Source organism: Pelobates fuscus, chromosome 13 (genome assembly GCF_036172605.1).
Source record: "Pelobates fuscus isolate aPelFus1 chromosome 13, aPelFus1.pri, whole genome shotgun sequence".
Lineage (NCBI taxonomy): Eukaryota > Metazoa > Chordata > Amphibia > Anura > Pelobatidae > Pelobates > Pelobates fuscus.
Window position 1 is genome coordinate 101897454 of NC_086329.1, and position 69963 is coordinate 101967416.

A 69963-nucleotide genomic window follows, 5' to 3' on the forward strand; every position below is an offset into this window, starting at 1 on the left:
CAGCAGCCCCAGGGAGAGGGAGAACCCCCCCCCCCAGCATTCCTAAAGGTAAGGAGGCTGGGGGGTTAAATAAAAAAAAAGTGAGTGTTAATGTGTCTGTTAGTGTGTGTCTGTTAGAGTGTGTGTGTCTGTTAGAGTATGTGTGTCTGTTAGTGTGTGTCTGTTAGAGTGTGTGTGTCTGTTAGAGTGTGTGTGTCTGTTAGAGTGTGTGTGTCTGTTAGTGAGTGTGAGTGTGTTTGCCTGTTAGTGTGTTTGCCTGTTAGTGTGTGTCTGTCTGTTAGTGTGTGTGTGTGTCTGTTAGTGAGTGTGAGTGTGTTTGCCTGTTAGTGTGTGTCTGTTGGTGAATGAGTCTGTTAGTGAGTGTGTGTGTTTGTCTGTTAGTGAGTGAGTGTGTGTCTGTTAGTGAGTGAGTGTGTGTCTGTTAGTGAGTATGTGTTTCTGTCAGTGAATGTGTGCGTGTATTTAGAATGCGGGGCAGGGGGGAAGGGTTGGGTGGGGGTGGCGCACAGGGTGGTGGGAGGGGGGGGGGGGGGTCCCTGCCAAGCCAGCACAAAACCAGGATACACCACTGCCAACACCAGCAGATTACATGGCTCCCCAAATCAACACAGACTGTGGAAACTTCACACTGGACTGCAAGCATCTTGCAGTGTGTGCCTCTCCATTCTTCCTCCAGACTCTGGGTCCTTGGTTTTCAAATGAGATGCAAAAGTTGTTCTCATCAGAAAAGAGGACTTTGGACCAATGAACAACAGACTAGGTCTGTTTTTCTCTAGCCCAGGTTAGACGCTTCTGATGTTGTTTGTTGTTCAGGAGCGGCTTGACAAGAGGAATACGACATCTGAAGCCCATGTCCAGGATCCGTCTGTGTGTGGTGGCTCTTGATGCACTTACTCCAGCCTCAGTCCACTCCTTGTGGAAATCCCCAACACTTTTGAATGTCCTTTTCCTGACAATCCTCTCCAGGCTGGGGTCATCCATGCTGATTGTGAACCTTTTTCTTCCACACTTTTCCCTTCCACATAACTTTAACATTAATGTGCTTTGATACAGCACTTTGGGAACATCCAACTTCCTTCACAATTACTTTTTTTAGGTTTTGCCTCCTTATGGAGGGTGTCAATGATGGTTTTCTGCACAACTGTCAGGTCAGCAGTCTTCCCCATGATTGTGATTCCTACTTGTGACAAACTGCCATTTGCCACTGGGCATTGGAGAGGACTAATTGCTAGCCTCCTGCCCCGCGACTTCGGCCCTGGGATGTATTGCCCTTTAAGAACTGTATTTGGGCTTATGGACATTTATTGTACAGTGCTGGCCCTTTTAAAAACAGTGTATGGACACATGGAAACTTTTTGGACACTTTTTCTTACCCTTTGAATCCCTGGGAAAGTGTGGCTCTTCCCCTTCCCCAGCTCTATTGTTCTCCAGCAGGGCATTGTCCCAGGGACACTGCCAGACCAGTGGGAACTGGTTTGGGCAGGAAAAGCCATGCTTGCAATTGATAATAAAGGGACCTCAACCTAACTTTTTAACCCCTGAACGGATTCATGTGATTTTTACATATGTTGCTCCCCGAGTTATGCTGATCACAGAAATATAAGTTTTATTCGTATGTGATGTAAAATCAGGGAGTTATAAAAATGTAGAAAAAGTAAAAGTTTTAGCTTGGAGATAATTGAGTAGATACAGTAAGAAACTCAATTATCTCCCAAGCAGAGGGGAGGGAATCTGTGGGATGTAACTGTTATCTGGTTGGTTAATGTCTAATTGCCTGTGGGCGTCTCCCTTGCAGGGGAGCACTGCATAAAAGCAGAGTGTGTGCCATTAAACCAGAGTTCTTCTTGACCCTCAATACGTAGCCTTGTCTCGTTATTGGAGGGAACTGCTATATCACACTGGGGATTGCTATGCTCTGCATACTCCCTTGAGCTTTAATCACTTAGCTCTAGTTCCTGATACGCTCTCCTGGAGGTCTTCCCCACACGGTCCTGGAGGACAGAAGCGGATTCCAGGGTGGACAGAAGACGGTGAGGCTCCAGTTAAGCTACAGCAGTTGTGGAGTCTGCGGTGGTTGTGGTGTCCAGTGCGGTGCTTTCTGTCCTCGGCGCAAGCTAGGAAGAGTCAATTAACGGAAGGTGTCCGTTACACTAATGAACCAGACTGAGAGACCAGTTAAACGCTCAGAAACCCTTTGCAGGTGCTATGGCTTACTTAGCTGATTAGAATGGGACACCGTGAGCCTAGAATATTGCACCTTTTCACAATATTCTAATTTACTGAGATTGTGGATTTGGGGTTTTCATGAGCTGTAAGCCATAATCATCGCACTTATGACAAATCACGGCTTGAACTATCTTGCTTTGCATATAATGCGTCTATCTTATATATTAGTTTCCCCTTTTACGTTGCATTACTGAAATAAATGAACTTTTGCACGATATTTAAATTTTTCGAGTATCACCTGTATATGGTCTTTCTGTCAATGGTGGAGTGTATCATACAAATCTGATCTCCAGGACACCTTGTCTCTTTTATTCAGGAATACTTATAACAAACCACTCTTTGTAATAGAAACTATTACTTATATAGCTACCTACATAGTGTCAGAAAAACTTTATGGGCCATTAAACTCTCTGGGTTAGCTCCCAGCCGAAGAAGAGTAATTGCTCCTTTTCAGCATACCCTGCTTAATTGTCTTCTTGATTTAATAAACTCTGGTTTAACAAATGTTTATTGAACGGGTTCTCTGAGAGAAATAAATATTACTTAAGTTTTGTGAGGGCTGTATCTAAAATTCTACAGTTGTAGAAGTAAGATGTCAGTTTTGTGTATGATATTAACTCATGCACAGCATTCTGAACCAGTGACTAAGTCCTATCATTCAGTAAAATTGTATCAGTCTTATACAGCTCTAGATATCTGCCTTATATCACCTTTCAGATGCATCCTGGGTGCTCTTCAGGACCCAGGTATGTCTCAAACCATGCTAAAACAGTTTAGGGGTTTATGCTTGGATGGTATCAGGGTATTCCTAGCACCGTAACTTCTGCAATGGTCTGTAGTGGTTATTGTGCTTAGAGTGTTTGAAGAGTGGGCTTTTCGTGCCAACAAACTATAGTGGTTATGGTGATTGGTGTGCCCTTATAAGGATTTATACAAATCCGTAAATATCTACCAAGTTGGTAATTGTTAGATTTGCATGAAAGAGATCTCTTTAGTTACAATACAGAGGCCTGGGCTTGGGCTGCGGAGGAGATGGTGTACCGCCATATCGACCCTGGTACCTTCAGCGATTTGCATTTGTGGCCTGGAGGAGGTGGAGGAGGTGGAGGGGCCACCCAACATTCTACACCTGATAGCAGGGCTAGGTCACAACTCGACCATAATTGTGGTATTGACCAAAAACTCAGATGTTGACTCCCATTAACGTTATTGTACATGGCTTTCACTCCCTCATTCACACTATAGTTTTGTTTTAGTTTCAATGACAGTAATTCTTTTGTCCTTCAAGTCAAATGCCTTGTCATTTACTATCCTGGGCAAGCATGGCCTTTAAAGTTACTTATACTGCTCTTTTACAACTGTGAGCAACCTCACTATAGTCCTGGTGGTCTTTCTTAGGGCAGAGAATGTTCTTAAAATTCCACAGTTTGCATAAATTGTATTTAGGTTTTTCTAAAGAAAGGCACATTTTGTTTTTAGTTTTTTATTTTTATATATTTTTTTTAATTGGCTCCTGTAATCAGCACACAGGATGAATACACTCAGAAAGCATTTGGGAGCAGATATTTTGTCTTCCACCTTAGAAAACATATATATTCTAGATTTACCGGCTCCGTGGAATTACCTGCTTCTCTGTGTGAATATACAAAAAAACTATATTTTGTCAGCGAGGAAAATGCCATATACGACCAAACTGGTAACCAAGAGGCTATTTCTGGATGTCCAGTCAGTTCTGTCAGCTCTGCTGTTACCTGCAAATAAAATCATAGAACCAAACGTTACTATAGCTGGCAAGCATTATAATTCATATTAATTAAATTATTCTATAGCACCGAGTGAGTCTTGTGTGAGATAAAAAGGTAAGTAGAAAAAAATGTTGTGACAGACCCATCTGTCTTTAAACTACTTTTATTTCTCCTTGGTTCGTCTGTTTGTTCGGCTATTTCCCTGTCTGTACGGTCCCTACGTTTATTCCCCTGTTTTACCGGGGAATAGTTTTAAGAACTGCCGAATGGCTGGCCACCCAGCATGGAAGTGTGCTGCTTGTTAACCTCTTGGCCTCATTAGAACGTTGTGGAATGTCGGCTGGGTGGTCGTCGTTTGTATGAACAAACACGAGGCGGCGGCCATCTTGGACATACGAATGCCCAGCAGTTTTCGTCGATGATTTCATGGAACTGAAAACGGACACTATTTTCCCACGAACACCACTGAAGCAGCCGACCTCCCTTCTTATGTTCTTCAATCATACGAACGCCGTACCGTTTGGTACTCTTCCTTCTGAATGGAGTCACCCCAGATAGCTATCACATGGAGCCCATTCGTATGATGAAAGACTATGTGAAAGACTTTGGCTCCATGGTGATTGAACTGTATGTATGTGATCTGAGCGCTGTTCGGTAATATTCTGCGCTCAGATCTAAGCTATCTGGGGATACGTTGAATGTGCATGTTTCATTCGGTAGTTTCAGTATTATATATTTTGTATTTTCGGTGTAAAATGGAGTTACTTCCCAATTATCTCCAGGATAGAGAGGAGGGTCCTATACAGTTAGAGGGGAGTGTTTATGTATGTAACACTGTGATTGGCTACTGTACTATTCTTGTCACAGTTTTCCACCAGGTCCCCTGGTGGAAGACCTGCATAAAAGGCGGGCATGTAGCCCACAATAAACCAGATTCCTGCTTGACCCTCAATACAGAGCTTCGTCTCGTACTTGGGGGGATTTATTCGTATGGTTTGTCCTGATCAGCTGTTTGAAGTGTGGATTGTTCGTATGCTTGCTTGTTCGGCTGATTGGAGTGTTTGGTAGCTGCCTTTGTGTTCGGGAAGGGAATATCCTAAACGGCTTTAACCCCTTCTATACTCGGGGTGCCGTTACAAATTTCCACTACTTTTTACAGCTCAGCAGCGGGGTCCTAAGTCTAAATTTGCACTGGAATACTAGAGCATTAGGAATACATGTTACAACAGATTAATATTGTGATGCATTGCAAAACTAAGAAAAATAACAATATTTAAAAGGGGGCTGTCACTTAGCAGGAGTTCAATTAATAAATGTATGTATTCCTATGTTTAACAAGTATGTGTTTGTGAAGTGTGAAAAACAACAATAAATGTATAAAAATAACATTAAATCTAAAAATGTACAGCTCTTTATTCAGGAACTGGGCGCCTCCATTTTAGCTCCCTGTCAATCATTGTTATAAGCTCCGGCCTTTGCACCTGGCATTCAGTATAAAGAGAGCAGACAGAGAGTAGAAGAAATTAAACAATGTTTCTATTTCATGCCTTCATTTGCATTGTGTGCCCTGGCTGTGCCTTGTCTGATCAGGATTATGATGTCCTTTGCTAAATCTTTAATATCCATTCGAAAGAAAATGGAGTATCTCATGAAAAAAAGATAAACACAAGTTATAGATGATTGTCAATGTTTTATTTAATGGTATGAATTCCAGAAAAGTGACAGTTCCTCTTTTAATCAATTTATCTTTACAGTACTTACAGGGTTATTCACTATAGTGAGAATTCAAAGTGAATTCAAATAGAATTTTAAATTTAAGGTTAAATTATATGAAAAGGAAGCATAGCTGACTAGAGAATTTTTCCATGTCAGATATTTTGACCTTAGAGTGTGTCCTATATTTTTCCTTTGGAATAGAAATTGACACTTTTATAAATTTTACTGGTTACACCCCTCTGGCTTTTTAAGCAGACAACAGGCCTTGTTACTTCCTGGTTTGGTTAGCCTTATAAAGACTTCTCATTGGGCTGCATTGGGAAGTCTGTGATTGGACAGCGACAGAAAGTCTGGGCGGGGTTAGAAGAGGAGGGCTTGCAAAGGCAGCAGACAAGAGAACTGCAGGTTTTGCAAGCTGTTTTTAGATATAACTCCAATGGAAATATACATGATTAAATGCATGCAAGTTTTCAATTGGGGTATATCTACTAAACCAGGATTTTTTATTAATTTCATTTGGGCAGTGGAGTGTCCCCTTAAGTTTTAAATTCGCTTTGAATTCACTGTGAATTGTCACTTTAGTGATTAACCCTGTTAGTTTCTGTTTAGGTGTAATCTGTAAAACACATATACAGTGTGCACATGACAAAGGGGTTTTCACCTACAAACTCATTGAAAAAAATTAAATGTAAAAATAATAAAACATTTAATTGTAAATCTCTGAATAAAGACATTTAATTGCCTTTCATTTTAGAAATTGACGGCATATAGCTGAACTTACCATTTACTTCAAGTTTGAAAAATAGATACTTTGTTTTAGAATTCGTGAATAACGTGGCTTTGTAAGTTCCAGTATCTTCGGCCTCCAAATTACACAATTCTAGTGAGTACCCAGACCCCGAGTCCTTAGCCTTTAGCCGGCCATGGAAACGCTCATTTTTAACATCAAGTTCTTTACTGGGCATTGCAACAGCTATGGTTTTTTTTGTAGAATTATTTTCCCAGAATATACTGTTCACTTTTCTACCTTCTTCAATAAGAACTGGGAAAGAGACGCAGCCTCCGAGGCCTCCAGTTATGGCATGGGCCGCTTCATTTGGGATGTTACCTGTGGACCAAACATGAAAGGAAATTTCATTTTAAAAACACAAGGACAACACCATGTTTTAAATGATTATATGGAAATATACACGTTTTAGTATTTTATTTATAATAAAAGTATTTGTACACGTTTGTAATGCAAGCTGTGTACTGCAAGAAACAAACGCTAGTACGGAATCATAAGTACAACTAGCACTGCCTGAGTTGGAATGCTGCCAGTATGTTCCCTACCACAAGAGCAGTAACATATCCTAAACCAACCTCAACTTCCTCTGAAATGTCCTGTTAGTTTCAGGCATAGCTAAATATGATTGGAATTGGAGTAAGGAGCAGTATAGGGTCAGGAACACAAAACCACCATCTAGCCCCCCTGGTCTCATCGTGGCTCTCTAAAAATAGCAACATCTTACTTATATTCAAGTCTGGAGCTGCTAGCTCTGGCTCTGTTTCCTTTAGACCTGCCCACTGCCTGCTGACATCATCAGAAGTGGTAGCCTGATCCAATCAAAATGCTTCCCCATAGGATTGGCTGAGACTGACAAAGAGGCAGATCAGGGGCAGAGCCAGCACAATTTAAACACAGCCCTGGCCATTCAGCATCTCCTCATAGAGATGAATTGAATAAATGACTCTCTATGAGGAAAGTTCAGTGTCTGCATGCAGAGGGAGGAGACACTGAATGTTTGGATGCATTTTAGGCAGCCATGACCCAGGAAGGATCTCTAACAGCCATCTGAGGAGTGACCAGTGAAGTTATCACTAGGCTGTAATGTAAACACTGCATTTTCTCTGACAAGACAGTGTTTACCGCAAAAAGCCTGAAGGCAATGATTCTACTCACCAGAACAAATTCAATAAGCTGTAGTTGTTCTGGTGACTATAGTGTCCCTTTAGGTTAGTAAAAGAGATATATAAGGGCTGCGCCAAAACGAGGAAGGTAGTCCAGTAAAATATCGCTAGGATACCAGGACTACCTTCCTCCTTTTGGCACAGCCCTTATATATCTCTTTTTTTTTATCTCTGGGTTTATCCACTGAAGGAAAAACAAGTTACCTGCGCTCTCTCCTTAATCCCTATGTATTTTTAAACAAATGGAGGTTTTTTAGTTACCTCCAATGGCCATGAGAGGATGAGCCCACCTGCCAACGTCAAGGCAGACCCCCCCTAGGTGGGTCCTAACTCTAACCATTCACCTTGCTTCCTTGAGCCTCTGGCAAAAATCTCTAATGAGACAGAAAGGGGTATTTTTTTTATATACACCCCTATACATTATTAACCCTTAATAGGGAACACATGGGATGGGCGGCTGCATTGTAACAAGGCTGAGTGATACAAAAAATGGATACAAACGCAGAAAGATAAGTCCTGCGCTCACTCCCATCACTGGGCGGCTGCAAATGACTACAGTACACATCAGCCCCAATATATAGTAAAAACCAAAGAGCGCATAACTTGCTTTTCTTTGTTTTTTACTATATATTGGGGCTGATGTGTACTGTAGTCATTTGCAGCCGCCCAGTGATGGGAGTGAGCGCAGGACTTATCTTTCTGCTTTTTTATTAACTGAAGGACTTGAGGTCTTTTCCTTCATTTGGGTTGCTGCCTACCTCTACTGATTGTGTGTTAATTAGCGCTGAATTATTTCCCTTTTTGTGTCTATCCCTTTAGGTTAGTCCCTCTGAGATGTCCATGGCTGGGCCGGCCTCCTGACGATTCTGCAGTATATAGGAATTACCAAGGGTTTACACGTTTTAGGTTAAAATACACTTTCCACAATAACTATTTTCTTTAAAATTCCTATCTCACTTCTTTAGAAAATATACCTTGTTTGTGTATTTATTGGGAGAGAGTTGGATATATTATTTTTGAGCATTGATCTACATTTTAAGATTCTGCTTTTGTACAAATTGACTAAATTTCAGTGTACTTTACTTAACTCTTTAGTATTACTCAATAAAACAAAATTAAAAACAGCAACAAAAACAAAACAAATGAATTGCCTGTTCAATGTGTACTTTTTGAAGGACCACCACTGACGCATTTCGTGCCTACCGGAACTTCAACAGAGAATGAGGCATGAAACGCGTCACTTGTGGTCTTTTTGCTGCCCTCTAAATGTTCTAGCCACCAGTGTTAATTTCGTCAATGAACAATTTTTATCAGATTTAATTGACTAATATTTTGGAGATATAGTCAACTAAAACTACACTTAAAGTAAAATAGCTTTTTAGTCAAAAGACTCTGACTAAAATTAAAGAGAAATTTGCTGCCAAAATCAACACTGGCAGGTAAGACACGTGGGAGGGAGGAGAGGAAATGAGACATATGAGGGAAATGAGACACATGAGAGGCTGGGGGCAGGGCCGGCCTTAGGGGTGTGCGGGCTGTGCGGCCGCACAGGGCACCATGGAGCAGGGGGCGCCGTGTGGCCGACACAGCTCACACAAAAATATAAAATAATTTGCGGCGGGGGCAGAGCTTACCGCGTGGCGGGGGCGTGGCTTACCGGCCGGAGGGGGCGGAGCTATAAATGCCGGAGTCCCTGTTTCCCCTCCAAACAGTCTCCAGGAGCTGCACTGCCTGTCTGCCTGTGTGTGTGACTGTCTGTGTGTGACTGCCTTTTTTGTGTGTGTGACTGTCTGTGTGTTTGTCTGTCTGTGTGTGTGACTGTCTGTGTGTGATTGTCTGCCTGTGTGTGTGACTTTCTGTGTTTGACTGCCTTTTTTGTGTGTGTGACTGTCTGTGTGTTTGTCTGTCTGTGTGTGTGACTGTCTGTGTGTGATTGTCTGCCTATGTGTGTGACTTTCTGTGTGTTTGACTGTCTGTGTGTGATTGTCTGCCTGTGTGTGTGACTTTCTGTGTGTTTGATTGTCTGTGTGTGATTGTCTGCCTGTGTGTGTGACTTTCTGTGTGTTTGACTGTCTGTGTGTGATTGTCTGCCTGTGTGTGTGACTTTCTGTGTGGTTGACTGTCTGTGATTATCTGCCTGTGTGTTTGACTGTCTGTGTGTTTAACTGTCTGTGTGTGATTGTCTGCCTGTGTGTGTGACTTTCTGTGTGTTTAACTGTCTGTGTGTGTGTGTGACTGTCTGCCCTTTTTTGCGTGTGTGTGGGTGTGTGACTGTGTGTTTGACTGTCTGCTTGTGTGTATGATTGTCTGCCTGTGTGTGAGACTATCTGCCTGTGTGTGTGTATGTGTGACTGTCTGCCTGTGTGTGCCTGCCTTTGTGTGTGTGTGACTGCTTATGTGTGACTGTCTGGGCAGACTAGATGGGCCGAATGGTTCTTATCTGCCGTCACATTCTATGTTTCTATGTCTACCTGTGTGTGTGTGGCTGTCTGCCTGTGTGTGGCTGTCTGCATGTGTGTTTGTGTGTGGCTGTCTGTGTGTGTTTGTGTGTGGCTGCCTGCCTGTGTGTTTGTGTGTGGCCCTCTGTGTGTGTGTTTGTGTGTGGCTCTCTGCGTGTGTGTTTGTGTGTGCCTGTCTGCCTCTGTGTGTGTGACTGCCTATGTGTGACTGCCTGGGCAGACTAGCCGAATGGTTCTTATCTATGTTTCTATGTCTGTGTGTGCGTGTGGCTGTCTTTGTGTGTGTGTGACAGGGTGTGTGGGAAGAGGGGGGGTGGGGCGCTGTGAAATTTTTTTGCACAGGGCGCCCAAAGGCCTAAGGCCGGCCCTGGCTGGGGGACAGAGACACATTGGGAACTAGGGGTTGAGATACACAGGGCAGCTGGGGAAATGAGACACGAGGGGGAGATGAGATGCATGGAGGGGATGGGACACACAAATAAAGAGACATAGAGATTGTGGGGGGAAAAGCAACAATGTGCTGGGGGAAAGACAAACATAAATGGAGATGTGAAGAGAAAGAGACACACAGTAGGGGCTGGGAGGGGGCAAAGAGCCACAGAGGGGCAGGGAAGGGGCAAAAGAGACAGACAGGGGCTTGGGAAAGAGACACCTAGAAGGGGCTGAGAGGTCACAAAGAGACACAGAGGTGCTGAGGAAGGGGCAAAAGACAGAAGAGACAGAGGCTTTAACTAAACCTACGAGTCAACTAAAATCTACTGGAGATTTAGGCGACTAAAACTAGACTAAAACTAAAACAATTGATATGACTTAAATACAATTACAACAAAAATGGATTTTGAGTCAAAATGTTATGACTAAGACTAAATTGACATTGCTACCCACATGCCTTCATAGTTTATTTTAATTTATTTATTACTGGTATTTATAAAGCGCCAACAGATTCCGCAGCGCTGTACAATTAGGAATAAAGGTAATTTATCTTGATCATTGGATTGAGGCATCTAGCTTCTTTACTTTGGAAAAAAATGATCCGACAATATATATATATAGATATATTGTCCAATGGCCATTGGAGTTACTAATTACCCTCCATTTATTTAAATATGCATAGGTATCAGTGGGGGATCACACTGCACCCCGCACACACACACACTGCCCACTCACACACACTGCACCACCGACACACACACACACTGCCCACTCACACACACTGCACCACCGACACACACACACTGCCCACTCACACTCACTGCACCACCGACACACACACACTGCCCCACCCCCACACACACATTACTATTTTCCCTATCCCCTACTACAGCCCCTATCCTGGCAGACCCCATGTAAATTGCTAAACAGTTTGACTACTTACTCTGGGAGGGTGCCACGGCACTCCTGGCACCATAACCACTACCAAGAGCTGTAGTGGTTATTGTGCCTGGATTGTTTCTTTAAATTATCTATGAGTGCCCCTTCCGAGATTAGCCTCTAGATCTGCCCCTGATAGGGATTTGGGAAGAGCGCAGGTAACTCCTTTTTTTCTTTGGTTTTTATTGTATGTATTGGGGCTGATGTGTACTATGGTCATTGCTGCCACCCAGGAGTAGTGGGAGTTTGTTTTTGTATAGGTACATTCACTTTTGTATCACACAGCTATGTTACAATGCTGCCACCCAGCCCATGTGTTCCATGTTAAGGGTTAATAAATATATAGGGCTTCAGAAAAATACCCCCACTGTCTCATGAGATTTTTATTTGCCTGAAGCTGAAGGAAGCAAGGTGAAGGGTCAGAGTAGGACCCACCTAAGAGGTTTGCCTCGACTTGGCAGGTGGGCTTACATCTAATGGCCCTTGGAGTTACTAAATAACCTCTCTCTCTCTCTCTCTCTCTCTGTATATATATATATATATTTATGAAAACATATAGCCTAGCATTATTTGCAATTAGGAAGACAATGGCTGTAGTTAAAAAAAATATATAAATTCTATAAGGAGATGGCAGTTTTAATCTGGAATGCCTGGAGATTTAGACACCTAAAATATTGCTTAGTAGCAGCCTTTGATTTATTTGGGATCGTTCATGCTTTTTAAACTACAGGCAACTCCAGAAGAAAAGAGAGTATTTTTTTCAAAAGATAACATTTTTTTTTCTTTTCATTTTCCTATCACCTATGAGAGAATTCTCTACAACGTTACATGAAATTGTGTATTGATATTTTAATCCACTGGGTGAATCCTCCCTTATAGTGCATTATATCGCTAACGTTTGCACTAAATCGGAGTCCTTATGATATGTATATAATATAACTTACATAAAAATAAAATGTACTTTTGGTCTCGTTGAAAACTATAAACTTTGTATCCCAATTTTCATCAGCTTCACTTACCCCAAACAGTTGGTAGAAGGAGAAGAACCAAAACCACTGTCATCTTTCTTAGTAATTCCCTTCTATTCCTGCGTGATATTTGAATTAGGATTTTTGGAGAAGCCGATGTCTCCTAATATCTTCTTAAGTAGATGGATACATTCTAAGGAGGTGGTATTAGATTTTTAAATCATACAAAACAGGAAGGTTTCTGACGCCCCGCATGGCACCGGTCCAGGTTTAAATATCTGAAGCCTTAAATGTGTATAATGGCTCTTAGATCCTGTTTCATTCATGGCATTGTCTAAAAAATATTCCCAGACATTTCATTGTATAACAAAGGTCCATCTATTTGGACTCAAGGTCATCAACATTTTTAAAGAGACAGACCGGACTGGGGTAATGCTCTCTGTCTTTCAGAAGGCGATTTAACTGATCAGCCAAAACATTAAAACCACCTTCCTAATATCACGTAGGTTCCCCTTGTGCAGCCACTGACAGGTGAAGTGAATAACATTGATTATATCGTTACATCGGCACCTGTAAACGGGTGGGAAATATTAGCCAGCAAGTGAACTGTCAGCTCTTGAATTCCATGCGTTGGATGCAGGAAAAAATGGGCAAGTGAACAGATCTTTGACAAAGGACCAAATAGTGATGGTTAGACGACTGGGTCAGAGCATCTCCAAAACGTGTCTTGTGTGGTGTTCCTGGCATGCAGTGATTAGTACTTACCAAAAGTGGTGCAAGAAAGGGCAACCGATGAACCGGCATCATGGGCGCCCAAGGCTCATTGATGTTGGGCGTGGGAGGGGGGTGGAGAGCAAAGGCTAGCCAGTCTGGTCTGATCACACAAAAGAGGTACTGTAACTCAAATTGCTGAAAACCTAATGCTTAGGTATAAAGGTAACAAGACACACAGTGAGTTAGGGCATAAATTCTTCCCCAGGGATCGTTCACGGCTGCAGACCATCCTGGGAACTCCTACCAGCACAAACACACCTACGAGCAGCTCGGGAGAAATGACTGATACACAACGCATGGTCTCAAATCATATCTTGAAATTTATTGGCTTCAATCACGGAAGATGTTTACTTAGCACTATGTCATATTACACAGAGTCAGCAATTCAGCACATTTTTTGGATCATTAACAGAAAAATTAGTTCATGGTCACAAGGTAGACAGGTCATGGCCAAAGGTAGACATCACTTGATAATTTGGCAGATAACTACTTTCATTAACCCCTTAACACCGCAGCCAAATGTACAAGTTGTGAACGAAACAAAACGTAAACAAAACCTGGCATTTGCGCTATATGTCTGTCCAACCGTAATTCACCTCTTTCATATTAAATGCACCCCCCCCTTATTATATATCATTTTATTCAGGGGAAACAGGGCTTTCATTTAATATCAAATATTTAGCTATGAAACATAATTTAATATGAAAAAAAGGGACAAAATAAGATTTTTTTTTATTTTTTTCGTTCTACATGACATTTTAACTGTCAATGTCATAATACTGTTTGCTTTTACTGCAATAAAATACACATATTTGTATTCAGCAAAGTCTCACGTGTAAAACAGTACCCCCTATGTACAGGTTTTATGGTGTTTTGGGAAGTTACAGGGTCAAATATAGCGTGTTACATTTGAAATTGAAATTCGCCAGATTGGTTACGTTGCCTTTGAGACTGTATAGTAGCCCAGGAAATAAATTTACACCCATAATGGCATACCATTTGCAATAGTAGACGACCCAAGGTATTGCAAATAAGCGATGTCCAGTCTTTTTTAGTAGCCATTTGGTCACAAACACTGGCCAAAGTTAGCGTTCGTATTTGTTTGTGTGTGAAAAATGCAAAAAACGCCAATTTTGGCCAGTGTTTGTGACTAAGTGGCTACTAAAAAAGACTGGACATACCCCATTTGCAATACCTTTGGTTGTCTACTATTGCAAATGGTATGCCATCATAGGGGTAATTTTCATTCTTGGGCTACCATAGGGTCAAAAAGGCAACGTAAGCAATCTGGCAAATTTTAATGTGAAAAAAATTAAACACAAGCCTTATATTTGACGCTGTAATTTTTGAAAACACCATAAAACCTGTACATGAGGGGTACTGTTGTACTCAGGAGACTTCGCTGAACACAAATATTTGTGTTTCAAAACAGTAAAAAGTATTGCAGCAATAATATCGTCCCTGTAAGTGCTGTTTGTGCGTGAAAAATGCAAAAAACGTCACTTTTACTGGCGATATCATGGTTGTAATACATTTTACTGTTTTGAAACACTAATATTTGTGTTCAGCGAAGTCTCCCGAGTAAAACAGTACCCCCCATGTACAGGTTTTATGGTGTCTTGGAAAGTTATAGGGTTAAATATAGTGCTAGCAAATTAAATTCCCTATACTTTCGGCATGGGTGGTCAGGCAGGTCCCGCTAATTGTAATTAATTAGGATACCTAATTATGTAAAATTATTACATAAATATATGTGTAGAATTAATATATGTATATATATACATATGTGTATATATACGTATATATATATATATTTTTTTTTTATATTTTTATTTATATATAGGTATATATATAGTGATATATACGTATATATTTATGTATATAGATATATATATTATTTCGTTCTACGTGTATTTTGATATAAATATATATATATTAATATCACAATACAGTTAGAACGAAATAAAACACATCTATATATTTTTTAATATTTTATTTTTAATTATTTATTTTATTTTTTTACGTATTTACATATTTATTTGTTTTATATTATTTATAAATATATATATAACAATAATTATATATATATTTAATCAGTATCAGTCTACGTGTAATTTGATATTAATATATATATATATAATTATATATATATTAATATTAAAATACACCTAGACCAGTGATGGCGAACCTTTTTGAGCCCGAGTGCCCAAACTGCAATACATGCCAACTTTTTTTCCCTCAAAGTGCCAACACGACAATTAAACCTGAATACTGAGGTTTACGTTTAGAAAAAACTACTCGTACAGTTAACAACTTTTGTTTTAAAAGAAGAACACAACATAGAGTTAAATTATACAAATTTTAAATAATGATATAAATTAAGCTTATATTAGTATCTCCAACAAATGCAATACATACACACAGACTGCTGAACACATTCACACACCGAGACATAGACAGACTGCTAAATACACACACAGTCCGCTAAATGTACGCAGTCTGCTGAATACACGCACGCAGTCTGCTGAATACACACACACACACACACACACACACTGCTGAATACATAAAGACTGCTGAACACACATATACTGCATTGAGGGGTGCAGTGTATGTGTCTGTGTGTAATGTTGTGTGTGGGGGGGTGGGGTGCTGTGTGTGGGGTGCTGTGTGTGGGGGGTTGGGGTGCTGTGTGTGGGGAGTTGGGTGCTGTGTGTGGGGGGTTGGGGTGCTGTGTGTGCGGGATTGGGGTGCTGTGTGTGTTTGGGGGAAAGGGTGGGGGGAAAGGGTGCTGTGTGGGGGGGGGGAAGGGTGCTGTGTGTGGGGGGGAAGGGTGCTGTGTGGGGGGGAAGGGTGCTGTGTGGGGGGGAAGGGTGCTGTGTGGGGGGGAGAAGGGTGCTGTGTGGGGGGGGAAGGGTGCTGTGTGGGGGGGGAAGGGTGCTGTGTGGGAGGGGAAAGGGTGCTGTGTGGGGGGGAAAGGTGCTGTGTGTGGGGGGGAAAGGTGCTGTGTGTGTGTGGGAGGGGAAAGGTGCTGTGTGGGAGGGGGAAAGGGTGCTGAGTGTGGGGGGGAAAGGGTGCTGTGTGTCGGGGGGAAAGGGTGCTGTGTGTGTGTGTGGGGGGAAAGGGTGCTGTGTGTGGGGGGAAAGGGTGCTGTGTGGGGGTGAGGATGCTGTGTGTGGGGGGGAAAGGGTGCTGTGTGGGGGGGGGAGGATGCTGTGTGTGGGGGGGAAGGGTGCTGTGTGTGTGGGGGGGAAGGGTGCTGTGTGTGGGGGGGGAAGGGTGCTGTGTGTGGGGGGGGGAAAGGGTGCTGTGTGTGGGGGGAGGAAAGGGTGCTGTGTGTGGGGGGAGGAAAGGGTGCTGTGTGTGGGGGGAGGAAAGGGTGCTGTGTGTGGGGGGAGGAAAGGGTGCTGTGTGTGTGGGGAGGAAAGGGTGCTGTGTGTGGGGGGAGGAAAGGGTGCTGTGTGTGGGGGGAGGAAAGGGTGCTGTGTGTGGGGGGAGGAAAGGGTGCTGTGTGTGGGGGGGAAGGGTGCTGTGTGTGGGGGGGAAGGGTGCTGTGTGGGGGGGAAGGGTGCTGTGTGGGGGGGAAGGGTGCTGTGTGGGGGGGAGAAGGGTGCTGTGTGGGGGGGAAGGGTGCTGTGTGGGGGGGAAGGGTGCTGTGTGGGAGGGGAAAGGGTGCTGTGTGGGGGGGAAAGGTGCTGTGTGTGGGGGGGAAAGGTGCTGTGTGTGTGTGGGAGGGGAAAGGTGCTGTGTGGGAGGGGGAAAGGGTGCTGAGTGTGGGGGGGAAAGGGTGCTGTGTGTCGGGGGGAAAGGGTGCTGTGTGTGTGTGTGGGGGGAAAGGGTGCTGTGTGTGGGGGGAAAGGGTGCTGTGTGTGGGGGGGAAAGGGTGCTGTGTGGGGGGGAGGATGCTGTGTGTGGGGGGGAAGGGTGCTGTGTGTGTGGGGGGGAAGGGTGCTGTGTGTGGGGGGGAAGGGTGCTGTGTGTGGGGGGGGAAAGGGTGCTGTGTGTGGGGGGAGGAAAGGGTGCTGTGTGTGGGGGGAGGAAAGGGTGCTGTGTGTGGGGGGAGGAAAGGGTGCTGTGTGTGGGGGGAGGAAAGGGTGCTGTGTGTGGGGGGAGGAAAGGGTGCTGTGTGTGGGGGGAGGAAAGGGTGCTGTGTGTGGGGGGGTGCTGTGTTTGTGGGGCGGTAGGGGTGCTGTGTGTGGGGCTGCTGTGGGTAGGGGTGCTGTGGGTAGGGGTGCTGTGTGTAGGGGGTGGGGGTGCTGTGGATAGGGGTGCTGTGGGTGCGGGGGTAGCGGTGCTGTGGGTAGGGGTGCGGGGGTAGGGGTGCTGGGGTAGGGGTGCTGGGGGTAGGGGTGCTGGGGGTAGGGGTGCTGGGGGTAGTGGTGCTGTGGGTAAGGGGGTAGGGGTGCTGGGGGTAGGGGTGCTGTGGGTAAGGGGGGTAGGGGTGCTGGGGGTAAGGGAGGTAGGGGTGCTGTGGGTAGTGGGAGTAGGGGTGCTGGGGGTAGGGATGCTGTGGGTAAGGGGGGTATGGGTGCTGTGGGTAGTGGGAGTAGGGGTGCTGGGGGTAGGGGTGCTGTGGGTAGTGGGAGTAGGGGTGCTGGGGGTAGGGGTGCTGGGGGTAGTGGGAGTAGGTGTGCTGGGGGTAGGGGTGCTGAGAGTAGGGGTGCTGTGGGCAGTGGCGTACACACAACCCATGGGGCCCCGGTGCGAAAACTGATCTGTGGCCCCACCCCCCCCCCCCCGCGCTTACTCTGCGCGGGCTGGGGCCGCAACACATGGCGGGCGGGCACCTGGTCGCAGGGCTGCGACCCGTGCGACCGCGGTATGTACGCCAGTGCATGCATAAACACATACACTTAAAGGACCACTACAGACACCCAGATCAAATCAGCTCAATGAAGTGGTCTGGGTGCCAGGTCTCTCTAGTTTTAACCCTGCAGCTGAAAACATAGCAGTTTCAGAGAAACTGCTATGTTTCACTGAGGGTTAATCCATCTCTAGTGGCTGTCTCATTGACAGCCGCTAGAGGATTTTCTGCGATTCTCACTGTGAAAATCACAGTGAGAAGACGCTGAACGTCCATAGGAAAGCATTGAGTAATGCTTTCCTATATGGGCGGTTTGAATGCGCGCGTGGCTCTTGCCACGCATGTGCATTCGGAGCTGAGAGGCGGATCGGGACGGAGAGATCCCCAGCGCCAAGGGAGCCCGGCGCTGGAGAAAGGTAAGTGCTTTAGACACACACACACACACACTCTCATGAACAGACGCACACATTTACTGACAGACACACACTCAGTGACAGACGCACACAAACATACTCAGTAACGGACACACACACTAACACTAACACACTCTAAAACTAACACACTCACTAACACAATCACTCTCACTAACACACTCACTAACACACTCACATACTCACTAACACACTCACATTAACACACTCACTAACACACTCACTAACACTAACACACTCACATTAACACACTCACTCACACTCACTAACACTAACACACTCACTAACACTAACACACTCACTAACACTAACACACTCACATTAACACACTCACATTAACACACTCTCACTAACACACTCTCACTAACACACTCTCACTAACACACTCTCACTAACACACTCACATTAACACACTCACATTAACACACTCACTAACACACTCACTAACACACTCACTAACACACTCACTAACACACTCACATTAACACACTCACTAACACACTCACTTTAACACACTCACATTAACACACTCACATTAACACACTAAAACACTCACTCACACTAACACACTCACATTAACACACTAAAACACTCACTCACACTAACACACTCACTAACACTAACACACTCACATTAACACACTCACTAACACTCTCACTAACACTCTCACTAACACACTCACACTAACACACTCACATTAACACACTCACATTAACACACTCACTAACACTCTCACTAACACTCTCACTAACACTCTCACTAACACTCTCACTAACACTCTCACTAACACTCTCACACTCACACACTCACACTAACACACTCACACTAACACACTCACTAACACACTCTCTCACTAACACACACACACTAACACAAACTAACACTAACACACTCACTAACACTAACACACTCACATTAACACACTCACTCACTCACATTAACACACTCACTAACACACTCACTAACACACTCACTAACACTAACACACTCACATTAACACACTCACTCACACTCACTAACACTAACACACTCACTAACATTAACACACTCACTAACACTCTCACTAACACACTCACTCACTACCACTCTCACTAACACTAACACACACACACACTCACTAACACTCACTAACACACTCACTAAACACACTCACTAAACACACACACGTTTTTTCTGTTTTTTTTTTTAAATTTAATCCCCCCAGCCTCCTTACCTGTGTGAGAGCTGGGGGGATTCCCTGGGGTCCAGTGGTGTTGCTGGTCCTGCTGTTACCAGGCTGGCGGGCGCGCGAGGGAGCACTGTCCCCTGGGTGCTCCCTCTTCAGCTCCCTCGCGCGCCGCGTACTGATACCGGAGCCGGAAGATGACGTCATCTTCCGGCTCCGGTTTCAGTGCGGTGCGCGAGGGAGCTGAAGAGGGAGCACCCAGGGGACAGTGCTCCCTCGCGCGCCCGCCAGCCGGGTGACAGCAGGGCCAGCCTCGGGGGGCCCGGAGGTGGCCGGCTCCTGGGCCCCCCAGCAGAAGAGGCTGGCCCTGTGGGTACATACCGGGTCGCAGGGGCGGCCGGGCCCCCTGGTGGGCCGGGCCCGGTCGCAGCCGCGACCCCTGCGACCCTGGTATGTACGCCACTGGCTGTGGGTAGTGGAAGTAGGGGTGCTGGGGGTAGGGATGCTGTGGGTAAGGGGGGTATGGGTGCTGTGGGTAGTGGAAGTAGGGGTGCTGGGGGTAAGGGGGTAGGGGTGCTGTGGGTAAGGGGGTAGGGGTGCTGGGGGTAAGGGAGGTAGGGGTGCTGTGGGTAGTGGAGTAGGGGTGCTGGGCAGGGGCGTATTAGCCGCGAGGCAAACAAGGCATTTGCCTTGGGCGGCATTTTCCAGGGGGCGGCAAAAAAAGCCGCCCCCAAACGCCCAGGGCAAATGTCTTGTTAGCCTTGCGGCTAACAGACATGCTGAATGGGCTGGCTGTTAGGCGCGGGCGGCAGTGGCGAGGGAGCACTTTCCCCTGAGCTCTCTGCTCAGCTCCCTCGCGCGCCGCCCGCAGAGTGAGGCTGGGAGGCGGAGCCAGAATATGACATCATATTCCGGCTCCCAGCCTCACTCTGCGGGCGGCGCGCGAGGGAGCTGAGCAGAGAGCTCAGGGGAAAGTGCTCCCTCGCCACTGCCGCCCGCGCCTAACAGCCAGCCAAGCAGCCCGACCAGCAACACCAGAAAGAGAGAGAACCCCCCCCCCAGCATTCCTAAAGGTAAGGAGGCTGGGGGGGTTGTTAAATAAATAAAAAAAAGTGAGTGTTAATGTGAGTGAGTGTGTTTGTCTGCGTGAGTGTGTTTGTCTGCTAGTGTGTGTCTCTTAGTGTGTGTGTCTGTCTCTTAGTGTGTGTGTCTGTCTGTTAGTCTGTCTCTTAGTGTGTGTCTGTTAGTGTGTGTGTCTGTCTGTTAGTCTGTCTCTTAGTGTGTGTCTGTTAGTGTGTGTCTGTCTGTTAGTCTCTCTTAGTGTGTGTCTGTTAGTGTGTGTCTGTCTGTTCGTCTGTTTCTTAGTGTTAGTGTCTGTCTCTTAGTGTCTGTCTCTTAGTGTGCGTCTCTTAGTGTGCGTCTCTTAGTGTGCGTCTCTTAGTGTGCGTCTCTTAGTGTGCGTCTCTTAGTGTGCGTCTCTTAGTGTGCGTCTCTTAGTGTGCGTCTGTTACTGTCTGTCTCTTAGTGTCTGTCTCTTAGTGCCTGTCTCTTAGTGTTAGTGTGTGTCTGTTAGTGTCTGTCTGTTAGTGTCTGTCTGTTAGTGTGTGTGTGTCTGTCTCTTAGTGTCTGTCTCTTAGTGTGTGTCTGTCTCTTAGTGTGTCTGTAAGTGTGTGTGTCTGTCTGTCAGTGTGTGCCTGTCTGTTAGTGTGTGTCTGTTAGTGAGTGTGAGTGTGTTTGCCTGTTAGTGAATGAGTGTCTGTTAGTGAGTATGTGTTTCTGTCAGTGAATGTGTGTGTGTGTATTTAGAATGTGGGGCAGGGTGGAAGGGTTGGGTGGGGGTGGCGCGTGGAAGGGTTGGGTGGGGGGGGGGGGGGGCGCCTGAGTTTTGTCCTGCCTAGGGCAGCACAAAACCAGAATACACCACTGGTGCTGGGGGTAGGGATGCTCTGGGTAAGGGGGGTATGGGTGCTGTGGGTAGTGGGAGTAGGGGTGCTGGGAGTAGGGGTGCTGTGGGTAATGGGAGTAGGGGTGCTGGGAGTAGGGGTGCTGTGGGTAGTGGGAGTAGGGGTGCTGGGGGTAAGGGGGGTATGGGTGCTGTGGGTAGTAGAAGTAGGGGTGCTGGGGGTAGGGGTGCTGTGGGTAGTGGGAGTAGGGGTGCTTGGGGTAGGGGTGCTATGGTCGGGGTCTGTTGGTAAGGGGAGTAGGGGGTGCTGTATGTAAGGGGGGTAGGTAATTAAATCAGTATCCCCCCCCTTCCCTTCTTGTTACCTTTGGTGAAGGGGAGGGGGGGAACACAGCCATCCCTGGTGGTCCGGTGGTGTTATGCAGGACAGGACAGGATCGCAGCTCTCCTGTCCTCCCGCGCGATGCTGTGTGGAGCGTTGCCATGGTAACGCGCGGCAACGCTCCACACAGCTCGAGGGAGGACAGGAGAGCTGCTTCCTCGATCCCTCCCCCTGCTTCCGATCCTGCCGACACGGAAGCAGAGTAGGCGCCTGCCGTTTCGGGCAGGCAGGCAGGCGCCTACTCTGCAGTGATGGCAAAGCTATGGCCGCGTGCCCACAGAGAGGGCCCGGCGTGCCACCTGTGGCACGCGTGCCATCGGTTCGCCATCACTGACCTAGACGGTGTATGTGTGTGTATGTATATGTGTATATATATACTTAGATCATATATATATAATATATATATATATGATCTAAGTATAAATTTTTTTTTTTACACTTTTAACATTATTTTTATTTTATTTTCAGCCAGCAGGGGGACCAACTGTCATTACAGTTGGTCCCCCTGCTGGCAATGCCTGAGCCAGCTATCCCGGCCATGTGATTGTGAGGTCCTCGCAAGGACCTCACTCTCACATGACCGGGAGGCACCGGAGGAGGAAGATGTGCCGCGGGGGGGCTCCCTGGGAGTCCCCCCAACCGCAATCGCCGGCGTGGGACCGCCGGCGACCGGGTAAGTTACTAAAAACCGGAGGGCGTACTATTACGTCCGGCGGCGTTTAGAGCCGCTTTTAAAAGGACGTAATAGTACGCCCTCCGGACTTAAGGGGTTAAATATAATTGTACATCCTTAATTTAATGTTTCATAACATGTAATATTTAGGCATGTGCATGGGAAAAAATTTCGGTTCGGCATTCCGAAATTCGGGACTTTGGCAATTTGGCACTTCGTCAATTCGGCACTTCGACACTTTGGAACTTCGGCACTTTGGCACTTTGGGACTTCGGAATTTCTGAACTTCTCTTGCAGCCGCTTGGTAGATAACTCCCTAATTCCCACGGTATTAGGGAGTTATCTACCAAAAGGCTGAAAGACCTAAATTGGTCTTTCAGCCAAATTTACTAATACTAAGTAAAAATTACTTAGTATTAGTAAATTGTGCCCCTACTCGCTATACCACGAGTAGGGGCATGTCTATTAAACAGTAGCTGCTCACTGTTAAAAAAAAATGTAAAAAATGGGTTGCTCCTCCCGAGCCCCCACCCGCGACACCCTGAGCGGCGGGTGGGGGCCCTAAAGTAAAATAATGGGGGGTACCTATTGTCCTCCCCCCAGCCCCCACCCCTGAGCGGCGGGCGGGGACCATAAAGTAAAATAATGGGGGGACCTATTGTCCTCCCCCCCAGCCCCCACCCCTGAGCGGCGGGTGGGGGCCCTGAAGTAAAATAATGGGGGGGACCTATTGTCCTTCCCCCCAGCCCCCACCCCTGAGCGGTGGGTGGGGGCCCTAAATACTAATTAGGGGGGGACCTAATGTCCTCCCCCCGGCAACCGCCCCTAAGTGGTGGGTGGGGGCCCTAAATTAAAATGAGGGGGAGGACCTAATGTCCTCCACCCTGGCCCCCACCCCTGAGTGGTGGGTGGCGGCCCTAAATACTAATTGGGGGGACCTAATGTCCACCCCCCTGACCCCCACCCCTGAGCGGTGGGTGGGGGCCTTAAATAAAAAAATAACACCCCCTCCCCCGGGTGACTTGGGGTCCCCAAACCCCTAGTCACCCCCCTCCCCCAAAAAATGAACCCCTACCTACCCCCCTCACCCTAAAAATAATGAGGGGGGACCATTTAACTAACTACCTGTAAAAAATATACAATAAAACTTACCATTCAATGTTTTCTTTCTTCTAAAATCTTCTTTTTTCAGCCCCAAAAAAGGCCAAATAAAAAGCCATAATAACCAACGCACAAAAAAAAAAAAAAAAACGAGCTCCCCCCCCCCCCCAAAAAAAATAAAAAGAAAAGAAAATCCATGTTCACCCGGCGAGGGCTCAGCGCAGACTGAGATGGCTTAAACCCACCAATCAGAGTGTTCTGAGCCTAATTGCAGGGTGGGGTGGGGCAAGGCTCTATAAGCCTTGCCCCACCCTGCAGAGCTCAGTCTGCGCAGAGCCCTCGCCGGGTAAAGATGGATTATTTTTGGGGGGCGCTCGTTTCTTTTTTTTTTTTTTAAGTGCGTCGGTTATTATGGTTTTTTATTTGGCCTTTTTTGGGGCTGAAAAAAGAAGATTTTAGAAGAAAGAAAACATCAAATGGTAAGTTTTGATTTTTTTCAGTTACTTAGTTAAATGGTCCCCCCTCATTATTTTTATGGTGAGGGGGGTAGGTAGGGGTTTGGGGAAGGGGGGTGACTAGGGGTTTGAGGACCCCTAATCACCCGGGGGAGGGGGGGTTATTTTTTTATTTCGGCCCCCACCCACCGCTCAGGGGTGGGGGTCAGGGGGGAGGACATTAGGACCCCCCCCCCCTTATTCTGATTTAGGGCCCCCACCCACCGCTCAGTGGTGGGGGCTGGGGGAGAACAATAGGTCCCGCCCCATTACTTTACTTTAGGGCCTCCACCCGCCGCTCATGGGTGGGGGCCAGGGGGAGGCAATATGTCCCCCCTTCAGGTTAGGAGGGGGAGGGGGGACGTTTTTTGGTTTTTTTTGTTTGTTTTTTACACTGTTTAATAGACATGCCCCTACTCGCGGTATAGCGAGAAGGGCATAATTTACTAATACTAAGTAATGTTTTTTTAGTATTAGTACATTTGGCTGAAAGACGAAGTTAGGTCTTTCAGCCTTTTAGTAGATAACTCCCTAATACCGTGGGAATTAGGGAGTTATCTACTAATTCATTCCTGTCATTACATTGACTGGATAAGTAACTTACATTTTATATGAATGTATGTTACTTGATTGTTGTAAGTGTTGCAAATGGTTACAGCTGAATCCTGGCTATGTTTGTATACTTTTTATTTAAAATTGTATACAGTGTAACATTCTTCTTCTTCCACTGGGTAAGTATATTAGTACTTAGGCAATACTGTGCTTCGGAACTTCGGCATTTCGGAACTTCGGCAACTTCGGAACTTCGGCACTTCAGTACTTCGGAACTTCGGCACTTTGGCACTTCGACACTTCGGAAATTTGGTAATTTCGGAACTTCGGGACCTCGGTAATTCGGCACTTCGGCAATTCGGCACTTCGATTATTCGGACATTCGGAAGTACCAGAATGTCCGAATTGCCAGAAATTCATCCGAATTCATATTCGGCCCGAAACGAATTGCACATGTCTAATAATATTTCATCAGCTTGCAGAATATATATTTCTGTTACTTACTCAAAGTATCTTGCTGGACATATTCTTCCCCTTTTAGAGAACATCTGTTTATAGTTGCAACAGAATTAACAAATAAATCATACTTTATAGTTTATTCTCTTTTTATAAAAGATTATAACAGCTTTTTAGCAATACACTAGAAAAATAGGATATACAAAACGGGAGAGAGAGAAGCTCCCACCAAATGTGTAATGGTTGTAGGGTAATACAGGGCCTAACCCAGATAAAAGAGATAATAGAAAGGCTTGAAACAGGTCTGACAAGAGGCACACCCGATTCCAGTCCTATTACCCTAATGGAAATTACTGAGTAAAGGCAATTGGCATATAGTGCCTAATATACATATGCATAGAAAATAAAAAAACTTTATTGTCGAATACTGGATAAACACATCTAAATATCCCAGACACCAAAAAGTGAAAAAAATGATAATAATGAAAAAAAGATGATGGTAAGTATAAAAATAGGACCAACTGCTGGAGCTGATGTGTACAAAGTGTACTAATTACGAAATAGCCAGATAGTGATACTGATGAAGTGGAAACAGTATCTGAGGGGAGATATATAGTGTATACATAGGTAGATGCAATAAGGTAACCCTAGTCATACTGGTCAAGTGGCAACAGAATGGGTATATCTTATAACTAGTCAAGCTCAAAGTAATGTAAATCTGTCTGTGTGGCTCTAAGTACAGCAGGATCAAGTAGGTATATGGCTTGTCAGAGAGTATCTGGGAAGTCCACAGCAGACCCCAGATGAAATAGAGTCATGATCGGGAAAACTGACAGCGGATAACATAAGGAATTGCTCTCCCCTATTATGATAGACTCTGATAGCACCTAAATGGAGGTGACAAAGCACACAGTTGTATCCTGATAAATTCAGGGCATAAGTATCAAAAAGTAAAAAACAAAAAATGGCTTGAATAAACCTATGAATTACCTTTACTCACTAATTGCCATTAGGGTAATAGGACTGGAATCGGGTGTAGCTCTTGGCAGACCTGCCAGCCCTCTCTATTATCACTAGAAAAATAGAATCAGATTTAAAATGGCTAATAGTTATGAAATGCGACTGACTTTTAAATGGCTGACTTTTTGCTGCATATGTTGCTGCGTAGCCTCAGACCAGTCAGAGTACCCATGATACCCTTGTCCACCACTGCAAGCGTTCTCAATGGGGATATGAGTGTCAGAAATGGACCATGGAATAATGGAAGAAGGTTGTCTAGTCTACAGCATCAAGATTTTTTTTAGATAGGATGAATCACTGTGTGCATCTTTCACCTGGAGAAGAGATGGCAGCAGGATGCACTATGGGAAGAAGGCAGTGTTATGCTCTGGGCAATGTTCTGATGGGAAACTTTGGTTCTTGGCATTCACGTGGATGTTAGTTTGACACGTACCACCTACCTAGAGACCATGTACATCCTTTATGTCAATGTTGTTCCTTGATAGCAGTAGGATAATGCACCCTGCCACACTTCAAACATTGTTCAGGAATGGTTTGAGGAGCCTGACAAAGAGTTCAAGGTGTTGTCTTGGCATCCAAATTACTCAGATCTCAATCTGATTGAGCCTCTGTGGGATGTGCTGGGACAACAAATCTTATTCATGGAGGCTCCACCTTCCAACAGCAGGTTCTGCTGCCAATGTTTTGGTGCCAGATACCACAGAACATGTTCAGAGGTCTTGAGGAGTCCATGCCTCGATGCATCAGAGCTGTTTTGGCAGCATGGGGGTGGGGGGGAGGAGGGAGGCTACAAGATATTAGGTGGGTGATGTTAATATTGTGGCTGATTATTGATGCAGTAACTATATAAATGTTTGGTCCTTTACTGTTGCAGTAACTATATAAATGTTTGGTGTGCAGCAAAAAAAGCAGATTTACTTACCTCTCTTCTCATAGCGTGCCTGATGATGTCTGTCAATGCAATGCTCCGCATAGGTATTGGGAGATTATTCTGCATGCGTGGCAAATCACCACACTGCACCAATTGACATCTCCTCGTATGCCAACCCAAATGTTGGTGCGTAAAACAGAACATAAAAATGTTAAATACTTATTTTCCCTTAAAATCTCTTGAGATGCACCATACAGCGCCACGGAATTTGTTGGAGCTTTATTAATAATATAGAAAACAAATAATCTAGTGCAGAACATCCATAAATTACAATAAATGCACTCAAGTTTAGATAAATGGTATAACACTCACAAATATCTAGTGGATTAAGTGCCACTCCCACTCTACAGACACAGGTAAGATCAGGCTCCTTGTGTATGATGGATCCAATAGTCAGAAGTGTAACTATCCGCACCGGAGACATGGAGCGCCAATCTTCACATTAAAGCTTTATTGAAAAAACAAGCAACTAGAGCTGAGTCGCAACTCCTCGTTGGAATTCAAACACTGTCTGATGCAAGGTGCATGTATATGGCTAAAGGTAGGGATATGTTTTTCTAATTTTTTTTTTTACATATATTTCATGTAACTAAACAGGAGGTGGCTGCGCTTCTCCTTTCCTCTCGTCCCACCACTTGTCCACTTGATCCATCCCATCTCACCTCATCAGATCACTCGCCCCTTGTCTTGTGCTGTCCTCAAGGCACATCTTAAACTGCTTTCTTTCTTCTGGTGTTGTCCCTGCTCCCCTTAAACATGCTACTGTTGTACCTGTCCTTAAAAAGCCATCTCTTGAGCCAGCTTCCCCTTCCAGCTATCATCCCATATCCGTGCTCTCCTTTTCCTCAAAGCTTCTGGAAAGACTTGTCTTTACCCGTCTGACTTGCTTCCTCAAATTCAACTCTCTAATTGACCATCTTCAGTGTGGATTCCGAACCCTCCACTCCACAGAGACCACTCTGATTAAAGTTACAAATAATCTAATTGCGGCTAAATCCAAAGGCCACTACTCTATACTAATTCTTCTTGACCTCTACGCTGCCTTTGACATGGTTGATCATGGCCTCTTTCTCCAAACTCTTCAATCTCTTGGTCTCTGTGACACACCCCTCTCATAGTTCTCCTCCTATCTCTCCCAACACACATTCAGTGTCTCCTTTTCCAATGACACCTCCTACCCTTGTCCTGTCTCAGTTGGAATCCGTCAAGGTTCGATTCTCGGTTCCCTTTTGCTCTCTCTCTATACTGCCTCTCTTAGTAAACTCATTAATTCAGTTGGATTCCTCTAGCACCTGACGCTGACGACACCTCTCCTCCCCGGACCTCTCTCCTGCTGTCCTACAATCTGTCACTAATTGCCTTTTTTCCATCTCTGACTGGTTGTCCTCCCGCATTCTGTTTCTCAATCTCTCAAGTTTTTTTATTTTTGCTCCTCATAACACTGACCCTCCTTTTTCACTCTCCCTGCAGGTTGATGGAACCTGCCTCATTCCCATCTTTGCAAGCTCACTATCTTGGTGTTATCTTTGATCCTGGCCTCACTTTTGCACCTCATATCCAGTCTGTTGCTAAAACCTGTCGATTCCACCTTAAAAATATAGTCTACGTCTGCCCCTTTTTTATGCTGCCAAGGAGCTTGTTCGCGCTCCAGTAATCTCTTGCATCGATTACTGAAATTCTCTCCTAATTAGTCTCCCCAGAAGTCGTACTGCCCCCCTACAATCTGTGGTGAATGCTGCTGCCAGGCTGATCTTTCTCTCCTGTCGCTCCTCTCACACCTCACACCTCTGTCGATCCTTACACTGGCTTCCTGTCCCCTACAGGTGTCAATTTAAAATACTAACTCTCACCTATAAAGCTCTAACTAACTTTAGCCCCTCTTACATTTATTCACTGATTCATAGGTATGCCCCCTCTCGGTCTCTCCGCTCTACTGGTGACCTTCTCCTGTCTGCTGCTCGCACCTTACTGCAAATTCACGCCTGCAAGACTTCTCACGGGTGGCTCCTTTCCTTTGGAACAGCCTGCCTACCCCTGTCAGACTCTCCCCTAGTCTTCAATCCTTTAAGAAGTCCCTCAAAATCCATCTTTTCAGAATTGCTTTTGGCCTCTCAAAGTAACTTATATCTCACAAACCTTCCTCTTGCTCTCTCCTATAGGGCCACACTCCACTCTCACCTCCAGTTCTGCTACTTTCCCACCATGTCTATTTGCTGTCTCCCTCAATACCCTTCCTAATGTGTTTTTATATCCCACCTCGTCTAGACTGTAAGTTCGTTTGAGCAGGGTCCTCAACTGCCTATTGTTCCTGTTACATTTCGTTATTGTCTCATTTGTTGAATTCCTCTTTTAATGTAAAGCGCTGTGGAATAATCTGGCGCTATATAAATACCAATATTATTAATAATAATTTTTAAAAATCTATTTCTTTCAATACTTGATGAAATGATTATTAAAATAAAATAGTTTTGAGGTGACAGTTGTGATTACACCACGTTAAGAGGAAGTCATTCTGATTAAGCTGTTTTGGTGCTTTGAGTATTCCTGTAACTGGATCACACTGGGTACTCGTTGCTACCTCCCCAGGTGCTGGAAGCTCCCACAAGAAGCTTCTGTTTGCTCCACTGAGCTAAGCCCTAAGCCCAGGTAAGTTGTCAAATTGCTTTTAAACAGTTTGTGTGTTTACTCGAGGGGTGCCAATGCACTTTTGCCAACATAACCACTATAGTGGGCTGCAGTGATTATGGCGCTTGCGGTGTTTCTTTAATTGAAATACATTATACTGATGGCAATTTCCACTTGTCGCTAGCCACTGGCGAGTTAAAATGCAGCTCTGGCGAGTAGAATTCCACTCCTGGTAGATGCCACGCTTGGCTAGTAGCGTAGAACATTCAAACTCTGTAAATGCAACAAAATATTTTTTTTACAGGATGTGGTTTATCACATATTTCACTGTGCGTCTCTCTTAACCTGTTACAGAAGAAGTAAAGATTTACTTGAGTCCTCCGTAGACCATGTTTCGCAGCTTTTGCAGCATCTGCATCTTAATAAGTCTATCCTGTTTTGGTAAGTGAACTTTCAGAATTCTGTCATTTACGCTAACTCTGGAATAAGATCATAAAGTGGGTCTTTCAATGGGTCAATGCGATTTTAGTTATGGGGGCTGGAAAAGATGTTTGTATAACTTTACAGTATGATATTATTTGAAACAAAAAATTATTTCACAGAGATATTTTAATTTAAGTTAAACCTATACCCAAACTCTGGTATCAAACCATACCCTTATGGAAATTTGCTACATTCAAATAAAATATTGGTATGTGAATCTAAGGTCAACAAGAAAAGAGAGATATGGTTTTGCTTTCTATGCTGCTAGCCAGGATTTAAAAGATACTTGCCCATGCAAGCTGTAGTATACTGAGAAGGGGTGAATTTATTATGGCAGTGTTAAATTGCTCTCACTAATGGCTAGTGTCAAGTGTAAGATTTGAGCCACTCTTGTGTAACGATGATGAAGATAAGATTCAGTTTCATATCGGCGTTAATTTAGTATGTGACCAAGACAAATTAGAGGTGGAGAGCGTCAATGACAAACCATAACAACATTACAGAGTGTGGGGTATGTGAGGTATGGACTGCGATTCACATCCCTCTCAGCAAGACTTTCAGACCCCCAGTTATCCAAGGACTTACCTGGAGAGTACCTTAACTCAAAACATTACTTCATTTTAAGAATTCCCCAGCTATAACGACATCATCGTAAATTGTGTTATTATGACACTCTGTATAACACAATTTCAGTATCACTCGAACAATGCATGACACTCCAAACTTGTAACTTTGTATTTCGACCAGTTCTTATGTGAAGACAACGATTAAAACTGTAATAAAGGCAAAGTTCTATTTGAAAGCCTTGTACAGACCCTTCCTTTGCCATCTATTGAATTAGGGATTTTGAAATCTTTTTTTTGGGTGATGCTTGATGACTGATGGAACATATCCTATAGTAGTCATATTCTTCACATTAGCCATCATCACTTTGACTGAGTATCACAAGACCGAGTCCTCGTTGACTCATTGGAGTGTAAACTGAGCAAAAATACTGCAAAAAAGACAAATTTTTATTTTCTTCCTGGTTTCCTTATTTTCCCTGAATGATTACAATTGTATTATTTTATTTAAAGTAAGAATTGTTTGAAATTCAATTTAAATTTTAAATTTAAGGTCAAAGTAGCCCAACTGGAAGCCCAGCTGACGAGGAGAGTTTTCCAGGTTGGCTTCTTCGACCATAAATGAGAAATTCCCTTTTTAATTCTCCACAATCCTCACTTTAGTAAATAGTCCCGTTAATGTTTGATCTCCTTACTGAGGAGGACTCATTTTGATTGATATTGTCTTGTAGTATTCTCCTTTCATTATAATTTAAACATTTTTAAAAAATGTCTTGAAGCCAGATGTTTTGCCGACTGTAGCTATTTGAACGTTTTCTAAAACAGTAACAGGCAGAGCAGAGCTATAGTTTGTAACAGGTGTCAGACTGATGGGATATAAAAAACATAAACAATTTGTAATTTTAGATCAGAAAAAAAATCCCAAAACAAAAACCCCTCCAAACAAAAACCCCAAGTAGTAGATTGAGAATGACATACATCAGTGGGTTTATGCAAATATATATATATATATATATAGCTGTGACAGAGTAAACATATGTAATGGTTTTACTGCTATTTCCTGCTCAAATTTAATTAGATATTTCCTTTAATTGAAAATAAATAAATATTTAAAACATTTGCAAGAAAGGGTTATATGTTTTTTGTTTGTTTGTTTTTTTAAACCATCTATTCCTTGATAACAATATATCATAACATATTTTAAAGGCTACTGAGGAACCATTAATTAATATTAAAAAAAACTTTATTTATAAAGCGCAAACAAATTCTGCATTCTGTCCACGGGTACAAATTGGTACACGTAGAAATTAATGTGGTGGAAGGGGGACAGTACTGTGTCATTAAGTACTCTAGATAATCTGCTAGGATGTGGAGACAACTGACACCCTGAAAGACACCTCCCTGGACTGACAAGGAAGGGGGGACATGACTGCGGCTAGGATAAGGAGTCTTAAAGGAAGATCAGATGGGAGGGGGATATATGGATACATAGTTGCTAAGATGGAAGACAGTTATAAGGACAGTGAGGGGAGGGGACTTACCAGTCAGCTCTTGGAAGTGCAGGGATCCTGACTTTCAGATTTTCAGATTTGCATCTGTCTTTCTTTGCTGACCCCTTAAAAAAAAAAAAAAAAAAAAAAAAATATTATAGACATTATTCTTAAAAAGTTTTATACTTACCTGTTCCTGAATTTTGAGAGTGATGGACGTTTCCCAGGAATCGTTGGTGGCCCTGTTGCAGGCTTATCGGGCTGCTCATGGTGCAGGCTCGTTAGCAGAGGTGTTGGCCGGCATGGATGGCGTCCCCGGTGAAGAGGCTCGACCTGTGGAAGGTGGGCGGCGGGCCAGGCGTTCAAGGCCGCCGTCGCGACTGTCTCCCAGCCCGGTGAGAGGAGGTCGTGAAGGCCGAAGAAGCCGGCGAGCTGGAGTGGCTGGGAATGTGGAGCCGAGCCTGGTGTCGTCCCCCCGAGCGATCCGGTCCCAGGTGAGAGCTGCGGCTGCGTCCGGCAGCCATTTCCAAGATGGCGATTCGGCGGGAAGATCCAGGAGCCCTCCACCTTCTCTTCCGGCGCGGCCGGAAGTGACGTCACGACGCCGGTCGCGCACGGCCGGCGCGCCGGATATGACGACAGCAGCCGGCGACGGGCAAAACCCGGAAGTGGGTGCCCGCGCCGGAAATAGGACGCCGGGCGCCCGGAGACCACAAGCGCCGGCGGAAGAAGGCGGCAATAGGGGTGCTGTGAGCCGGACAGCAGCCCCAAGGAGATGGGAGTCCCCAGGACCGGCCGGTTCATGGGGTGCCGCGGATCAGGCGGCAGCCCCAAGGTTGCAGTACTGCCAGGATGCCGGCGGTCGGGAGGCCGTGTCGGCTGCAGCCCCTCTGGGAGCTGGGAGGCTCCAGGGGGAGTCCGGTGAGGAGGAGGAGTCTGAGGAGGAGCGAGAAGGTGATGGAGGACGGCCCCTGCGCCTCCCCTCATTTGGTGAGTCAGCATGCGCAGGCGCCTGGGGTGCTGCAGGGGGTTCAGGTCAGGATAGCGAGGTGTTGCGCCTGCTGAGGATGTTAGTGGAGGGGCAAGCCAGGGGTACTGGTCTAGGGGCTCAGGGTCCCGGTAGTGCGGATAGTTTGAGGGGTCATGGGGTTGGGGTTGGTTCCTTTCTCCCAGGGTGTGAACTGGCTCCCCTAGGTTTACATGTGCCAGCGGAGGTGCAGGAGAAGATTATTCATGGTGAGTATGTGGATCTCCTTTCTCTCGTTCCGCCAGACAAGGAGTCCGTGGACAGACCGCGACGTGGCGAACAATTGGAGGGAGAAAAGGGTAAGGCTATCCCGCGTACGTTCGGTAATTGGCTGCAAGGATTTAATATCTTTGCCAGCGTACTAGTGCGCCGTTTCCCTGAGAGGGCCCCCTCTTTATTTGGTTATTTGGACTTAATTTGGGGCGCCTACAAGGTTTATGGAGGGCAATGCTGGTTCAAATACGACCAGCAATTCCGCCAGAAGATGGCGGCGTGTCCGGGTATGGGTTTTGGGGTGCAGGACGGCAGCCTGTGGCTGCTACTTATGACCCCGTGTAGACCCTCTCCCTTTTCGGGGGCGGCCGGCGTCCCCACGGGTACGTCGGCAGGTCAGAGGAAGGGAGTCTGTTGGCTCTTCAACGAGAGCCACTGTAAGTGGTTTAGCTCCTGCAGATTCCGGCACGAGTGTGCCCACTGTGGGGGAGCCCACCCGGCTCTCCGTTGTTTCAAGAAGGGCAGACCATCTGCCTCCAAGGGCTCTGGTAGGGACGACGTTCCTCGCAGAGAGGACTCCAGTGAGCGTGGAAAAGATGCGTCCATGGCTCGTCCAGTATCCTAAGAGGGACGTTGCTAGCCTCTTGTTCGACGGTTTCACAACGGGTTTCTGGATTCCCTTTGTGCTGTCGGACGAGGGCCAGTTCGCGGACAATCTTCGGTCCACGCGGGGAAAAGAGGTTTTGTTACAAGAAAAGTTGGAGGCGGAGATTCAACGGGGCCGCATGGCCGGCCCCTTTGATTCCCCCCCATTCCACAACCTGAGGGTGTCTCCGCTGGGTCTGGTACCCAAAAAGGATCCGGGAGTTTTTCGATTGATTCACCATCTCTCGTACCCTTCGGGGTCGTCGGTCAATGATGACATTGACAGGGATGCGTGCAGGGTACGTTATGCGTCCTTCGACTCGGCATTGCTCCTCCTGCGGCGGGCCGGTCGTGGGGCGTTATTAGCAAAATCGGACATTGAATCGGCCTTTCGTTTGTTGCCGGTTCATCCGGATTGCTTTCACTTGTTGGGGTGTTTCGCTAACGGTTGCGTCTATTATGATATGTGTATGCCCATGGGCTGCGCTATCTCTTGTTATCATTTCGAACTGTTTCTTCTTTTTTGGAGTGGGTCACGTCCAGAGTTGCGGGTTTGTGTTCGTTGACACATTACCTGGATGATTTTTTGTTTGTTGGTCCGTCGGGTTCCCAGGATTGTACAGCGTTGCTTCAGGCATTCCGGCGGGTGGCGGCTGAGTTCGGGGTTCCTGTGTCCGAACAAAAAACGGTTGGCCCGGTGTTGGTCCTTTCATTCTTGGGTATCGAAATCGATACCGAGAGAATGGTTTTCCGGCTTCCGGAAGAGAAGTTGGAGGGGTTGCTGCGGTTGGTGGACTTAGTCAAAGGTTCCAAGAAGGTTCAGTTGCGTCAGATGCAGGGCCTGTTGGGGCACTTGGTTTTTTCATGTCGGGTGTTACCGATGGGTCGGGCATTTTGTCGTAGATTGTCCTTGTCCACGGTGGGGGTGAAGGAACCTTTCCATTACATTCGGATCACGAGGCGCCTTCGGGCGGATCTGGCAGTGTGGAGCTCCTTCCTCAGACGTTACAACGGGCACTCTTGCTGGTTGAGGGAGGCCACCACCAATGCTGCCTTGGATCTGTTTACCGATGCCTCGGGGTCAGTTGGTTTTGGAGCGTATTTTCGGGGTCAGTGGTGCGCGGGGGAGTGGCCGGAGGAATGGCAGTCTTCCCCATTTCGAAGGAATTTGACCTTTTTGGAACTGTTTCCGATAGTGGTCGCCCTGGAACTGTGGGGTGAGGAGCTGAGAAATCACACGGTGGTCTTTCACACGGACAACATGAGTGTGGTCCATGTGATTGCCCGATCGTCCTCCTCATCCCCACCAGTGTTGGCTCTTCTCCGTCACCTCGTGCTCCTTAGTCTTCAGTTTAATGTTTGGGTGCGGGCGCAACATGTCCCGGGTGTGCAAAATGTGGTGGCTGATGCATTGTCTCGCTTGCAGTGGGAACGGTTTCGCGAGGCAGCGCCGGAGGCGCGGCGGACCGGTCTGCAGTGTCCGGACTCCTTATGGAAGCTCGATTTCGAGGCCTGATGGGCTTGGTATCGGACTCCTTGGCGGAGGCTTCCTGGAAGGCATACCGGGCAGTGTGGAAACAGTGGCTGTCGGCAGCACGGGACGGGGATGTATCCACGGAAATGGGACGTACGGAGGCGACTCTTGTGTTGCTGGATGACTTGGTCAGGAGAGGTAGGTCTTGCGCAGTAGCGGAGAAGGCGCTGGCTGCCCTGTCTTTCTTGTTTCGATTTATGGGCTGGCGGGATGTTACTAAGGAATTTGGGATCCAGAGAGTGGTGAAGGGGTGGCGACTGCGGCGTCGCCCGGATCGTCGTCGTCCGATTTCGGTGGAAATGTTGCGGCGGATTCTTTTAGTCTTGCCGCGGGTCTGTGGCTCGGATTATGTATCGAAGTTGTTTCGCGTAGCCTTCTCGGTCTGCTTTTTTGGAGCCTTTCGCATCGGCGAGTTGGTAGCCCCGAGCAAGGGGAAGGCCTCGCCTTTGGCATTGTCGGATGTGCGGTGGTCTACTTCCTCCGTTGACATTTTTGTGCGGCGCTCTAAGACGGACCAGGCGGCCCGGGGTGCCTGGGTTCGTTTAGGGGCCACGAGGGATGTCGTCTGTCCTGTCGGGGCTTTTCACGATTTTCTGGAGGTGCGCCCGGAGCGGGGAGGCCCTTTGTTGGCTCACGCGGATGGGTCTCCCCTAACACGCTATCAGTTCTCGGCAATGCTGAAGAGAGCATTGGCCGCGGGTGGTATGGAAAGTCAAGGGTTTTCGGCCCATTCCTTTCGGATTGGGGCGGCTACCCAGGCAAGTGTTTTGGGTTACTCGGCTGCGGGCATTAAACGCATTGGAAGATGGGAGTCGGGGCGTTTTAAGTCTTATGTCCGACCTCATATGCTGTAACCCTCTTCTCGTTGTAGGTGGGCGGCCCCGGTACGTGTGGATACTAGGGCATTCCTACGTGTACTGGGCAGCTAGGCGAGCTGAAGACCGGGCCTATGGACGAAATTTGGGGTTCTCAGTGGACTTGGCCCGAGTCAGGTGGAAGGGCATTAGGGGCCTCCGATGGCAGCAAGTATATCCTGAGTTCGTGGAGCTCCGTAAGTTTGTGTCAGGGCCGGTGGTGGTGGTGGTCCATGCGGGCGGGAACGACTTGGGGGTTTCCAGGACTGTGGACCTTCTCCACGCGATTCGGCACGACTTGGCGAGGTGCATGGCGCTGTTTCCGGACATGACCTTGGTTTGGTCGGAGGTGGTTTCCAGGCCGTGCTGGCGCGCGCTGCCGCACTCGCGCGGTTTGGAGAAGAGCCGGCGCAAGCTGAACATTGCAGTGGGGAAATTTGTCCGGCGGCTAGGTGGGGTGGTCGTTCGACACGTGGAGCTGGAAGGGGAGAACCAGAACTTAATGAGGAGGGATGGGGTCCACTTAAATGAGATAGGTTTGGACATCCTGAACACGGGTTTGCAGAGTGGGATTGAGGCTGCGCTGTCGGCGGGGGGCGCGATGACGGCAGGAGGCGTGAGGGGAAGTCGTCATCGCGGTGGCGGGAGTCCTGGCCAGCGCAGGCAGAAGTGATGGAGTTGCCGAGGAGGCTTGGGGAGTCGCAGCCTGTTGGGAGCTGATGGCGGAGGCAGGCTGCTCATGGACTCATGGTTTGTGGGGATAGACCTGTCTGTTGGGCAATCACCCCAACAGCTGACAGTATTTATGTTGCTGGCATGGAAAATTAATAAAGCTGTGGCCGATGCCCTTACCCAACTTTATACGGTCTCTGTGTGTCATTGGGAAAGGGGGGCACCGGGTGGGTGGTACAGGCATCTAGACAGCAGTCAAGACACCTCCCTGGACTGACAAGGAAGGGGGGACATGACTGCGGCTAGGATAAGGAGTCTTAAAGGAAGATCAGATGGGAGGGGGATATATGGATACATAGTTGCTAAGATGGAAGACAGTTATAAGGACAGTGAGGGGAGGGGACTTACCAGTCAGCTCTTGGAAGTGCAGGGATCCTGACTTTCCCGCCCTCCCGCCCTTAGGACATTTGGTTATTGAAGGAATGTGGGTTTTGTTTCTGGTGCTTGTTGTTGGTTGTCTTTTCTTGTTTTGTCACAGCATGCGGGAGTCCTGGCCAGCGCAGGCAGAAGTGATGGAGTTGCCGAGGAGGCTTGGGGAGTCGCAGCCTGTTGGGAGCTGATGGCGGAGGCAGGCTGCTCATGGACTCATGGTTTGTGGGGATAGACCTGTCTGTTGGGCAATCACCCCAACAGCTGACAGTATTTATGTTGCTGGCATGGAAAATTAATAAAGCTGTGGCCGATGCCCTTACCCAACTTTATACGGTCTCTGTGTGTCATTGGGAAAGGGGGGCACCGGGTGGGTGGTACAGGCATCTAGACAGCAGTCATGTAGGTGTGATGGATGGCCTGCTCCCCCTGATTTGTTTAGTGCAAGCCACAAACTCACTGTGCCATTTTGTGCCACCTCGTGGTGTTTTGTCAGGTGCTGTGTTCATTGCTATGATGGATTGTATTTTGTAGGTTAAGTTAAATTCTGTAAGTGACCACCTGATGTGGGAGCCACCAAGTCTACACTTGTAATTGGATGTTATCTACAGTAAAAGGGCCGTGTTAATGTAACCAGAGATTGCTCTCAAGGGACACTGGGTCCAGATAGCCATTTGCTGTCAAGGTGGGCTTGTAAAGGGGGGAGGAACTAGTGTAATGAATGACTTTGGCACCAGTGTTTTCCTTTGTGTTCTACCATCTTTCCACGGAAATAATACTGGGTCTTGTATTAATTTTCCCCCCGAAAAAAAGCACAAGGGCTTATTTTCGGGGGATGTCTTATTTCGGGGAACAACGGTAGCAAGCATGTGCTAGCATGTGGCCAGTCAACATTCGGCATAATTCCCCCAAACATAGATCAGTTCCCTAGGGCATGGAATCCCCTGAATCTATGTTTGGGGAAACTTTCCCGAATATCGATTACCTTACTCGCGAATGGAATCCCTCAAATCTACCCTGAACAAAGATTATCGATCTAGCGACTAGAGACTAGGGCTTATTTTCGGGGTAGGGCTTATATTACGAGCACCACCTGAAAACAAGCTAGGGCTTATTTTTGGGGATGTCTATTTTTTGGGTAAACAGGGTATTGCCCGGTTCTGTATTCCCATTGGTGAATATGTTGGTGCAATGTTTTTTTTTACTGTATGTGGTGATCTATGTAAGATGGATGTTTGTACAATAAACTCTTTGTTCTTTGAGTTGCCAAGAAGAAGCTGGATTGTCTCTTCCTTTAGGTTTCACAGGATATTGTTATCGATTGTCCACTATAAAGTACTTAATACTAATAAGAGTATTATTGCCAGAGGACTAGGTAGGTAGAATATCTCATAGTAACCAGGTACCAGCGCAGTATATCCTGCATTGCCAGTGGATACGCTGCCAAAGCTAAATCGTAGTATTTACTAGAGCAGTTAGTGGTGCAGGTTAGGTACGAGAAACTCACATACAATAGCGTGCCTGAACTGGTACACTTTCATTGCCAGAGACCCCAGGGCCGTAACCTCACAACAGGTAACACGTCACCTTGTGTGTTCCAAATTATAATTAATGAATTAAATAATGGCAGTCAATAGGCATTGGGTCACTATTCTCTGGTGGTTGATTTTTATAACTGTATAGACTTCAGCGACTACTGGTGGCCATTATTCATATTACATAGATTAGTGATTAGTGCTGGGCTGCACCCTAGTGGCAGATATAGGGATGATAATTTGGCGGAGTGGATTTTATTTGGATAAATATCTGGTGTATATTATTACTGCACAACTGGAACATTTGTAACTGCCTTTTTTATAGGCTGAATTTTCATATAACTAGTGTGTTCAATATAACATGTTGGCTTTCTCCAAATTTTCTTTTAACTAGTTGGGTCTTTCTGTCTATAACCACCTAGTAGTAGAATTATATTAGTTGGACCTCATTTCTTACTGCTTGGTTCTTTTAAAAAACGAATATGATCCAATTCCAATAGGTCCAATAGGTCAATGCCAGTTTAAAAAAAAAAAAAATATTTGACTATTAAAGGTTAAGTTTTAATATTCATCACATATTCTTTGTATCCTTCAAATAATAAGGACCACTCACACCCCTTAGTCTGGTGGTGGACCATACGCACTCCTCAGTCTGGTGATGGACCACTCACACCCCTCAGTCTGGTGGTGGACCACACACACTCCTCAGTCTGGTGGTGGACCACACACACTCCTCAGTCTGGTGGTGGACCACACACTCCCCTCAGTCTGGTGGTGGACCACACACACTCCTCAGTCTGGTGGTGGACCACACACACTCCTCAGTCTGGTGGTGGACCACACACACTCCTCTTTTTTTTTTTAAACTATAAGAATGTTATTATTTTTTTGTCTCATGAAACCAAAGTAGCTGAACTGGAAGCCCAAATTGTTGACCGATTTGGCTATTTTGACCATAATCGTCAGCTTAATTTTGCAACCCATTTTTAAATCTTACTTTAGTGAATAACTCTGTGTGACCACGAATAATGACACCAGCTTGCGACATGAAGCCATTACAGGTTGAAAGTGTTGTGAGGGTTTCCGACCTATTTTACCTGCTGTCCAACAAAACATTTCCATGTAGAATCATTTTTACACATTAAAACTGCATGTGTTTCCCCTCCAGAAGTGACAATGGCAACTGGGTGTGATATAGACCACGTGACAATTAATGCAACCAGCGGAGTATCACTTAATATACCTGCAGGAAAGCTCGAAAACGTGGAGAAAATAATATTAAAAAGAAATAACGGCAGCACGTCTACAAAACTTTTTTCTTATGATCTTCAAAGCAAGAAACCTTTATTGCGTAATCAACGTTATTCTTTCTATGATCTCAATGGAACAGTGCAGTTTGTTGACCTCCGTGAGGAAGATGAAGGAAACTATGTCTTGGTAAAAGAACGCGGAACCCACGAAGAAATGTGCTCATTTAATATCAAAGTTTACGGTGAGTTACGTAAGGTACGGAAACAACGAGAGTGACAATGGCTGAGGATAAAATGTCCTGTTTGTCTCATTATGTGCTTTAACGTTCCACCTTTAGTTAATTTTATTTAACTATAGCCATTTCGAAATTTGATTTCCATGTAATGTGTTTATAAAGTCACGTTCTGATTAATAATTCGCAATGTTCACGATGGTAAGTCACATTCCACAGCATGATGGCCAGAGTTCTATTCGAATTATAATATTGATCATTTTCCTGTAAATCCCCCCTCCCCCAAAAAAGCTAATTAACAACATTTTGGGAGTGGGATATGAATCAATTGCATTATGTCTCATATTTTTGTCTTGGATGAAGAGGTTTAAAGATTGGTGCTTGGGATGCCCAATTGAAAATATATTTTTTTATTCCGTTTGATTTTTAAAGTGCTCACTTTTAGGTTAACACTCAACATAAAGTTTCTGTTTTGGAAGAAGAAATTACTTGGAAGTAATATGTGCAATGTCCATAACTTAGTGTTAGAGAGCACATTTCCTTAAAGGGATCCTATAGTGCCAGGAAAAACAAAGCCAGTGATTCAATGCATCTCTATGAGGAGATGCTTATTGGCCAGGGCTGTGTTTGGCCTGTGCTGGCTCTGCCCCTGATCTGCCTCCTTCACAGTCTCAGCCAATCCTATGGGGAAGCATTATGTTTGGCCCAGACCACCATTTTCTCAGTCTTTCATAGTCTCAGCCAATCATATAGGGAAGCATTGTGATTGGCTCAGACCACCACTTCTGATGATGTCAGCAGACAGCAGGCAGGTCAGAGGTAGACAAGGGCAGAGCCGGCAGCTGCAGACTTGAATACAGGTATGATTTTATTATTTTTTATATTTAGGGAGGCAAGTGGGCAGGGGGGCTAAATGGTGGTTTTAACACTATAGGGTCAGGAATATATGTTTGTGTTCCTGAATCTATAGTGTTCATTTAACAGCAATATAGTCCACTGGGCCCCTGCCTACACAACCACTCACAGGAATACAAATGTACAAATAGTGTTTAAAAATTAAAAAAAACTTGCTTTACAGCAGAGATTAATCCACACAAACATTTGGAAAATGTTGCCTCCTTCACAGTCTCAGTCAATCCTATAGGGAAGCATTGTGATTGGCTCAGACCACCACTTCTGATGATGTCAGCAGACAGCAGGCAGGTCAGAGGTAGACAGGGGCAGAGCCTGCAGCTGCAGACTTGAATACAGGTAAGATTTTACTATATTTAGGGAGGCAAGGGGGCAAGGGGGCTACATGGGGGTTTTAACACTATAGGGTCAGGAATACATTTTTGTGTTCCCTAATCTATAGTGTTCCTTTAACAGCATTATAGTCCACTGGGCCCCTTTCTACACAACCACTCACAGGAATACAAATGTAAATCCTCGATAAAATTAAGCCTATATTTATTGGCACTTCCAAAAAAAATCAGTGTTTAAAAATTAAAAAAAAACTTGCTTTACAGCAGAGATTAATCCACACAAACATTTGGAAAATATAACATGAACCTTGAAAGTTGAAAAACAAGAAAGTCAACTTAAAAATGGTGCTCAGTTGGTAAATCATACAGACGGAGATGGCACAGTGTGAATTTACAATTAATTATTTATTATTAATCAAGTGTTCAACTCAAACATTTACAACATTTATTTGCAGAGAATTGCTTTATAATTGGCTTGTTCAGATAACAGCTAATACTGAGGTAATGAGTCCACCTAAATGTTTTAAGAAGGAGGATTTGAATATTCTGAATAAATCTCCTGGAATAATATACTAACTATGGGGCCCCTATGCTCGTGGGCCCCCGGACAACTGCTCAGTGTGCCCATGCGCCATGCATTAAGACGACTCCGATGTAAGCAAGCCATAGCATCAACATCTGGGAACATTTGTCTGCCCCATCACAGGCCCATATCATATATCTTATTGACTCTGCCAAAGCTTGGGGAACTCTTGCATCTTCCAGAAAATTGGTATGTGAGCCTTTGCTGCGTTAAGTAGGTGAATAGTGATGCTCTTTTATATTTAGCTATTGAAAGGGTTGTATGGTGGAGAAGCATGGATTCAAGCTTGAAAGGGGCCAGCAACCCTTATTACAACTCCTTCAGGACCTCCGTGATGTGCACCAGCAAGGGGCTCAAAATTGTGGTAAGGTCCATTTTAAAGCAAAGAGAGCTTGCAAGGTCACCCTGATTGTGGAGTTAGCTCAGAGTGGCCAAGGCCAATATTTCCTGTCCAGCCCACCAGTACTGGTAGACAACAGACTCCAAGGACAGCCATTAAGGTTTTTTTAAAGTTTCATATAAGGTTAATGTTTATTAATGGAACACTCTAAGTAAACAAAAGATTGCTCTTTAGACCAGACAGATATGAAAAAAAAAAACTTTGGATTATTTATTAAAGCTTTGCTTAATGAAATTGCCATGATGTATGTGTTAATCCAGCAGAACATGTCCTCTCTTGTTGCCTCCCCTTTCATCTTGATGTTAAGAATTGGCCGAGATGGGTACCTGCTCATTTATAACAGCATAATTTCAAACAAGTAGGTTTCATGCTAAGGTTATTTTCCTATCCGTAGGTAAAACTAATGGGATCATATTGCTTGTAACAGGTCAGATCAGGAACATATCTATCAATCAATCTCTCGTTCTTGTAAATGACACCTGTGTTGTCATCCTGAACTGCACGGCATTGGCAAAGGATGAAACAACATTTTACTGGAGCCGAGACCAAGAGGATCTGAGACATAACAGCAATATATTGCAGATCATTCTGACATCAGACAATGTTGATAGCTACTATAACTGCACAGCGAAGAATTCTGTCAGTAAGAGTTCTGTTACCATCAAACCATTCACAGGATGTAAAATGCCACCAGGTAAGAGCCACCACAACGGTAGGTGTTAGGGAAAGTAGTTTATCAATATAATTAAGGTATCCAATCATTCCAAATCCCAATCCATGATAATCGGTCTTACCCATGGCTGTTAAGTTTACAATTATGCTAGTCTGGCCTATTTCTAACTGAAATATGACCTTTTCAAGGATATTTGAGGCGTGTTGATGAAAAGTCTTCAGGTTCTTCTCAATTTTGAAAGCACACTTCCACAAAGCATTAACAAGGTTCCAAGTATATTAGAGTTCACCAGTAGAAGGAACAATGCTGATATGTCTGTATTTAGTTACAAAAGTTCTAACTGCGGTATAATCAGTGGAACAGTCTCTTCAGAGAGAAAAAGTAGTTAAATGAAAATCGTGATAAACTGATTAGCTGTAACATTCTAACAGAGCTTGTCCAACTGACGTAGAGTGCCCAGTCTGTCCTGTGGACTGCTCATGTAGACTGGATTAATCAGACATGTGGCATGCTTCCAAGCAGCATCATAGACACTGCCTGCTCACAGAGCATGTTCCTAAGTAACCTTGAGGTGCATTGCGTCACTTCTGGTCTGAGATTGGCAGCGTCACTCCTGTAACCTCATTGCCACACTTTTTGGTTTTGTCGGAGTGATGTGGACAAAACAGCCTTGTTAACCATATTCATGCTGTTTTTGCTTGCAACCCCTGAACCTTTTGTGGTTTTTGTTCCAGTACGTGATCAGCTCGTTCATTATCCTGTTCTCTGTTTTACTGGTTTGGCTTGTTTCTGGATTCTGTGTACCTCTGTGACACTGACCCGGTTAATTTATATGTTATTCTGATTTTCTGTAGATCTGACCAAGCTGGTAAATCCAATTATCTGTTGATCTGTAACTCTGACCTTGGATCAACTAATATGTCTATTCTGCTTCCCATGTTAGTTATCCCAAATTTAGCATATTTGGACACATTTGCATTGAATTGCATTGCGTTAACAAAATACCAAACTAAAAACAGAATTCAATGTTTCAAATTTGGCTATTTGGACCTTACATTTAAAACTAACTTTGAATTTTCAGTTCTTACATTAGTAAATATCACCTGTAAGTGAAAGATTGAATATCACATGGCCATTGTTCAGCTTTTGTTAGTCCACAGAGATTGCAAGACTCCATGTTTTATTTATTTAGATGCGTCACAGATTGGTCACCAATAAGACGGGATTTTTACTTACCATTGACCATGTCATTTATCTTTCTATTTTAGACAGATTAGCTATACTACATGATAGGAAACTGGCATGGGTGCCCTCTCTTATAATTTTAAAGTCTTTTATAGGCCTTACGATGACCGGGGCAGGGCATATGCCACAGTAACATTACTATGATTATTTTTTAGAATATTTTCCTGTTTGTTTTTTAGAAAAGAACTTTGATTTTTTTGTGGTATCTGTCGCAGTGTCTCTGGCTGTGTTGGGGATCATTCTTACATTCCAAATCTACAAGGTTGTACAGCGTAGACACAAAACGACAGGTAAGAAATTCTATGCATGTTTTGCTTATTAACATTTCTAACAATCTTTCAGACATTATATTTGAGTAACACAATTTGGGGTGAGATGAGCTGTGCTAATTGTTTTGCTGTTCCTTAAGTTGATATGTTATGTTGCCCTTTATGCTTTAACAGTGTGCACAAACAAGCACCCCACATTATATGCGGTGCAGTATATATATTGTTAGTGTGTTAAAGGATTATCCAGGGATTCATTTTTTTTGGACAATCTTTATTTTGTTAGAGTATGCAAAGGTTCTTAACAGTTTAATTCCATTTTCTCACGTTCCGTACAGAAAGGAAGTCAATAATATGAAATATTGGGCAGTAGGGTTAACATAAAATACGAACAGAGCATAATAAGTGTGTGTTAGATTTAATTCAACTTGATAGTAAGCCTATCCTTTCCCTTTTCTATATTTTATTTTTTTTACAATCTATATTTGTTATTTTTTTCCTTATTTGTTGTAAACTATCATAAGAAACGGTTACAAACCCCTGCCTAAATAATGTACACCGAGTTGGAATTGTATCATCATATCTTCTGTGGTTAGGCTGTTTTAAAAAAAGTCCCTCATCTGTTGCCCCCCTCCCCCATTATATCCTTAACCATGTTCTATAAATATGTGTGGTTCCCATCGTATTGAAAAAAAAAGAGTGTGCAGGCCCCTTACCCACCTGTGCTACTGCCAATCTCTTACTCGCTGTTTGCGCTTAGTTGTCCAAACTCCAATGTGGCTACGTACAGTAGCTCTCCACCGGGACACCCATATTGCTTCAGCCATTAGCCACTACAGCTTGGCTGGGGTCTCTCTATCATTTCCTGCCCTGAAACAAGGTCCTGGGTACATCTTCAAGTGATTAATTTCTCCTGCAGAGAGTATAGCTGATCCACCAAAACTCTAGTCCGGACTGAGTGAAGGGTGTAAAGGAACTGGTTTATTCAGGCAATGCATACAGAATTTATACACAGCCCCCATCATGGGGTCTCCATTGTATTCAATACAAGCCCCTCCCAGATATCTCTGTGCCTGGGAGATAATTGAGTTAAATACCAGTAAGCTTATTATCTCCCAGGAACAGAGAGCTAAATACAAAAACCTAAAAGTACCCGAAAACATAATACAATATACAGTAACCCCACAAGTCCTACATCCCCAAACAGCCCTGATCTGAGTGCCCAAGTTGTCCAAATAGCGATCCAATCCATGCAGTATAGGGGAAACTCCACCGGAGCAAAGTTCTGACCGACCGCACACGTGGTCCTAGCCCCAAATAGTTCCAATAGTTTAGTGCTTTTGCTGATTAACTTTTGGAAGCTCCTGTGGCCGAAATACGGGGTGCTCTGTCTGGCTCTCAGGGAGCGTTTGTTCCACTTAGTCACAGGCACCTTCCCTCTAGAAAACCAAGTTGTCCGGGAACCGCAAGGTCACCTAGCCGAAAACAGTTCCATAATATTCGCGGCTAAGTACCGCTGAGGTGACCGGGAACCACAAAGTCCTTATGCCGAAATGAGTTCCACAGCGGTCATGGCTAAGTACCGCTGAGGACCGTTTGTAGGTTTATTCATGCGAACGGCCGCCAGGGAGCTAGAGTTAAGTTAAATCCAGAGAAGGGAAAGTGCCGAACCAAGGACACTGAGGGAAAGTTGCTTGGGGAGGCCAGGCAGGTTAACTCCTGAATGGGGTCTTTGGATACGGCCCGTAGTCCTTGGGCATGAGGCTAGCTAGCAGGCTCCTCCAGGAGCTCATGGCATAGGCACGTTTGCCACAGTGCAGGTGTTGGAATCGCCACGACTCCCCCTCGCTGTCTTGACAATTCTTCCTGACGCAGTACGCTGCACAGGGCGTTTGTGTTTGTTGACATGATCACCAGAGCAACCTGACTGCATTCCAATGATGTTGCGGGTTTGGAGATTACATCATTTCGCTGCCTGCATGTCATTTTGAAAAAGACAATGGAGCAAGCCAATCACAAATGGCCTATCTCAATAAATAGTTATAGTTACCCTGTTGTGGTTTTAGATCGCCTAATAGCGCATTCTTGTACTCTCTGCTTATTTCGTAATTGACTCTTGGCTTGTTTAACGTTTATTCTAACCTCTGTACTCCTTTAGTTTACATCCATTTATCCAGTGTTCTCCTAACCTTGACTTCAGCTGTTCCTCTGTTAGCACGGCCATTCTAAAGACATGGATCTCCTTTGTTGTGTTCTGGGATTGTGTGTTTTGGTTCCTACCCCAATTCTGACACAGGTAGTTGTTGTGTATCTGACACTGAAAATGTTAGTTATGTTTAAACATCTAAGTGTTTTCATATAATATTTTGAAAGGTACTTTTACGCTGACTCCTCCAGAGAGAGCTCCACTGCCAGAGCCAGTAGAACCTCCCGCGGCTGGATTTGTCACAATATATTCCAAGGTTCAGAGGACACCGGTATGTTACACACATCTATGATATGCATCAAATTATTGTATCCCATTTGCAGGTAGGATTAAAATAGACCAACTATGGGCAGAACACCTGCACAAACTGGGGAAACACAGTCAATATTTAAATACTGTGAAATTATATAAAGTTTTTTTGTATAATACCTATTTTCTCAAACCTCATTCAGCTTACAGTTTTATTGTATGGCTTATGAAGTCTTAGTTAAATATTATTTTGCAGGTAAAAAACAACATTGCAACAGGCACAGAGAGACCACGAGCAGAGCACATGCACAGACTGGTAAGATGCAGTCCGTATTCATTCCTTTATTCATAAATTATAATGATTTTTTTTTTCAAATATTCGTTAAATTGTTACATTTTCTTCCATGGGATATTGCAGAAAGATAAGTACTTTTATTTTTCATTTTTAACGTGCGTGTGTGTGTGTGTGTGTGTGTGTGTGTGTATAAAAAAAAATCACACTTTTATCTAGCAGAGGGAGAGAGGTTGATGTACACATAAATGATATCAGTGTATGGAAATAAAGAATGATTTAAAAAAAAATCTCCCCCTCTTTACATTTATTTATTTATTACATATAAATTATCACAATTGGAGACGGGTATTTGGGAATCTGTTACAGAATGTTTGTAAAGTAAGAAAAATTATTTAACATTCGCCCTTCACGTTCCCCTAAGGTATTTAAAGCAAACTGCTTTATGTAAAAAAAGATCAAAAACATCAACTTCCTGTACTTTTTTGAGAACTATGCAACGTTTTTTTTTTGTTTAGTTTTTTTTAATATCCTCTGATCTGTACATTAATTGTGTCATAGGATTTGCTTCCTGGATACCATCAACCGGAGTCTAACACACTATCGACGATATATGAGCTTGCGGGTCACTGTGAGCGTAATGGGAACCTCACCTAGGATTCAAAGTATCAGAACTTACCATATAAATACATCTGTCTACAGCCTGCTGATGTGCAGAAATGAGAGCACTTTATCTATATAGGTTAACTTTGAGAGGAGTTTGTAAAATTTTAAATAATCTTTGTATATACCATTGATTCACTTAAAAGTTTAGAAATTTCTTTACAGAGATAATAATTCCGCAGGTATTTGGAAGTCCTATGAATTTTAACCCACTCTGATGCCAAGTTTATTTGTATAAAATACCTGTCCTTTTCCGGTCCCTACCTCCATTACTGTACCAATTTGAAATATCTCTTATTATATTGCCAAGAATGAAGATTATTATTTATCTTCACAAATGAAGTTGATTACTAGTTTAATTGCTGTTTTATATTGCTGTGCTGGTCTGCCACCCCCCTCCCCCAAATTAACAAAAAATAAATATATAAAACTAAAACTCTCCTTGATAGAGCAACAAGGCTGAGGGAAGGACATGGGTGGCATGAGGCGGCATGATGTGTCTGCTGGTTTTTATACACCAAATATGCACAGGACTCGCATTGGCGACCCAAAACTGCTTCTCTGGGCTGGCTAAAACTCTCCTTGATAGAGCAACAAGGCCATGTTCTCCCCGAAGCACAAGCCTTCTCAGCTGACATCACTCCCCCTATTTGGAGAAGGAGGTTAAGTAGGGCGGGCTAAGGGAAGGACATGGGTGGCATGAGGCGGCATGATGTGTCTGCTGGCTTTAGACACTAAATATGCACAGGACTCGCATTGGCGACCCAAAACTCCTTCTCTGGGCTGGCTAATGACATCCCAACGAGGCAGCCGGAGGTAGCAGCACAAGAGTTAAACTCAGTGTGCTGCATTTCCTATTAAAGATATATTCAGACTCCAGGCACTGTGAACACTTCAAATCAGTGAAATGGTCTTGGTGCTTGGATTGACCCGTTATGTTTTTGGTAAATATTCTCCTTTTCATTCTAAAAAATGTCCAAGGTGTACACCCTAATATATATGCATATGTATAATGTTTTGTCTGTTAAATATATTTTAGTCTAAACAATAGAGCATTGTTATGTAGATATAATAACGATGCAAAGCAGCTAAATAAATTTGTCAGAAGCAGCCATATTGCTTTATATGCAGACTACATCATAAACATCATTTGTAAAAGTTATTACCATAAGTGTTTTGCTTAATGCTGCCGACAAAGAGTTGACAACCAATCTTCCAACTCACAGCTTGTACTCAATTCTTTACGCCTGGCATGGAACAAATTGGGTACTGATCCATAAAACCCTACCCCTCCCAGCCAAGGAAAAGCATAGGATAAATGCAAAAGACAATCTAAGCACTAGAGCAACATTAGCTTAATGATGCAGTTTTGGTGTATAGATCCTGCACCATCACTGCTTAATTCTCTGCTATTTAAGAGTTACATCATTTTTTTTTATTTATGCAGCCCTCGTCATACCTCCTCTGGCTTCCCTCAGGCAGCCAACATTATTTGTATTTTATTTTCAATCAGATGTGATGGCATATTGTGTTCACTTTAGAGGTTTTTATTCACTGCTCTGTTAATTGGACTTTAATCACACAATGAAGACTCCAGCAGGTTCTACCAGTCTACTAACAGAGCAAGAGATAATATAGTCTAAATTAAACAGACTGTGCAAATAACAAAAGTTTAAAAATTAGATCTCTCTTTACAAGAAGTTTTTATGGAGACTGTGTACATCACATGCAGGGGAGGTGTGGCTAGGGCTGAATAAACAACGTGATTTAACTCCTAAATGGCAGAGAATTGAGCAGTGAGGCTGCAGGGGCATGATCTACACACCAAAACTGCTTCATTAAGTTAAAGTTGTTTTGGTGTTTATAGTGTTGCTTTAAGCCTCCTAAGTACCATTTAATTTCATTATGCTCCAAAGCTTACCTGACCAAAGACAGTGCAATGACATAAGTCACCATTGCCAAATTTGAAATTTGCTCAATGAATGCAAGGTTAATTAATATCACAATACTTTCACGCAAGGGAAGATTGACCTTTGCTCGGGTAATACCTGCTCCTGACTGCAGATCACTTAAAATGGCGAAGCTCAGGTTAGGAACATGAGGTGCTCACCAATGGAATTAAAAGGTAGTATATTTATACATGCTTTCAAACTTACAGGGGGACCTGCAAATAAAGGCACATTTTCATTACAAACACTATAACCTTTAATGATAGTTTTCCTTTAAGTTAGAAATCCAAGCAACACGTGAATTGCTGCGATTGGATTTATGGATTGATGGTTTGCCAAGTTTAGGCATTTCCCCCCCTTTTTTTCTCCAGTGGATTTTTATTTCACTACAAATTGTAATATAGTAAATATGATCCCCGTAACCCTCACGTGGTTTGGTTTCCTGCAAAGGAAGTAATTCTTCCTGCTCCGTGACGAATGTCAACTATCAGCTCTGTGATGTACAAAGGAAAATCATCAAATGGCTCTAAGCAAAAAAATGAACCCCAAAAGAGCGATTCATTGTAGTTTCGGTAATTAGATGAAGTTCTCTTTGATATCAGGAAACCTGTTGGTGCCGCATATTATTGACTCAGCCGACGTCTCTAAGTAGTATTTTCCATCAAAACAACCGTAGTGAGCTATTTTCAGTCATTATAAGGTGGATGTGGGCCCGGTGCATGAATATTTTGTGGGCTGGTAACCACCAGCTCAATCCTGCTGGCAACCACCGGTTTAGTGTAGAATTATACCTGCACTCTAGAAGAGTCTAAGAGGTTCACTAAAGATACAGATATTCACTGAAGTGAGAATTCAAAGGGAATTTAAAAAGTTAGGTAGAAACAGCACAACTGTAAAACGTCTCTAAGTCAGCTACGGTTTCAGTTTGGCTGCTCTGGTCTTCAATTTGAAATTCACCCTTCAGTAAATAACCCCATACGTGTACAGGGGTATGATGTCATGAGTAAAACACTCTTTGCTACAATGCTATGGAAAAAACGGGACACTTTATCAGGTCCTAACAAAATAAGCGTGGGAATCTCTCTTTTGTTTTGCTCTCCCTTTACAACCGTGAATGGTAGCAGATATTTTGTTAAATACATTCTGAATCCTCACATCCATATTGTGGTATTATTTGGAAGCCATTATTACGTGAATCACATATGGACAACTAAACTTCATCAACTAACCAATCGCCATGCTGGAGTTCTAATTCGGAACTCTGAGGAGCCAAAAGCTGCTTACAATTAACTTCAGAGACCATGGGGGAGATTTATCAAAGTGTCTTTGACATTTTTACATTAGATTTTTGGCTTAATTTATAAAATCTGTTGGAATCTTTCATTTTTTGCTATTTGTGCCCTAATTGTAATTTTTGAATACAGTGGAATCTTGGAACTTGAACCTAAACAATTCGGTAGTCGAGCAAAAAATTAGAGAAAAAAATGTCTTGGTACACGAACGATCCTTGGTACCCGAACAAATCATGCCACAAACATGTTCAAAGCTATGTCTCACTTTAGACACATTTTAAATGCCAGAAGAACAGTTACCTATCCCCACCCAAACAATAATTTATATTTTCCTTTCCATTTACACTATCAACTCTCATCATTACAGGTAAAGTGAAGTTACATTTTCTTTTCATTTACTGTACATTGTGTTTAAGATTTTATGCATGTAAAATATTATTAAATTGTAAAATTTGTATTAAAATTCTGTAATTTGGGGGTCTGGAATGGATTCATCAAATTAACATTAATTCTCATGGGAAATGTTGATTCGGTTCTCCAACAAATCAGAACTCAAACAGGCTTCTGGAACAGTTCGAGTTCCGAGGTTCCACTGTATGCATGATTTTGTTTTCTGAATTCTGAGGTCTGAATTTTTCTGCCACTTATTTCAACAGAAAAGTGGGAGGAATTTGACAGTAAATTACAGTAAACTTGTCAGTGTTCTTGGGGGAGGGGAAACTTTAGAGAAAATTGGCAAAATTTACTATAAAAGGAATGTTTAATAAATTCACTCAAAATAACCTTGTCACCTCAGAGGGGTTATGATAACATTATACAAATGTATCAGGGGCCAACACAAACCATTGTGTAGAAATCTATTCACAAACAGGACTATACGTAGGACATGAGGTCACACATTTAGACTGGAAGAAAGAAGATTTAGTCTAAGGCAAAGGAAAGGTTATTTTTTTTTTTTACTGTAAGAACAATAAGGATGTGGAATTCTCTGCCTGAAGAAGTTTTTTTTTTTTTTTTTTTATCAGAGTCCGAACAGATGTTTAAACAGCAACTAGATTCGTGCAAAAAAATCATATTAAATTATATAATTTTTCAATGTAGGGTAATAGCTTCTTGATCCAAGGATAAATCTGACTGCCATTCTGGGGTCAAGAGGAATTTTTTTGCAAGTTTGTTGCAAAATTGGAAAGCTTCAAACTGGGTTTTTTGCCTTCTTTTTGATCAACAGCAAAAAACAGATGTGAGAAAGGCTGAACTTAATGGACACATGTCTCTTTTCAGCCTATATAACCACCACTTAAATAAATATTCCCGAGAGTCTATATTCAGCCTGTCTTACTATGCATTCACTCACTCATTCCACTCCAAAGCCTCGATTTAATATTGTTGGATAAGCTTTTCAAATTATTTAATATTTTTGGATAAACTTTACTTTCCCCCCCCCAAAAATATAAAAATATCAAAAAATACATCACATATATGAAATATCACATTTGTCTGTAAATTATGATAAAAGGAAGGCCGGCTCGCTAGGACTGCTTTCCGGATAAGTCCATTGCTTGCGTTATCATTTATTTAGTAAAGTCTCACCGAGCTATTCACTAAATGAGATTTGTCACATTTAAGACCAAAATAGCTAAACTAGAAGAATTCTCGAAGTCAGTTATATCTCCATATCAACTACTTTAGCCTTAAATTGGAAATCACTTTGAACTACAGACAGCTCTTACTTTAGTTAATAACCCAGTCAGTGACTGCATGCAGCTACGATGCTCTGATAGTTCACTGAGAGGAAATGTGTACGTGGCTTCCTCTGTGTCTTGTGGTTTTATGGCTAAAAAGCAACACTTCAAGAAGATTCTTTTACAATTTCCTTTTATAGAGGAGCTAAAACTCCTCAGAATTATTATTATGATTCAATTATATTTAACTAAATGGAACTTCTCACGTCCATCTGGCCCCCCCTGTCAATTATTGTTATATTGTCAGGGTGGACAGTCGGTCCGGGACTGAGGGTCCGACCAACACTGAGAGCCTCTACTCAGTCTGCCCAGCAATAATGCCCGAGGAGCCGAAAGCCAGAGCGTTACTGCAGGTTACATAGTTACATAGAAGTCTAGATTTAAAAAAGACTATAAAGTTCAACCCTGAAGATCATAAATGTATGCTGTTGATCCAAAAGAAGATAAGAAACTCAACTGTAGCCATTTCCAATTATGCCACAAAAAGGACAGAAAATTCTTCTTGACTCCCTAATGGCAATCAGATTTTTCCTTGGATCAACAATCTGTTTAGCAGCGGCAAAACTGCTCCTGGGGCTTCCATGCTGGGGGGGTGGGTGGGGGCATCGGGTAGCCCATGCAGTTAGGGCCACCTAAAGGCAATGTGGAGTCAGGGTCCAGGTCCCTTGCTACAGCGCCTTAACAGCGCGACTAGACACCCTTCTTATCAGCAGACAGTGCTGGGAGGAAATGGGAGCTTGTCACTTCCTCCCAGCTAGAGAAACTGAGGAAGGGAGAGGGAACAGCCTCAGCCAGTTCAATGGACCGCAGGAAAGCTACCCTCCTGCACTCAGAAGGTGGAAGCTGGAGGGTGGTTAAACATGTATATAGTTGGACCATGTGTGTCTGTATGTGTAACGGTGTGTCTGTGTATCTGTATGTGTGTGTATATGTGTGTCTGTGTATCTGTATGTGTGTGTATCTGTGTTTCTGTGTATCTGTATGTGTGTGTATCTGTGTTTCTGTGTATCTGTATGTGTGTGTATCTGTGTGTTTGTATATTTGCATGTGTACCAGTGTATGTATCTGTGTGTCTGTGTATCTGCATGTTTGTCAGTATGTGTAGATGTTTGTCTGTGTATCTGCATGTGCATCAGTGTGCACCTTCATGTCTGTATCTGTCTATGTGTCAATCTGTATCTATGTATTTGCCTGGTGGAGGTGCAGACTAGAGGCTTCCATGCTCCCTCCTCCTGGCATTAATCAGTCCTCACCAGGGATCAGAATGTCATCTCCTACCAAATACCCAACACACTAAACCATCAACGATCAGAAAGTCTCTCCTCATTGCAAGGTTAACAGCACTGAGGGGAAAATTATTATTATTTTTGTGTGTAAATATTAATACATTAATGATAATAATAATAATTAAATTAAGAAAACCCATACCCTACTCTACATATCTCACACCCCAATTTACATAGTTACATAGCTGAAAAGATCAACATCAAGTTCAGCTTTTCTCACATCTGTTTTTGCTGTTGATCCAAAAGAAGACAAAAACAACAACTTTGAAGTGCTTCCAATTTTGCAACAAGCTGGGAAAAAAAATCCTTCTTGACCCCAGAATGGCAGTCAGATTTATCCTTGGATCAAGAAGCTATTACCCCACTAATTAAAAATTATATCATTGAATATTGAGTTTTTTCAAGTATTTATCCAGTTGCTGTTTAAACATAGTACAGACTCTGATAAAAACACCTCTTCAAGCAGAGAATTCCACAGCCTTATTATTCTTACTGTAAAACACCCTTTCCGTTTCTTTAGCCTAAATCTCATCTCTTCCAGTCTAAATGTGTTACCTTTGTGTCCTATGTATATTCCTGTTTATCAATAGACTTCCTGCCAATGGTTTGTATGGGCCCCGAATATATTTGTATAATGTTATCATATCCCCTCTGAGGCGCCATTTTTCCCAAACTAAAGAGATTTACAATTGTTAACCTTTCTTCCTAACTAAAATGTTTAATTCCTTTTATCAATGTTGTAGCCCGCCTCTGAACTTTTTCAGTGTCATAATATTCTTCTTTACAACGGGTGCCCAAAATTGCACAGCATATTCAAGCATATTCAGGCTCACAAGATTTCGACAACATTTCAATCACAAACTGCGACCTTTACCATACATTTGCTGCCTTGTAAGCCTGGTGATATGCTTCACTAAACAGCTGCCATATGTGAAAACTTGAGTGTCTGGACCCTCTGCTTCTGTCTGGATATTGTGACTGTGGGCATAGGCCTATGCCAGGATTCAGAGCATCATGCCATTTTTGGTATTAATGTGACTTAAGGACATTTCCTATGAGAGGAGTTCCGAGGAGTTCAATCCTATCCACTGGTGGTTTGTGTACTACAATTTCAATAGACACACATCACACTCCTTATACACAATTACTAATACCTCTATACATACACTACACTCCCTATGCACACTCAATGCCCTTAGACACACAATGCACTCAATACACAAAATGTACTCCTATACTGGACCCCTATATTCACAAACACACTATAATTACTATACACACAGACATATTATATCCCCTATTCACACAATATACTCCCAATACAACCACTATATACACACATTACACTCCGATTCACACACACACTGTACCCATTTACACACACTCACACTGTACCTTGATACACAAACTCTACAAGCCATAGACTTACACTACAGCTTCTATATACAAAAAGTACAATTATATATATATATACATATATATATGTAATACTGCAATCCCTTAACACACATACTGCAGGCCTTATAAACACATATGGATGAACACTCTACAATCATAGACACACTCACAATCTCTACCTCCCACAGACATGCGTGAGCACACATTCATGCTACAGTTCCAAGCCCCACATGGTATGTCACAAACAGCCCCTTTCCACACACACTGCACTACAAATAGCAGCCTTTACATACACACAATCCCACAAGCAGCCTCCAAACACACGTAATACCACAAGCAGCTTCCCACACAGACACAACACTCTTTACCAGACCAGCAAACTCAACAAGCATGCCATTACATTCTCTTTATTTCTTTATTTTAACAGGGGGAAGAGGGGACATGAGCAAGGGTTACGCCATCCTTAAAAGTACATATCCCAACTCCTTAAAAGTAAATCCAGCCCTGTTTGGGGGCCCTGCGGGTATGGGAATCGCACAGCCAGTCTTGGTGCTGGGCACTGTGATCATAAGGGGTAGATCTCCTATTGTCACTACGTGCAACTACATAGATAAAAAGATAATATACACACAACCTCCACCCACTTTACCATTTCCCCAAACCTCCACTATATAGCAAGGACAACAGGTTGGAAGAGAAAGCCAAACCATCGCTGGTTGCTTTAATAAACAATAATTAAAATGCATCCAAGGTTAACCAACAAATAATTAACATATTAATATAGAATAACTGTTGACTAAGGAGGAAGCACAGAGGGTCTAAATATATGACTCAGACCACAAGAGGATGTGGCTCCCACTTAGTCCTGCAGCAGAGCCTGCAGTACTTCTGTCCAAGCAGAGGCATGACGAACCACAGGGGGAGATCTTAGGCCAAGCCTCTCACATAGATGCTCTGGAAGGGCCCACCACACCTCACAATAACATTATGGGAAAAACAGCCTAACCGAAACTTACCAGAACTCTTGTCCTCCATCTCAACATCACCCTCGCACAGGAGTGGCAAATATAACAAAACTCTCGCTCAACAGAGCAGTGACGATGCCAGACCAAGGAAACCTACAGCTACCACAGGGGTGTTGAAAACAGAACGGTGATCTAGACTAAGCAGGCCTCACACCAGGCAACTAACAACATCGACTAAGGGGAGGCAAAACTCAGTGCTGTCCCTAAAAGGAAGTCCTCTGCTGAAAATACAGGGCTGGAAGGGCGGGAAAACCTGCAGAGACTGGAAGGCTGGAAAGGCCCTCAATTAAGGTATGAAGAGGCACCTCCCTCCTGCAAAAAATATATCTATTCAGTTGCACTCCCCTCCAAGAAGACAACCCTTTAATTTATTATGTGCCCACTAGAGGGCCCTCCATTCCCATAATCTCTGTATGAGAGCCGCAGTTTCAGGAGGGAGAAGAGTGTGAGGAGTGTGAAGCAGGGGGTGGCAAAATACACAGATGTCGGTGTAGCAAAAAATCCTTGCACCAGGAGTTGGCCCTGTGATTTGACATTCCATCCCTGCCCTCTTCAAATGTCAGTCATTGTACAGAGAGCAAAGATGGATGGTGTTTCGTTTTTTTCTATTTTAATACAATGTATAGCCTACCTTAACCAGGCCCCATCTGGGCAGTGATGTCACTTGTTAAATTTTTTATATATAAAGTAACATTATAGCATTATAAATACAAACCTGTATTCCTAATGCTATAGTGCTCCCTTACCTTGTAGGTGACCCCCCAACTCGCAAGTGTTTAAAAGGTAAGCTTTACTTATCGTACATCCCACGGCACACAGGTCTCCATGCTGCCACTCTGCTTCCCATCAATCTTGATGAACTCAGCCAATCCATTGCTTCCTGGTAGGAAGTGCGCATGCACGTCTTGATGATGAAGATGCCTGAGTACCTATAGAATCCCTTTAAAGAAAACAAAGCATTGTGGGGGAAAAACCCCAATACAAGTTAAAGGTGATTTTCAGTGATTTATTTAATAGTGTAATTTCCACAAAAACTAAGCTTCCTTTTTAAGAAATCTCTCCTAAAATGTACTTTTGATTCTTAGGCATTTATAATGTTAGACAAATATTATTGTTAAACAAGCCGAACAAGCCTTTTAAAATGAAAATGAAAAGTGTGGTAATTAAAAAGCGACGTTAGCGGAAATGAAGCAAAAACACTCTGTGGTTTTCAAAGTAACTTTTGAGTGTTTTGAGGTGTCTGAAGCGGAGTGGCAGTCTCTTCGGTCTTATCAATGGCAGAATGCTGAACTTTGGATATTGATAAATCCTGTGAGGAATGTCCCTACATGATTCTGGGATTATTTATGCTAATCTGAACTGGATACATTGAGATGTTAGGGAATAACCATAATAATACACATGCAATATTGTGTATTGATTTTATGTGAAGTATATACATCTATGTATTGTACACTGATCAGCCACAACATTAAAACAACCTACCTAGGTGTAGGTCTCTCTTGTGCTGCCAAAACAGGCACGTGGTCTGCGACAATCCCTAGGTAGGTTAGTGGTGTGTTTTGGTTTTGTGCTGCCCTAGGCATGACAAAACTTGGACACCCCTCCGCCATTCTAAATGTATCTTCCATTTTAAAACAAACACGCTCTTTGCCTGACTGACACATATACTCACTGATGCATACACTGATATACACTCACTGACATATGCACAGTCATTGGCACACACACTTTTTAACAAAAACACGCTTTCACTGAAACACACACACTCACTGACAGACATAAACACTCACCCATTCACAGTTACACTCACTTAAAGTTACACACACTCACTGACAGACACACACACACACGCACACACGCACGCACGCACATTCACTGACGGACACACACATTCACCAACAGACACACATACACACTCTCACAGACACACATGAATACTCACTGACAGACACACACCAAACCAGAATCAGACACACCCCAAATCAGAGTCAGACACACAGACTGAGGCACATATATATTCACTGACAGACACACACTGACAAACACTCATACACACTCTGACAGACACATATACCACTCAGTGTCAGACACACACCCACTCAGTGTCAGAGACACACACACTGACAGGCACACACATTCACTGACAGACACACACACACACACACACACACACGCACTGACAGACATACACATTCACTAACAGACATAAACATTCACTAACAGATATACACATTCACTGGCAGACACATATACACACTCACAGGCAGACCCACTCTGTGACAGACACACACACTGACAGACACACACACACACACACTAACAGACACACATACAAACTCACTGACAACCACATATACACTCTCACTGACAAACACACATACACTCACTGAAAAACACACATGCATTCTCACTGACAAACACACATACACTCTCACTGTCAAACACATGCACAATCTCACTGACAAACACATACACATACTGACAGACACACACATACTCTTTGACAGACACACATACAAACTCACGGACAAACACATATACACTCTCACTGAAATACACATACACTTTCAATGATAAACTCATATACAATGTTCACTGACAAACAAATGCACACTATCACAGGCAAACACATACACACTCACTGATAAACACACATACACACTCACTGACAAACACATATACACTCTTTCTGACAGACACCCATATAAACTCACTGACAAACACATATACTCTCACTGACAAATACACATAGACACTGACCGACAAACACTCATACACTCTCACTGACAAACCCACGTACTCTTTGACAGACACACATACAAATTCACTGACAAACACATATACACTCTCACTGACAAACACACATACACCCCTCACTGACAAACACACATACTCTCTCACTAACAAACGATGAAACAGGCAACAACATTTATTATAAAACAAATAATGTAGAACACATCCATAATTTATAAAACGTTATCATTTTCATTAGAATAATAAGTGATAAATACATACATGGCTGTGCACAAAATTGCCCATATACACCCTGTTTCAAATTATTATGCAAATGATATTTTTCTCATTTACCTAAATATTTGATGTAAATAACAGTCAGCATAATTCTCATGTTATCAACTATTAAGAGTACAATTCAAATTTTATTGAACAAACCTCCTAATGATAACAGTATTTTTTTTAAACATGAAAAACTTACAATGCGCTGTTCCAAATTATTATGCACGGTAAGTTTCAAACCACTTTAAAGGTTGTAAAGAACTAAAAATTGTCATTTGTTGTGTTTTTTTAGCATATTTACTGAAATCAAAAGCTATTCAATCAAACTTATAACAACATTTTAACTTTTTAAACATTTTAACAGATCACGTTACATTTTAACACAGGACCCCTTATTTGATAGCAACTTCACAAGTCTTGCATCCATTGAACTTGTGAGTTTTTGGACAGTGTCTGCTTGGATTTGTTTGCAAGATGTCAGAATAGCCTCCCAGAGCTGCTGTTTGGATGTAAACTGCCTCCCACCCTCATAGATCTTTTGCTTGAGGATGCTCCAAAGGTTCTCACTAGGATTGAGGTCAGTGGAGGATGGAGGCCACACAATAACTTTCTCTCCTTTTATCCCCATAGCAGCCATTGATGCAGAGGTATTCTTTGCAGCATGAGATGGTGCGTTGTCATGCATGAAGATGATTTTATTACGGAAAGCATAGTTCTTCCTTCTGTACCAGGGAAGAAAGTGGTCAGTCAGAAACTCTACATACTTTGCAGAGGTCATCTTTACCCCTTCGGGGACCCTAAAGGGGCCTTGCTGATGTTGCAGCCTTGTTGGAACAGGGTGGCCGTCCACCAACCATCTACTACTCCATCTATCTGGACCATCCAGGGTTGCATGGCACTCATCAGTAAACAGGACTGTTTAAAAATTAGTCTTCATGTATTTTTCTGCCCAATGCAGCCCTATCTTCTTGTGAGCATTGGTTAGTGGTGGCCGAATTGAAGGTTTATGCACAGTTGCAAGACTCTGGAGGACTCTACACCTTGATGTCCGTGGGACTCCAGAGGCACCAGCAGCTTCAAATATCTGTTTGCTGCTATGTAATGGTATTTTAGCAGCTGTTCTCTTGATCCAATGCATGGATCTGGCAGAAATCTTCCTCAATGTGCCTTTATCTGCACGAACCCGTCTGTGCTCTGTATCAGCCACAAATTTCTTAATAGTTCGATGACCACGCTTAAGTTTTCATGAAATATCTAATATTTTCATACCTCGTTTAAGGCATTGAAATATTTTACTCTTTTCGGCAGCAGAGAGATCCTTTTTCTTCCCCATATTTCATGAAAATGGTGCTCTGCTTAATAATGTGGAACACCCTCCTTTAATTGGGCTCACCTGGCAATCTAATTATCACAGGTGTCCGAGATTGTTTTCAGTGATCAAAAGAGCCCTGAGACACAATGCCATCCATGAGTTAAACTGAAAAACAAAATATTTAATCTTTGTGACACTTAGATAGAAGTTGCATAATAATTTGGAACAGGGTGTATAAATTAACATATATTATTAACACAGAGTGTCCTACACAATTTGACTTCATTAAACATCCTTGCCAATGAAATTGACCATGTGCCTATGCACAAAATTGCCCCAGACGGTTCTCTCTTCCCCCCTTGTCCATCATAATTCTCTTTTCCTTTCAATGCTTACCACCAGCCGGCTTCTAGCTCGGTGGGCACGTCCAAGTCGGTAACTTAAAAGTTTACCCTACAGAGCAGGGGAGGTTGAGGCCTAAACCTGGTCCATATCCTGACACTCACTGTAAGAACCCCAAAACCGATTGGCAATGACACGCCCCGCTAGCTGTGCCACAAAATTACCACAAAACATAGAAGAGGGAGGGAGGGTGAGAGGGAAGTTGTTTGCTGGCGTGACTCCCAAGAGGCACTGTGGTAAGATTATCTCCACTCACCACTCCCAAACACATAACCACCCCCATACACACATACAACCAATCACAAGCATCCATACCTACACTCATACATGTGCCCTTGTCCGCTTAGCTGCGCTATCTCCCCAGGGCCTTGAGTTCCGAGTTTGTAGAACACAAGTCACAGCCATGTTTCGAGAAGTACTGGAATGCAAATGGCCACTGCATGAAACGTAAGCGTCACTTCTGTTGTATTGGGGGGAGTTGGACCGGAAGTGATGTCTTATACCAGACAAAAGTGGCTAACAGCTGCTTGGCAGAGATTTAGCTACCAAGAGGAGTAACTAATTACTGAAGATGAAACACCACTCATGGAACCACCAATGGGAGTGGAGTCTTGACCTGTTTAAAGATGGACTCTGGGGAGGATAGGCAGGCTGCTTGTTTCCTTATAGGGTATTTTGCATTTTATTTTAGGTTTGATTTTATGTTTTGTATTTCGGTTATTTTAAGCAATGTTGTTATCCTGAAGAAGTCCAATATAGGATGAAACATGTAGGATCAATTCTTTTCCATTTTATTGTATATGTTTTCCATATTTCATTGGTAAATAAAGCAGTATTTTGCACACCATCCTGAGTACTGAAAACCATCCTTGATGATGGGTTCAATATCTGGATCACTGGATTACCCCTAGCTATCTAAGGGTAGACACCCCGAGGTGATATTATCATTGCTCATTTTACGCAGTGTACTATCGTACTGTATTGCACTATGCTGTTGCTTTCTTGTTTTGTAAATTAACAGCTGTATCCCCAAACATTTCTATATTTTGATGTCTAAACACATTTATTCGAGTTTAAAGACAGAGTAAATTCTCGCTGATTTGCAGTTTTTCTCCTAGTGCTGTGGTTGTTGTGGTTTGTCATTTACACTGTGAATGTGTGTTTAAGATTTAAAAAACCAACAGATTTTTTCCCTCTGTGTGCACTTTCAACTTGAGTTGACTAAGGGAGTGGACCGTGTGTTTTTGTGTGGGCCTATATAACCCACAATACTGCCTCTCAGAGCTTGCTCACTTTCTTCTCCCTTCTTAGTCTATGCTTCGTTTTTTTTGTTTTTTGCCTTCTTTTGCATCAACAGACTGAAAAATTTATGTTAAAGGTTGAACTCGATGGACTTTAATCTTCTTTTCAAGCTAGATAACAATGTTACTGTAAAAAAACAGCACTAGAAGGACCTGTAATTACCCCATACTGTGTCCCCCTAACTCAATAAGCGCTCCTCAACAAATGCTCCAGAACCACATGCCTATCGGCACCTTCGGCATGCCAACCGCGATACTTCCAGACTGGCCACGTGGAACTATTTTCCGCATTAATCTTAGCAGCTACCGGTTAAAATGTTAACTGAGTTGCGTTTCCTCTACGTTGGATCCGGGCGCTATTTTCACAGTTTGGGCGCTCAGAGGAGAGCTATCTGGGGATACAATATGTGTGGGGGTTCTTTATGTTTCTCCAGGTGAGAAGTCAAACTGTTTTAGAATGTTTAGACTACTTATAATGAGGGGAGGATGGAACTCCTGGCAATGTACAATGTGCTTTGGTAGTTTGGTGCTCGGAGTGTTTCTTTAAAATCCTACTATCTCATCTAACGAGCAATTACTTTGTTTATATTTATATAAAAACGATAGAAAATAATAGGAAGTAGGAAAAAGCGGATATAGCGGATATTCTTTTTCACACCCAGATGTGCATCTGATTAGTAAATCCCCTACATTTCCACATTAGCGTGGGATACAGATGTCTGCTGCCACTAGCATACTTCCCATTTCTTTTTTTTTTTAATTCTTTATTTTTGATGTACTTTTGAAAGAATACAGGTATGCTCACAATGTCACAACTACGTTAGTAAGCCTTCAGTGTGAAACACGATAACAAGCATTGGTATGACATTTGCAGAAACAGCACCATTTTTTGAGAGTGTAAAACACGCTAGGTTTAAGCTAGGCAGTCATGTCTAAGTTGGTATATATCAACATTATTGTCTAGAAGAACATAGCAGGACGTTCGATTTAAACTTACAACAAGTACTGTAGCCCCATGTAGCTAGAGCGCAGCTAAGCGGAAAAAGGCCTTGACAGGGGTTAGGAGGCGGGCTTAGGAGGAAGTAAGCAAGGATTGGAGTTATGGGTAAGTAGGATTGGCTATTTAAATGAGCAGCCATCTTAGGTGAGTCATTCTAACTTTCTACCTGGTTGAGTTTGTCCCACCCACCCTCCCTCTGTTTGTCATGTGTCAATTTACCCGTTTCTTTCACAGCGGCGGGACGGGGAGCTGAAGGAGAGGAAATAGGCTCCCCAGGATGAACGTGAGGTGGAACAAACAAGTTGTGGTCATCGGTGGTTGAGAGGTTTCGAGTCCTGGAGGTGGCTCAGAACCTAGTGGGGCAGGGGTATCCGGGTATACCCCTGCCGTGGCTAATGGATGGTTGGCACTTTTACAATTGGTGGATTGGAATAATGTTGGTGTATGTTATAAGTATGTATATGTGTTATTTATATGGGGGTCATTGCCTTTTGTATGGTAGCAGAAGGAACGGGATGCGTGGGCGGAGTATGGGGGGCAATGACCCATGTTTACCTGTTAATTTATTATTATCGTTATTATTATTATTATTATTATTATTAGTTAATAAAGCTGTGGACAAATTTCCCCATATCCCTTGGTGTCTGCGTGTTATTGGGTTAGGATATGGGTTTGGTTTGTCCTGGATTCCGACTGCCCAAATGGCGACTATACACCTGTCATGTTAGGAGTGCACATATGAGGTATGGGAGTCTACTAAATAGTAAGCTTGGGTGGCATAGCAGGCTAGGCATGCTAAGATTAGTGTCGCCAAGGCTGACAGCGTAAGGTGTTAGGTTGTGTATGTTGTGTTAGCTGATAAACGCTGACATGCTATACAATGTTATGCTACCTCTGTGCAGGTCTAAGTTGCAGTGTCGAGTAATTAGACATTTACAATATACAATGGTGAGTGCTGTATATGTTACTGTGTGAATTTAGCTGAGAGCACAGATTTTCATTACCAAGACATGAAAGATGCCCATTGATATGCTGGGATGCCCGCTCTAACAACTACAAAACATACGGTAAATACAGGAAATTCAAATTGCAGGTAAACGTCGATTAGCAGGCTTGCTACATACTTTACGCTAGTTTGTTAACCCAAACATGTGTAGGAGCCTAAGCCTGTTTTAAGGAATAGAGTAATGTAGGAGTAGCAACTAGGTTAGATATGTACTTAGTGAGTATGCCTCTGGGGACCCGCTACACAGGGAGACAAAGGTTAATGCTAAAGGCACATCTACATAGTAGCTTATCTGGGTTACCCCTCTGCCCCCTTCCTCCATCGGCTTGGCTAAGGGTGAGAGGTAAGGCATCCCAGTATAGTGGTAAACCCTGCTAGTTCGGCTCTGCAGGTTGCAGCACAAGTTCGTTTCTGGCATCCTCAGATCGAGCTCTATCTGGAGTCGGCATCAGAGTCCGCAGGCGTGTCCACCCAGATGTCTGGCCGCGATGTGAGGTTTTTCCCTCCTCGAGGCTCTCGGTTTAGGTGAGTGGTCGTTGGAGAGTCTGTGCTGGGGTGTGAGTGGGTGCTGCCAATCAACTGCTGGTCTTTCTGCTCCTTGGAGCCAGTGAGTGCAAGACCTGTAGTAGTGGATTTCCACAGCCTCTTTAGGGATTCCTCTTGCAGGCTGCTCAGAGCTGGCTTGCTCGTGGTGGCATAGGTGGCGACCAGTTTAGCTTCAGAGTGCGGGAGATTAAATTGTAGCGTTCCCTTCCCTGCTGCCGCGGGCCCTCCAGTGGGGACCGGGATAACCCCCACCGGTCCAAGGGGGGGGGGGGAACGGGATCAGGACCACATCAGAGAGCCGGTGTGTGATAGCCGGGGGAGAAAGCAGGATGGCTGCCGTCCACCCCGCCTCTTCCTCGATTAGGCCGCAGACACCAAAGTCTTTTTTCGCCCTCCCGGGCTCCAAAAACGAATAAAAGAGGCTCTACTAATCCAAATCATCAGAAGAATACATACCTTCAAATTCTTCACCGGGGAGATAAGAATTTGAAATGCCAGAGAGTCATTTCATTCCTTATGTATGATACGTCCAGGATGTTTACTGACTAGGCTGTTCCATACCTTGGTCGACAGCCATCTCGATCCATTTTAGCATATCTTGAGTAGGGTCCTTAGAATGCTCTGCTGCATTCAAACTACAAAATCTGTGTGGCAAAACCGACCTCGCCACTGGGCATTGGAGAAGACGGATTGCCAGCATCCTGCGATGTGACTGTGTTGCCCTTTAACCCCTTAAGGACCAAACTTCTGGAATAAAAGGGAATCATGACATGTCACACATGTCATGTGTCCTTAAGGGGTTAAGGACACGATTTGGGCATAATGGATTTGTGTTGTGCTGCTGCTGGCCCTTTAACTCCCAGAGAAAGGATTTGTACTTTTAAACTGGCACTTCGGATGCAGTCGAAGTGCCGAAGTTGTCGAAGTGGCCGCCATTCGAAAACCGAACACGTGGCGGTGGCCATTTTAATTTAGTCGAACGTGGTCAGCGGTGCGTGCCACTGAATCTATGGAACTAAAATTGGCTACACATTTACACGAACACCGCTGACCGTTACCCTCTCAGGAACTTCGATGCTTCGACTGGAAGACAATTCGAACGCACTGTTAGACTGGGCTATTTGCACGAACGGCCCAGTTCGAATGGGACTTAGACATTTTTCTGTCGGTCAAATAAGACTTTCCCTTAACTTTTTAACCCCTGAACCGATTGCCCTGATTTTTGAGTATGTGTATATTTCAAGCATGCTGATTCTGAAAATGTTTTATGTGAATGGCATGTATATTTTGGAAGTTATTAATATTTTGTAAAAACTGTATTTCTCTGCCTGTGATAATTATATTAACCATTGTGTTCAGTAATCATATCACAGGCAGAGGGGAGGATTTTGTGGGGGAGTGTCTGTGTGTATTGTACGGATTGATTGGTTGTATTTCAAAACCCTGTGGGCAGTACTATGTTTGTGGATTGTGAATAAAAGAGGCTGTATGTGTCAGTACAGTCAGTGCTGCTTCACCCTCAATTTGGAGTCCTGTATCTTATTGGGGGAATCTGCTACAAGGGATTGCTATGCTCTGCATATTCCCTTGCTATAATCACTCCCAAGCTCTTTTAAGAGCTCGTTCCTACTTCGCTCTGAAGGAAGAGAGGTTCGGCCTGCGGTGGTTGTGGTGTCGGCTGGAGTGCTTGAAATCCTCAAGAAGCGCTAGGAGCATCCATCAAAGGAGGTACCCAGTCGGGGTGCCAGGTGATCTGTTACAATCTCTTCCCATCAAATGCTTTTGCATTAAAGGCTACACTTCTATCAGATTTGTGAGACCTCTTTCCTCCTCCTGTGGATATTTTAGATGATTCAAGCTCAGGGACACTGCAAAGATGCAAAAAGGTACCAACAAAAATTAGCTGAATAATGCACTCGATTCTCTGGATAAAATGTTTTAACAGCTTATCTTGTGTGCCTAGAAGGAGATCCCCTGGAAGATCTGATGTAGACATAAGGGCTAATAAAATAAGGTAACTAAGAGGAAATAAATTTCTAAACAGTAGCCAAACATAAAAGACATGCAAAAGAAAAACACAAGTCATTTACCTGAAATAACACAAATCCACAGAGCAAAGAGCCTAATGCCAAAAACACAGACAGTAGCAAATGCTAGGAAATCCTCTAGGAAATGCTAGTAAAAACTATTTAAAATCTGCTTGTGAATGCTTCTAAAAGAGTTTGGGAATTCACCAATCCGGGGCACGGATCGCATGCCTGCTCAGTAGGCGTAGACTTGTCAGTCTGGAAGGCTGGTGAATTTGTGCCAAATTTCCACCATATTCACACCGAACTCGTGCATGTGCAATAGGTGTTTGACGCCGCCGAAGATGAAAGGAGCAAGAGTGCATCGGAGGAAGATACAGAGTGATTGAAAGGCAAGTAATTAAAAAGTTAAACCGGGGGACTCCCACACGTTCACGAAATAAGGGCAATTACAGCAACAATGATGTGTGTCCACAATAATGCCGCTACCGACAGTGGATTTTAGTAGGTATCCTGTAACTATGGAAAAGACTCTGTCCCAAGAGTTTTCCTAAATGGGGCTACATACTGGGGGCTTACAAGAGAGAGATGACGAACTTTCTTGGGCGATGCTAAATAGGAATTAACCAAGGCAAGCTAAAATAAACCAAATGGGTAACTTTACCTCAAAAACATGTCCACAGCCAACAGGACAGAAAAAAAAAACTGGCGCCATAGGGAATGGGATGTCCTATTTATAATTTATTTAATCATTTATTTCCTGTTCTAATCAGTGAAAGGGCAGAGCTAGCCATGGAGTAAACAGGAATGTGCATTTTCTTTTATTCACTACTATTAGTTTTTAGAGAGGTAACTTCTCTGGAACGTACACATTTAATAAAACATTGAAAATCACCTACATTTAGGGTTAACCAGTTTTTCAAGAGATGCTTGTGTTTTTTTTTTCAATTTAGAGTAAAGATTTAGAAAAAACACATTGCAAACGTGGATGAGAAATAGAAACATGGTTTCATTTCTTCTTTTCGCGGTCTGCTCTCTCTATGCTGACTGCCAGGTGCAAAGGACATAGCTTGGAACAATTATCAAAAATAGAGAAGAGGGTTGCACTCAATTACAAAAATCACAGGGTGCCAACTGAGTATGGGTCAGCATACCCCATAGAATATACATCAAAGAAAAAAATCTCAGCTTTAATGGCTCCACAACGTTTCGACCTGTACCCAGTCCTTTTATCACACTTGATGAAGGCCTGGGTACAGGTCGAAACGTTGTGGATCCATTAAAGCTGCTTTAAACGTATCACAGTGAGTGCCTGAGATTTTTGTCTTTGACAGCTTGGAACAATGACTGACAGGGAGCTAAGATGGAGGCGCCCAGCAGCAGGATAAAGTGGTGCTGTCCTTTCTATTTATTTTTGTTTTTCACAGTTCACAAATACATATTTGATACATTTAGGAATAGACATGATATTTAGTATCCTAAGAAGTAACACTTCCCCTTTAAGTAGATAAACCTAGTTTCGGAGGGTTTGAAAGGAAGTATTCTGTGTAAAAATACAGATTCTGTAAGTTACACTTTTTGGTTTTACTGTTAACCCCTTTATAGTTCTGCAGGTGCTGTCTGCCACTCAGGGGTTTACTATAACTCTAACATAAACAACATGTCTAATAAAAAACAAAAAACAAACAAACAACTGTTGGGTATAGTATAACTTTTAGTCTAAATAATTAAATGCATGTTTTTTCACACTCTGCTTAAGGAAAAACATATTTTGCAGCATTCTGCATATTGAATCTGCCTCATTTGCCCAATTTTGCTCATTCTAAAATTGCAAAAAAATATACAAAACTGAGCATGTAAAAATGCAGGAAATAGTTTCAGCCAAAAGCTATAAAGTGCACCCAGTATTGTGCTGGTACTTGGATTGTCACAATTAGAAAGCTTGCCAACATGGAGTTAACTTTACATCAAAACTCCCCAAGGTCTATAATATCCCAGGATGCACCTGGGACATTCATTAAATGCCCCGAAAGATAAACTGGAGTTCAAACGACAACTTTAAACACCAAGTCCTATTTCTTTGCAAATTTAAAGTGGGACAATCACCTCACTGGAAAGTACAACACCCTGGGCAATGATAGAACCTTAATGAATTTGATAGGTT

General features: G+C 43.6%; 2 protein-coding genes across 2 annotated transcripts; one reads left to right on the forward strand and one right to left on the reverse strand.

The window, feature by feature from the left end:
- Positions 1-3740: 3740 nt before the first annotated feature.
- LOC134582849 (SLAM family member 6-like) lies at positions 3741-12628 on the reverse strand. Its single transcript, XM_063439522.1, has 3 exons — positions 12487-12628; positions 6469-6795; positions 3741-3977 (listed from the first exon to the last, which is right to left on the reverse strand). Exons 1-3 carry the CDS (start codon positions 12527-12529, stop codon positions 3880-3882), a joined length of 468 nt encoding a protein of 155 aa, XP_063295592.1. The 5' UTR covers positions 12530-12628; the 3' UTR covers positions 3741-3879.
- Positions 12629-30105: 17477 nt separating this feature from the next.
- Positions 30106-48949, forward strand: LOC134582432 (signaling lymphocytic activation molecule-like). Its single transcript, XM_063439029.1, has 7 exons — positions 30106-30187; positions 40360-40683; positions 43329-43595; positions 44999-45109; positions 47459-47562; positions 47797-47856; positions 48394-48949. Exons 1-7 carry the CDS (start codon positions 30136-30138, stop codon positions 48487-48489), a joined length of 1014 nt encoding a protein of 337 aa, XP_063295099.1. The 5' UTR covers positions 30106-30135; the 3' UTR covers positions 48490-48949.
- The last annotated feature ends 21014 nt before the right edge of the window (positions 48950-69963 follow it).

Coding starts and splice junctions, on each gene's coding strand:
- LOC134582849 (XM_063439522.1), bottom strand. CDS start 12,529: ATGACAGTGGTTTTGGTTCTTCTCCTTCTACCAACTGTTTGGG. Junction 6,796..12,486: donor CCTTCTACCAACTGTTTGGG/GTAAGTGAAGCT, acceptor TTTGGTCCACAG/GTAACATCCCAAATGAAGCG. Junction 3,978..6,468: donor TTTCAAACTTGAAGTAAATG/GTAAGTTCAGCT, acceptor TTTTATTTGCAG/GTAACAGCAGAGCTGACAGA.
- LOC134582432 (XM_063439029.1), top strand. CDS start 30,136: ATGTTTCGCAGCTTTTGCAGCATCTGCATCTTAATAAGTCTATCCTGT. Junction 43,596..44,998: donor AGGATGTAAAATGCCACCAG/GTAAGAGCCACC, acceptor TTTGTTTTTTAG/AAAAGAACTTTGATTTTTTT. Junction 47,563..47,796: donor CCAAGGTTCAGAGGACACCG/GTATGTTACACA, acceptor ATTATTTTGCAG/GTAAAAAACAACATTGCAAC.